Genomic DNA, 68,093 nt, shown 5'->3' on the forward strand with positions numbered 1-68,093 from the left:
TGCCCAAGCCTCATATTTCCTTTCCCCACAACCTCCTGAGCCACTGATTTCCGCCCCCCCGCCCTTCATAAAAAAGTTGCTATAAATATTCCAGTGTGTTTAATATTTAACTCCCCCGAAGGAGATCGTTGCTGGGCAGAGTCCAGGTGGATTGTCGGGGCTGCTCCTCCCGCAGTGGGGCTATTGCTTGGGGCGGGGAGCTCACCCCGGGAGGGTGGGTGATGGGTGCTTGGAGTCAAGGGGGTGTCCTGCCCTGATCCATCAGGGGCGGCGCAGCTTCCTACGTTACCCTGTCCCTGGCATCCAGGCTCCTCCCAATCTTCAGTATATTTACCCTCCTCACATCCCTGTGAGCCAGGGCAGTGCAGTGCCGTGATCCCCGGGTCACGGATGGAGAACCGAGGCCCAGACAGACCGAGGGGACATCTATGTTGTCATTAGACACTGTGGCTGGCTCGTGCCAGCTGACCCGGGCTCGCGGGGGCCAGGGTAAGGGGCTGTTCGGCTTGGAGATTGCTCTGAGCCCGAATGCCTACACTGCAATCAAACCCTGCGAGCCCAAGCCCTGCGAGCCTGCGTCGGCTGGCACGGGCCAGCGGCGGGGGAGTAATTGCCCTGTAGACACACCCTAGGTGATCTTCCCAAGGTCACGCAGGGAGTTTGTGTCAGAGCCAGCGCCTTAACCATTGGGCCATCCTTCCCCTCACTTTGCTCCCCCATTGGTGGAGATGGGCCTCACTCGAACCCCCCAGATCTGAACTATGGGGTCCAGGCCAAACTTTCTGCTCCAATCTGAGACCAACTTTCTTTTCCCACCTGCCCCTTTAAGAGCCCTGGAGCCAGTGCCGATACCCTTAAAGGGACAGGATCCTGGGGGTGGTGGCATCTGTTCCTCGATTAGGGTCACTTCTCAGCAACCCGGGAGCGAGCCGGGCACGTGGGACAGGGGCAGGAGGCCAGCTGAGTTGCAGATGGCAGAGCCTGCGGCTTGCTCGCCCTCCCCATCCGGAGTCTCCACCCTAGCCCATTTCTACAGCCACGTCCGTCTCCTGCCCTCCTGGGTGGTGCTGGGAAATTCTCGGTTGTTTGTTTCTTTAAGGGGAAAATGCACCTTTTCCTGCGTTACCAGTCGGGGTGGTGGTGGGAGAGTGGGGGATCTCATGGCTGCCTGGGTGATCAGCCATTTGCCTACAGAGAGGGGGCAGGGCAGGGGGCAGTGGTGATGAAGTGGCTAATAGTCAGACTCAAATCGGCCCCGTTTTAGGGGGTTAGGGAGTGGCCTTTCTCCCAGGGGTCCCCAAGCAGGATGACTTTACTCTGACCAATCTCGGGGTCACGCTGATTGCCAGGTTTGGGGTCAGGAAGGAATTTTCCCCCTGGGCTGATTGGCTGGGACCTTGGAGTTTTTTGCCTTCAGCTCGGGGCGTGGGTCACTCGCTAGGTTCATGTGGACGTCTCTCACCTAGTCAATTCCCTGCGGTTGCAGGGGGCTCAGGCTCTGGTGGCCCCGTTCTCTGCCTGGGGCTCACAACAGTTTAGTCTGCCGAGCGCTGGCTAAAGTGGAACTAAAGTCATTGGGCTCAGGGCATCTTTCTGGGTGACAATGGCCTGGAGTTTACAGGAGCTCAGACAAGATGAGCTAATGATCCTTTCTGGCCTGAAACGACATACTCCTCATTGGCCCGAGGGTGTCTCAGAAGGACAGGGACCCTGGGGGGACAGGGGGGCTGTCACTGAGACCTCCCCATCCCTCATCCGTTTGCCAGCGCCCCGAGCAGCTCATTCCGGGCAGCTACGTGGCTGATTCTTCTCTAAAGATGGTCGCAGCTTGGGAGGGAGTGTGCCAGGCTGTGGGTGGGTGAATCCTGCTGGTAGGGTCTGGGTCAACTCTATGCCCTGGCAGAGGAAGGGGTAGGGGAGGATCCATCCGTAATCTCGTTCTCAGGGAGGGAATCTGTGGGCCGGGGGAAGATCAGACCCTGGGGGGTTTATGTGATGGGATCGGGTCAGGGGCAGCATAGGTCACCCATCCGTTTGAGCGCTGGTTACCGCCCCGAGGCCGGGCACGCCGGCTGGCGGCAAAGGCCTCGCTTGCATCTGCGTTGCCTTGTAGCCGTGCTTGACATCCGCCCATGTGGCTTTTTCTTCTCCTCCTCCCTCCGTCTCTGCCCCTCTTCCTTGCGCTGGGATTCTCTTGCTTTCACCCTGCCCGCTTCTCCCCCACCCCCCCTTTCTTCCCCCAGCCATGCAGCAGGTGCTGGACAACCTGAGCGACCTGCCCAACGCCACCGGGGCGGCCGACCTGGATCTCATCTTCCTCCGCGGCATCATGGAGAGTCCAATAGTAAGATCCTTGGCTAAGGTACAGTCGCATGGGGTGGCCGGGGAAGGGGCAGCGGCTGAGTTTGAACCTGCTTTTCCGGATCGAGTGCAGCATCTCCTGTCCCCATCTTCCTGCCGCAGGTGCCTCTGGTACAAAGTCGTCCCTGGTGTTCCCTGCCTGGCACCCCCATTTCCGTGGCTGGGCTGGGGTAGCTGCTACCAGGCCAGGCTCTTCTGGGTGTGGCTGGGAATGTGGGAGCAGCTGATGTCTGGCCTGGCCCCAGCTCTAGTTTTACTGCCCCCGCACTGGTATAGACGGTCACCACCTCCTGTGTCCTTGGGCTGCAGCTGGGCTCCCCCAGGTCCCTTGCCCAATCTCAAAGTGCACAGGTCTGGAGCCGGGGGTCATGAGCGTGGGTGCGTGTGCAAGGCGTGTGTGCACGTGTGGCGTGTCAGCGTACGAGTTGATTGGGTGGGGGTGACGTGTGTGTAACTGGGAGGAGGTGGGTGGGAGACTCTGGGAGTAGGTGTGTGTGTGTGTGTGTGTGTGTGCCGACTGGTTACACTTTGGTGCATGCTAGTTACATGGGTGGGTGGGTGTGCGCTCATGCCTGCCTGTACGTTGGCTCCTCTGTGTGTGTGTGTGTGTGTGTACGCACACGGGTGCCCGCCTGTATGCTGGCTCCAGCCTGTGTGTTGTGCACACGCCTGTGTGCTGGCTCCAGTGTGTGGGTGTGAGTCTGTGTGTGACAATATTATTTTTAGTACCCGTCTGTGCATCGCTCCCCTGGGTGCCCAGGCAGCAACCTCCCATCCTGCCAGCCCCCGTCACTGGCATCGGCAGAGCGGGAGAGGACAGGCACCAATTCAAGCAGGCTAAAGATGGGCTGGATTGCCAGGCTGCTCCCGGGCTTGGGCTGCCGGGGTCCCCCTGGGGGCTGGGTGCCGAGCCTGGCAGGGGGCTGGCGATGCAGTGCCGGAGGCACACGCCCAGGGGGCTGGGGGCACTCAGGAGAGGGAGATTTCTGCTCCCTAGAACCCCCCCCCCGACTCTTCTCTCACCACTCCTCTGCCCAGACCACCCCCTGCCTCTCCCAGAGGGCTAGTGGCTGGAGGAGGTGTGTGTGCCTGCCTGGATGCTGGCTTGTGTGTGTGTGTGTGTGTGTGTGTGTGCATGCATATCGGCACTCTGTGTGTGTGTGTGTGTGTGTGTCCGCGTGTGCCTGTCTGGATGCTGGTTTGAGTGTGTGTGTGCATACCAGCACTGTGCGTGTGTGTGTGTGCACGCATGCATACCAGCACTCTGTGTGTGTGTGTGTGTGTGTGCATGCATACCAGCACTCTGTGTGTGTGTGTGCGCGCATACCAGCACTCTGTGTGTGTGTGTGCACGCATACCAGCACTCTGTGTGTGTGTGTGTGTGTGTGTGTGTGTGCATACCAGCACTTTGTGTGTGTGTGTGCGTGTGTGTATGCATGCATACCAGCACTCTGTGTGTGTGTGTGTGTGCATACCAGCACTCTGTGTGTGTGTGTGCATACCTGCACTGTGTGTGTGTGTGTGTGCATGCATACCAGCACTCCTTGTGTGTGTGTGTGTGTGTGTGTGTGAGTGTGCATACCCAGCACTATAGGGCGAACAAGGAATACGGGAGTGGGGGGTGCATGCAAGATACCAGGAGACCTGATCAGCTGCTGTGACAGCTGGCGTGGCCGAGTCTCTGCGGATTCCCCCCCCCCCCTTTGCATTTTGCTGGGCTGGGTGGGGCTGGCCTCGCAGACGGGCACCTACCGCGCAGTTGGACGGGCCCCTTGCCCCCCGCCATCCTGTTGTTGCCTGGGAGCAGATGCTGGGGTATTAAGCACCATGTGATCGGACATCTGTGTCACAGGGCGGGGCGGGGGGCCTGGTTCGGCCTCACAAACCCCCCCGTCTCTTCCTTTCCGCGCAGGGCTCGGCGTCTGGGGCTCGCCAGCCGGGGGCTCCAGGCGGACGAGGTTAATGGGGGTTTGTTTGTGCTCTCTCATCCCCCGCTGCAGGCTCACGAGCGCCTGGAGGAGACCAAGCTGGAGGCCGTGAGGGACAATAACGTGGAGCTGGTGCAGGAGATCCTGCAGGACATCGCCCACGTCGCCGGGAGCAACAGCGCGGCCGCCGAGCTGGCAGGCATCCTGCAGGAGCCCCACTTCCAGGTGCCGCCGCGGGGCGCTGGGCGGGGCTGTGCACTCCCCTCTGGCTGCGTGTGTGGGCAGGGGGTCTGGCTGGGACCTGGAGGGTCGGGGGGAGGTGGCCAGGGTCACGCCCNGGCTGCGTGTGTGTGGCAGGGCCGGGGGTCCGGCTGGGATCTGGGGGGCGGGAGGCTGGTCAGGGTCACGCCCCTCTGGCTGTGTACGGGGTGGGAGGGCTCTAGCTGGGATTTGGGTCATGCCATAGTCCAGACGATGTTGCTTTCAATGCTTTATCCTCTGGAAGGTGGTAGCGTGACGGGACCTGCTCCTGGGATCAGGGGCCAATTGGGCAAATAGCTCCCCAGAACCAGCCCCTGCCCCTGCCCTTGGGAGCTCCCGGTCTGGGATTTAGACACTAGGCCGCAGTTGGATACACAGAGAAGGTGGGGCGCGAACAGCACAGACAGTGGGAGCAAAGCAGCCACAGGGTGGATATGGGATCTGGCAGGGAGCTGGTTCTGGCCTCATTAGCTAGAGTTTGGCTGAGATCTGGTACGGATCTGGCCTGTGCCATGCGGCCTGGGATCTGGTCATGATCTAGGCTCGTGTGCTGTATTGGCTGGGATCTGGTCTGTACATGCAGGCTGGGATCTGGCTGGGATCTCGTCTGTGTCACGCAGGCTGGAATCTGGTCTGTGCCAAGCAGGCTTAGATCCGACTGGGACTGGTCTGTGCCACACAGGCTGGGATCTGGCTGGGATCTGGTCTGTGCCACACAGGCTTGGATCCGGCTGGGATCTGGTCTGTGCCACACAGGCTGGGATCTGGCTGGGATCTCATCTGTGCCATGCAGGCTGGGATCTGGTCTGTGCCATGCAGGCTGGGATCTGGTCTGTGCTATGCGGGCTTGGAGCTGGCTGGGATCTGGTCTGTGCCACACAGGCTGGGATCTGGTCCATGCCGCGTGGGCTGGGATCCGGGGGAGATCCAGTCTGTTTCCTGTCTGCGCTCTGCGCGCAGTGGACAAAGCCCCTCCTCCCCTGCTAACATCCCTCCCTTTTCCCCCCCTCACGCTGGGGTCTCAGTCTCTCCTGGAAACCCACGACTCGGTGGCCTCCAAGAGCTACGAGACGCCCCCACCCAGCCCCCTCCTGGACCCCATGTTCAACAACCAGCCGGTGCCGCCGGATGCCGTGCGCATGGTGGGGATCCGCAAGACGGCCGCAGAGCACCTGGTGAGCCTGGGGGGGGGTGGCCTGTCAGCCAGCCGGGTGCCCACGGGGAGCCTGGCAGGGGCGTGAACGTCCCACGGGAAGGATGGTTCTGAGCATTACCAGCTCTCTAGTAACACAGGCTGCTCAGTGCGGGCCTGGCCCCCTTCCCCCCAGCTCTGTCTGCACAGCAGGCTGGGAAGGCCCCTCCGGGGTTCAGCCGCAGCCCCTTCCCCCACAGCGCCGGCTGCCATCCAGGCCTCCCTCCCCCCCCCCCCCAGCAGGGCATCAGTGCCGCTCTATTAATCGGTCTGTCCCACGCTTGGCGAGGCGCCGGAGCTCAGCATCGCCGCAGGGAGGGGAAGGGGAGGGTGTGTGTGGGGGAGGAGGCTGCGGGGATGGGTGTGTGTGTGTGTGTGTGGAAGAAGGGGTGTGTTTGAGTATGGGAAACGGGGGGGGTGTAGAGATGGGAGTGTTGGGGAGGAGGTGTGCGAGGATGGGGGTGTGTATGGGGGGAGAGATTGTGTGGGGACAGAGGTGTTGGGGGGCTGCGTGTGTGAGGGGAGGAGATGTGCAGGTGGGGGAATGGGATATGTGGGAGCATGGGGTGTGTGGGGATGGGGTGTGAGGGTGTGTGAGTGTGAGGGGAGGAGATGTGGGGATGGGGCATGTGGATGTGTTAGGGGAGGAGATGTGTGGGGAGGGTGTGGGGGAGGTTGAGTCTGAGGGGAGGAGATGTGAGGATGGGGTGTGTGGGGATGGGTGTGTGAGTGTGAGGGGAGGAGATGTGTGGGAAGGATGTGGGGGGGGTTGAGTCTGAGGGGAGGAGATGTGAGGATAGGGGAGTGTGGGGATGGGTGTGTGAGTGTGTGAGTGTGAGGGGAGGAGGTGTGAGGATAGTGGTGTGTGGGGATGGGGTGTGCGAGTGTGAGGGGAGGAGATGTGGGGATGGGGCATGTTGGTGTGAGTGTGAGGGGAGGTGTGTGGGGGGGCTGAGTCTGAGGGGAGGAGATGTGAGGATAGGGGTGTGTGGGGATGGGGTGTGTGCGGGGAGGAGATGTGTGAGGAGGGTGTGAGGGGGTTGAGTCTGAGGGGAGGAGATGTGATGATAGGGGTGTGTGGGGATGGAAGGTCCCTTCCCAGAGTCTCCACCGTCACACAGAGTCCTTGCCTACCCCAGGGCCTGGGGGGCCAGCCCCCTTCTGCCCCCAGCCTTGTCTGGCTATGGGGTAACAGATGAATGGGCTTATCCTCCACTCATCAACCCCACTCCCCCTCCCTCCCCGTCTAGCTCAGCCCTCTCTTCCCCTCCCTCTCTCTTCTTCTGTTTTCTCCTCCTCCCCTCCCTCTTCCTCACTCCCCTCTTCCCCTCGCCCTCTTTCACACCCTCCCGTCGGACACAGCTGGCTGGGGGGCTGGGCTGGGTGTCGCGGGGAGGCCATGGGGCAATGGGGTGCAGCGATGGGCCCAGCTGAGGCTCCAGGGCTCCCCATGATTCCCCGGGGGCCTGGCCATCGCAGGGCCAGGCTCTGAGGTGCGTGCCCCCCCTCCGCCCACAGGGCGTGACCTTCCGGGTGGAGCGGGGCGAGCTGGTGGTTGCCCGCATCCTGCACGGCGGCATGATCGACCAGCAGGGCCTGCTGCACGTGGGCGACGTCATCAAGGAGGTGAACGGCAAGGAGGTGGGCAACGACCCCAAGGTGCTGCAGGAGATGCTGAAGAACGCCACTGGCAGCGTGGTTCTCAAGATCCTACCCAGTTACCAGGAGCCTCCCCTGCCCCGGCAGGTAGGGCCTCCGCTCGGGTATACGGGGGTGTGACGTTCCCCAGGGTGCGATCTGGGCTGCCGAATAGTGGTTCTCCGAACTGCTTGGTGAGCAGCCACTCCTGGCCCGTGACCACACAGCCTCCAGCGTGTGACGCGCTCCCTGCTAACCAGTACAGAGTGCTATTAGCCAGCCACTCATGCATTACACTGCAGAACACCAGCAGCTTCCCAGCCCCAGACTTGCCCCGAGAAATGTGCGTTCTCCACTGCCCGGTCTGCTCGCTGTGCAGAACAAACTCACACAAAGTCCGTCGTTTCGTCAAAGGAAAGCGATATGCCCACATCTTGTTATTGTCCCCCAAAGACGCTGGTTTCGATAAAACAGTGAAACGAATCGATTAGCTATAGAAAGAAAGATTTTAAGTGATTGCAAGTCATGAGGCTTAAAAGTCAGAATCGGTTACAAAGCAAAATAAAAAGGGAACAATGCCATCTAACGTCTCAGCTTAGCAAGTGAAATAAGCTTAAAAGCAAAAGGGTTTTTCTCACCCAATGCTTACAGCAGTAGGCGCTGGCGGGACTCTGCCCAGCATAGTCCTTGATGGCATCAGCAGAGAGATGGTAAGAAGAAGAGTGAAGTCAGGTGTTTTCCTCTCTTTTCTATAATTCAATTTCATGTGCTAGAAACATCCTGGCTGAGTCACGGTGACATGCAGTCTGTTGTGGACGTGACGTTTGAACCGTCCCTATGATTGAATGTGAATTTCTTGTTTACCTCTTTCCCTCCCTCCCCCCCCCTGGAGAATGGCTGCTTGAGTAGGTAATAGCGGGGGGCCAATGTGCCTTTGTCTCTGAAAAACTGGTCTGGGTCTGCTTTTCTTTAACTTGGAGCACGTCAGAGTAATGTTATACAGTTGAATCTTATAACTTTGCCTGCAGTGTTGATACACACATTTTGCCAGAACAATAATGTTCAGCGGATTATGAGTTTTCAAATGCTTTGTACAACATTTATCATAGTCCTATGAAAGGGGTGAACATGGGGTGCAGGCTGTCACAGGGGTTTATGCATTGTACCTCCTCTTTATACCACCCTTCAGGTATATGAGCACTGCATCCCTTCTTTATACCACCCCTGGGTACATGGGGCATATGCATGGCACCCCCTGTTTATAACCCCTCCTCGGGTGCCTGAGAAACATGTGCTGCTGCACCTCATTATAAATCTCCATGTGCCTACCCTTCTCTGGTCCTCCTCCCGACCCCGGTCTGCCCCCAGCCGGGGAGCGTTCCACGAGAAGGCCAGCAGGGAATTTGTGTGGGGACGCCTTGGGCAGGGAACTGGAAGAATTTAATAAGCAGCTGTCAGCTCAAATGTGCTCAGTGGCTTAATAGAGCTGGACCAAGTTTGGCCCTGGCGCCGGCCTCTCCTGCCTTCCCCGGCTGCAGGGGCCTCTGGATAAACCCAGGGGAGGGGCCAACAGCCGGCTGGATTCTCCTTGGGGTGGGGGCTGGGCTGTCTTTCAGGGAATGGGGGGGCTCGGTGACACTCCAATGACAGCTCAGGGCCCGGTGTTCTGGCCTGTCTGAGCCAAAACTTCCCATCACCTGCTCCCTCCGTCCCAGGCCTCTCGGGTGCCGTGGGCTTGGGTCTGCTCTGGGAGGTGGGGTGGATAGGTGTGCAGGGGTGTGACTGCTAGTGTGTTTGGGGTGTGCTCCCCCTGGCACGTGTTTGCCGGTTGGCTCACAAGTCCAGGTACACGCTGGCTATGTGACCTGGGTCAGCCCCTCCCCTACTCTGTGCCTCAGTTTCACCATGTGTAACAGGGAGATGACGATACATATGCAGGGGTGTGTGTGTGGTATATAGATAGGCCTGTGTGTGTAGTATAGATGTGGGCCTGTATCTGTGCATGTGTGTAGTTGTGTAGTACATATGCAGGTGCGTGTGTGTGTGTATCTGTGTATATATAGGCGGCCATGTGTGCAGCTGTGTGGTATATATGTGGGCTCTGTGTGTGTGTGTGTTTGTTATACGCAGGCCTGTGTGTGTAGCTGTGTAGTATATATGAAGGTGTGTATGTGAGTGTAATATGCAGGCCTTTATGTGGTTGTGTGTGCAGCTGTGTAGTATATATGAAGGCACACGTGTGTGTGTGTGTGTGTGTACTATGCAGGCCTGTATGTGGTTTTGAGTGTAGCTGTGGAGTATATATGAAAGCGTGTGTGTGTTTCCTTGCTGGTTGTTGTTGTCCCCTCTGTCTGTACTGGATTTGGTGGCAGATAATCCCATCAGTGGCGGGTGTGTGTGTGTGTTTACCTCTCTAATCCCCAGCTCTCCTCACATGCCCCAGGAGAATTTCCTTGTCCTAGCAGCTCCGATGACCCCTCCCTTCCTGGCCATGCTCCTGCCAAGGTGGGCTGTGGACTCTGCCCATGTGATAGCCACAGGGCCCGGGGGCGTTGGCTGGTGCTGGGATCAAACCCCACGGAAGACAGTGAGAACCACTGACCCAGACCAGCTAACACCTGTTCAAACTACAGCTGCCTTCCCTGCGCACTAGGGCCCTGTCTACACTCCAGGCTTCTGCCGGCATAGCTGTGTCGCTCAGAGGTGGGAAGAGGTGTGATCCCTGCCCGGTACCGCCGTGCTGGCAGAAAGCCCTAGTGTAGACAAAACACAGAGTGCTCTCCGCAGTTCAGAGAGGTGAACGGAAGAACTCCTCCCATCAGCGTGGGCTAGGGGGCTACGTCGGCGTAGGCTCTGTCGTGTAGACAGTGCTACTGTAGCTGCATCCACACCAGGAGTGCTTTGCTGGGAGCGTACACCGGGAGTCCCAGACTTTGCTAGTGTAGACCTAGACCAGGATTTTAAGAGGTGTTGGCGAATGCATATTAGCAAGCCACCCCTTTCTCCAGTGTGGACAAGCTCTTGGGCTTCACCATGACCAGCCAAGATGAGTTTTAAACCCCTCTCTGCCCTAGCGGCTAAGGTTCGATTTAACAATTAACACCTTTGAGCTCCCAGAGGCGCTAACCCCCTGTTTTCTCCGTGTGGGCCAGGCTGCTGGATCTGGGAGGTGCTGGGGACGCTGCAGGGACTGGGGTCGTGATAAAAGCTCAGACAGACAGACGGGAAGTTAGTGGGCGGGCAGGTGCGTGAAGAGAAAGAGGGCGCTTCGGATGGGCTGATACGGCTGTTGCTGGCTGGGAGCTGGGGGAAAAGGGATGGATGATCATCCCCTTTGTGGAATGAAAGAGGATTATCTCTCAGCAATAAATATTAAAAGGGATGTCCAATAAATAGAAACAGGGCGGGAGGTGCATGAAACATAGCCGGGCAGGGGCTTGTGGCTGACAGCCAGCTGTGGAACTGAGACAAAGTTCTCTGCCGCACCAGGATGAGCATTCGTTGGCACCGAGGTGCCCATTGAATACCCGCTGGGTTTTTGGGCTGCACACACGACTCAGAAATATTATTTCTCTGACAGCTGCATTTAGGGATCCCAGCTGAGATCAGGGCCTCGCTGTGCTGGGCAGCAGTGTTGCCAGCTGCAATATTTGGTGTTTTTTTCTCAAAGCTCCAGGTCCTGGAGTCAGGGGATTATGTGAGGATCTTGGCTGGCCCCTCCTGCCGCCCGGTTGGCTGCAGCCACGCTGCTATTTCCAGCCCACGAGCTCGCTCAATGCCAGCATGGGGATGTCTGCCCAAGTTGGAAATGACACTCCGGCTGCAGGGTAGACGTCCCCTGAGAGAGCCAGCGGGCTGGGTGGGAAAGGTGTGGCTCTGCTTGGCCCTGATTCACGCCTGCTGCGATCCTGTGGGCTTTGCACTGGGCCAACTCCAGCCCCAGTGTCAGGAACTGCAGCCAGCTCTGCTCCGTGACCCCGGCTCTGCACCCAGCCCACGGCTGCCCCGGGAACCATGTTGCATATGTCTGGGCAGGGCTGGGCCCAACCTGTCACTGAAAGGGTTCCAGAGGCGCTGAGCGCCCCTCCCCCCCCCCCGCTCCCATTGCACAGGCTGCATGGCCTCGCCTGGGTGGTGGCCGCAGGAAGTGCTATCCAGGTGGGAGAAACTGAGGCACGTGCGCGTGTGTGTGTGTGAGACTTGCTCAGAGTCACACCAGGAGTCAGGCCTGGGAATAGAGCCCAGCTGTTATCAGCACAGCAGGGGAGGAATTTAAGGGGCTGCTGAGGAAGGCATGGTGGTGGTGGTGGACAATACATTTAAGGGGTGGGCAGAGCAGGCGTGGCAGGGGGTTGAATTTGGGGTTGGCTGGGGGAGGCACAGTGTGTGAGGGGGAGGGATTTAGGGGGATCAGGGCCTGTTCCTCCAGGCAGCTCATCTTCCCTTCTAGCCTGTATCCAAGCCATTGTCCCAGCACTGCCTGCCCCACCCCACTCCAGCCTGCTCTCCTGGCCCCTGCCAGCCGATGCCTGGCAGGAACGGAGCTGGGGTGGAGGGCATGAGGGCAGAGCTGCGCGATGCAGACAGGAGCACACGTCACCTGCCTTTGACTCTCTGGACACGTTTCTCTCCAGCGGGGCCCCCCAGCCACCCCCTCCAGCCCTGCTCCAGGCGGGGCCCGCCCAACCACCCCCTCCACCCCTACTTCCAATGGGACTCCCCCAGTCCCCCTCCACATCTCCCTGTAGGGGCCCCCCCTTTACCCCTGATCCAGCAGGCCCCCCCCAGCCATCCCCTCCACCCCTACTCCCAATGGGACTCCCCTGGTCTCCCTTCACATTTGCTCCCTGTGGGCCCCCCCTTAACCCCTGATCCAGGTGGGGCCCCCCAGCCACCCCCTCCACTCCTACTCCCGATGGGGCTCCCCTGGTCCCCCTTCACATTTGCTCCCCGTGGGGGCCCCCCTCGGCCGCTGCTCCCGGCGGGGCAAGCTCAGGCATCAGTTCCGCTTCGCTTTCACCCGTCCAAGGTTTTCTTTGCAGCCATAACAGCTAGACTGAGACAGGGCCGCCCAGAGGGGGAGGCAAGTGGGGCAATTTGCCCTAGGCCCCGCAGGGACCCCCACGAGAGTTTTGCGGGGCCCCTGGAGCGGGGTCCTTCACTCGCTCTGGGGGCCCCGGAAAACTCTCGCGGGGCCTGGGCCCCCGGAGTGTCTTCTGCTCTGGGTCTTCGGCGGCAGTTCGGCGACGGGGGCCCCCTGCCACCGAAGACCCCAGGCCCCCTGAATCCTCTGGGCGGCCCTGGACTGAGACTCTTTGTTATCAATAGCTGAGAGTCTGGGGAGCGATGGAGGGGCCTGGCTGGGCCCGCACATGGGGAGTTGACGGAGGCTTTACCCTGAGGTCTGTCCTAGGTATCTAGATGGACGCTGTGGGCCCAAGGCGTTACTGTAACCCAGTCACTGCCCAACATCAAACAGCGTCAGACTCGGTCAGGGTTTGGTGTCCCGAGACGTCAGCCAGCCAGTCCCAGGGCGAACCCCCGCTGGAAACCCTGGGCCCCCTTTAGCGAAGGTGCAGAAAAGAAGTATTTGAAGAGTAAGGTTTGAAGTCAGGCTTTCATTGTGACACCCTCCAGCGTTCCCTCGAGCTGGGGAGAGTTTCCTAAGGACAAGGCCCCAGGTCCGACAGTCTCCTGGATGGTGTTCAAGGTGGTGATTAGCGTCCCGTGAGGGGCCAACAGGAGAAGTTGGTGGGGATGGGCTGGATAAAATCCGCTCCCCTTTCTCATATGACAAGCCGAGACAAACACAAAAGGAGAGAGGAACGCACAGCAAAGCTGGAAAATGCAACTTCTCTCTGTGGGGTCAACTTCACTTGCAGCCTCATAACTGGAGAAAAACAGGCCCGGCACGAGGCCTGGCCAGGTGCTACGAGGCCTGGCACGCTTGTAGCAATGTGGGACTGTTCAGGGCATTGGTTTTAATGGCATCTTTCTGATCACAGCAGCGCAGTCTTGGCTGGCTAAGCCAATCTCTTATGAGAGAGGGAGCGGTGGGTGGACTATCTCACCCCCTCATTATTGGGTCCACCAATTAGGCCTCCTATCCGACACCCCGATTTTGGTTCACTGATTTCTGGTCCTCGGCTCCTCTCGTGTACCAGGCATAACCGTGACCCCGTCGTTGAGTGAGAGCCGGAGGCTGTTTCGTCCGGTCTAAGTCGGTGTGTCTCTCCCAGCTCTGTTCCTTGGGCTGGGTCAGGGGTTCTCAAACTTCATTGCACCGCGACCCCCTTCTGACAACCAAAATTACTACAAGACCCCAGGAAGGGGGACTGAAGCCTGAGACCCCCGCTTTGGGGGGGCCCCGAAGTTTGAGGGCTTCAGCCATAGGCGCCAACTCCGTGGGTGCTGTGAGGCTCCACATCCACTGGCAGCCAAGCTCCCCCCGCCTTGCCTCCTTCTCCTCCCCCTCCCTCTCAGCGCTTCCTGCCCCCCCCCCGCCGCCTAACAGCTGTTTGGCGGCGCTTAGGACTTTCTGGGAGGGAGGGGGAGGAGGCAGAGAAGAGGGAGGGCATGGGCGGGAACTTGGGGGAAGGGGGTGGAGTGGGGGCGGGGCTGGGGTGGGAAAAGGCGGGGTGGGGAGGGGACTTTGGGGCAGGGATGGAATGGGGGTGGTACGGGAAGAGGTGGGGCTGGGGCGGGGCCAGGGGCGAGGGGGCGGGTCGAGCACCCACTGGGAAGATGGGAAGTCGGTGCCTACGGCTTCAGCCCTGGGCGGTGGGTCTTGGATTTTGGCTTCAGCCCTGGGCCCCAGCAAGTTTAACAGCAGCCCTGGTGACCCCATTACAACAGGGCCCCGACCCACAGTCTGAGACCCGCTGGTCTCTGTCACGCGCTTTCCCTGGCTTTTCACAGCGGAGCTCACAAGCAGGGCCGGTTGTCACAGCCGCTCCCGGCTCCAACCCGTCCCAGGGAGTGGGGAAATGGATTTCCAGGTGCTCGGCACAGCCCAGCGGGGCCTGGATTTTCCAAAGAGCTCGGCCCCTCTGCCCCCCCTCCCGGGGGCGGCCCCCCCCCCCCCCCCCGCTCTCCCCGTAGGTGTTTGTGAAGTCCCACTTTGACTACGACCCGGCCAGCGATAACCTCATCCCCTGCAAGGAGGCAGGGTTAAAATTCACGGCCGGGGACCTGCTGCAGATCGTCAACCAGGACGACCCCAACTGGTGGCAGGTGAGGACAGCGGGGTGGTCCCGAATCCCCCACAGCTTGGTGTGACCCAGGCCTGGGAACTGCCTTGCACCCTGGGATGGCCTGGATGGGAGGGACGGGTTACGGAGGTGGGGAGGGTCATGCCACATGGAACACCCCCCATCCCCAAGGCACGGAGGGGCTGACGAGGGGATCCCATGGTCATTGCTGGTTTGATCGAGGGATGGGGCTGAGGGCGGCCATGGAGCTCAACAGCAGCCGTATGGAGGGTGAGGGTTTGGGGATGGGGGCTGTGGGTGGCCCCAGGGTGGGGGCGCTGTGGTGAGGGGGCTGTGGGTATCCTCAGGGTGGGNGACCCTGTCACGCCGTTCAGCCAGGTGGCAGCTGGATCTGCCGTTTCCCAAAGTTTGGGGGTGTTTGGGCGTGTGGTTCTGACTCAGCCCAGTGTAGGGAGACGGAGCAGCCGCACAGCGAGGACTGGGGACTGGTTCCCAAGTTTTGGATGATGATTTTGATTCAAGCTGATCCCCCGGCTCGATCCCAGAGTTGGGGGGTGTCTGGAGCTGGGCTTCTGGTTCTGCCCATCACAGGGAGGTTCCCAGAGCGTGGCACTGGCTCTCTGGGTTCCCGGAGTTGGGAGGTGTTTGGGTCTGAAGGTTCGGTCCCCTCTCCGGTCGTTCTGTAACTCGCGCTTACTGTGCCCCTTGGCAGACACTTCGCGGAAGCCCAAGGACCAGGAGAGGAACGGCCAGGTCTACTGCTTCGTGTCGCGGGGGGAGATGGAGGCGGACATCAAGGCTGGCCGCTACCTGGAGCACGGGGAGTATGAGGGGAACCTCTACGGCACCAAGATCGACTCCATCCATGAGGTGGTGGAGTCCGGCAAGATGTGCATCCTGGATGTGAACCCGCAGGTTCGCGCTATGGGGACAGGCCCCGCTGGGAAGCCCCTAGTTATATTGGAGGGGAGGTTAGGGCTCGGGCTTGAAGCTCTGGAGAATGGTCACAGCTTGAGCAAAGGCAAGGCAAGCTTCCCCTGTACCCACCCCAGCCACCTGTCCCAGCCCTGACTGGGAGGGGAGCACAGTCCGGGGCCCACTGAGTACCCGGCCTCTCTGCTGAGCCTGGGCACACACCTAGTGGGCGGTGCCCACACGCAGGGGAAGGGTCCCTGCCCTATAATGCAGCTGACAAGAAAAGCGGTGGGAGGGGGAACTGAGGCACAGAGCAGGTCAGTGACAGATCCAGGGGTAGAACTCAGGTCTCCTGGTTCCCAGCCTAGTGCCTAACCATCGGGAAACGCTGTCTCCCCATGGCCATAACTGGTAACAGTTATTGGTCGCTACTCGCCAGGGCTGGCTCTGAGCAGCGGGAAAAAGCTCTGGGTCCCATTCCCAGCCCCCCGGCTGCATGGTCCCCCTTCACACCTGTCCCCTGGTCCTAGGCCCGCATTGACAGCCTGGCTCTGTGTTATCCAGGCGGTGAAGGTGCTGAGAACAGCCGAATTCGTCCCCTACGTGGTCTTCATCGAAGCCCCGGACTATGAGACGCTCCGAGCCATGAACAAGGCGGCACTGGAGAGCGGCGTGGCCACGAAGCAGCTCACGGTGAGTCCGCGCCAGCCCCACACGGTGCCACGAGAGCAGCCCCTGGGGGAAGACGGAAGGAGGGCGGGGAGCCGCGGTTGGGATTTGCCAGCCCGTGCTGTGTGCAGTGCCACCGCATAGCACTAGAGGGCGCTGTGCCGCTCCAGCTGCCAATCATTACATTTCCCAGGGATGCTTTCTGCACATGGGCCCCATTGTGCCTGGCGCTGTCCCTGCCCCTAGAACCTTTCCTGGCTTATAATTCATCATATTCTGCCTCCCTCAGTCCCCCATCTGTCTTCAGTTGATTACAGGATCCGTCTTCACCTCCTGCCCCAAAGGGCTGAGTAGCATTTCTGGGGGGCCGTTAAAAAGGCTGCCGTGCCCCTCCCCACAGGTAGCTGCATCTCAGCCCTAGGATTTCTGTATAAAAGGCTGCCACGCTCCACCCCAGAGGTAGATGCCTCTTAGCGCTGGGATCCCTGTAGCTGCGCTCCTCACCAAAGGTGGCTGCATCCCAGTGGTGGGTGAAGTGAGCTCTCCCCCATTTGCACCTCTGGAAAGCTCTTTCGGGACCCCAGGCTTCCTGGAGGCGTGTGCTCATTACCCAGCCTCCCCTGTGCCCAGAGCTCCGGGGCAAGGCTAACGGGCGGCATCCGGGCTTGTGTCTGGGCAGGAGGCGGATCTGAAGCGGACGGTGGATGAGAGCTGCCGCATCCAGCGTGGCTACGGGCACTACTTCGACCTCAGCCTGGTCAACGACAACCTGGAGTGGACATTCCAGCAGCTGCAGGAGGCCCTGGAGAGGCTGCGGGCAGAGCCCCAGTGGGTCCCCGTCAGCTGGGTTTACTAGGACGACATGCTGGGAGGGAAGGCCTCCCCACCCTGCCCCCACGCGGAGGGCACTGCCGACCCGCCTCCCCTCCGCCCTCCCTCCTGCACAAACCACGACGTCTCAAAGCCAAGGAACCCGGATCCCCTGCCTGCGTTCCAGTCCTGTCTTCAGGAGAGTAGGGGGCGGCGAGGCAGGGAACTGGGTGCTTGTTGAACGTCCCCTTCCCCCTCCCCCAGAGTTTTACCCAACTTTGCCAGAGTTAGAGAGTTTCTTGCAGGCATTCCTGAGGGGCACCCCCAGTGGAGGACCCTTCTCTGCCCTGGACACATGGCTGGGGGGCAGTGACCCTCCATTTCCTCCCAGGAAGGGTTAGGGTGGCCATGGGGAGGGTTGAGAGAGCAGCCCAAGGCAGGGCAGTGCCCAGGATACCAAGCACAGCCACTTTAGTGCTCAGAGTGGGCACCGGGTCCCCCTTCAAGCCAGCCCAGGGCTGTGCCTGGGGCCAGATCCCGGCAGCCGGCAGAGGGAGGTGGGCATGAGGAGGGCAGCATGAAGCATGCCGCCGGAGGTGCACAGATCTGGGGATGGCAGCTGGCACCTCCCTCCATCCCTGCGCATTTCTCCCTTCCTCACCCAGCTGCCCGCTCCATGCCCAGGCTGCATCCGCCTTCCCGGTCCAGCCTGAGCTGAGAGGTGCCTGCCACCACCTCCAGCAGCTCCCTGCAAGACCCCTTTGCAGCCTGGAGGCAGCTCGGGGCATCTGTCCCCACTGGCCTAGGCCAGGGGAAATCTCGACAGGGACCAACCGGCTCAGGAACAGAGGCGTTCCTGGCCAGCTTTCTTCATCGTTCCCCACAAGGCCAGCGGGGTGGGGACGAGGGTGTGGGGGGGTTCGGAGCCCATCACCTCCCTGGGCTAGAGCATCAGATTCTCCCTTAACCCGTCTCTGGGGTTCGGGGCAGGAGGCGTGTCCACTGATGGGCTCGGTGGGCTTCTTGGATAAACCTTAGAGACTAACTCACTAATTCCCCACCGAGAATCCGCAGCTGCTCCCCAGCAAAGACTGATTTGTTATTTCGGGGCTGGCTGGCCGGGGGAGGGGGGGGGGGGGAATTTCGGAGGAAACGACTGGCAAGTTTGGTGCCACGGGAGATCAAGCCCCTCCCAGGACCACCGGAGCACGATACAAAAATCAGCAGGGTTCCGATGCCCTACCTGAAAGAGACCCTACCTGAAAGAGACGAAGCCACCCCATGTCCTGCCTCACCTCACCTGCTCCCACAGAAAACCCGTGATGGATTCGTCTGGAGTGGGCCCCTGCTCTGGATGACCCAGAGCCCCGGGGCAGAAGCACAGAAGGAATCTTCTGGGGAGATCTGCACCAAGCAACTTCACAGCTGTCTCACTGCCGACAATTCAGCTCACTTTACAGACCAAGCCCCCGGCTCTGAGCCGGATGGATTATTCCCCCCCTCCCAATCTGAACGTTTGCAAATGTCCCAGCGACGGTCCGAAATGCTGCCCTGTCTCTCCCCCCCCCCCGACCCCCGGTTGCCCCCCCCAACTTTTCACAGGGCTGTAGGCTCCACTTTTTGCCCCCCGCCCCAGCTTTGCAGGATAGAAACGAACACGTCTGACGTTCTATATACTAATGCAACTTTGCCCTGTCCGTGGAATTTTTCTGAACCGGTGCCCCGGAGACACTCAGCCAAATGCAGGGGGAGGGGAGGCGGTAATCCTGAAAATGGGGGGCCAGCTGGCTCTGCAGTTTAGGGTCGGGTTTGTTGCTCAAAAACCATTCGAAAAAAGATCCGTAAAAATAGGATGGGGGCAGCGGTTGTGTGTGGACAGTGAACAGCCTGGTCTGCTTGCGTGGGTGTGAGAGCCGAGGCGGGAAGGACAGGTGCCTCCTGATCTGATCACCAGATGGGTTTGTTAGTAACCCGGCGAGGGGCGGGAGGTTCTTTATTTATTTTCTTGGTAATGACTTTCGTCTTGCATATTTCTTTAGCCGAATCCATGCGCAGACTTAACTGTCCCCATCAAATATCAAATATCCTGCCCCCCTTTTCCTGACCTGCCCCAGGCGATTTGAGCCCCGGGCCTCAGTTTCCCCTTGCGATAATGGCGATGCTGTTGCCCTCCTTGGTCAAGTGCTTTGAGATCGACCGGTGCAAAGTGCTAGCTAACAGCTGGCCAGTACGTCACCGCAGTCCCTGGGAACCTCACGACATCGTTATTATTCCTGAAGCCGTTAGAGGCCTCAAGTGAGATCAGGGACCTGTTGTGCAAGGTGCTGTATATGCACAGAGAGTTCCTGCCCTGAAGGGCTTCCACTCCCAATACACAAGTGGCAGGAGGGGAAACTGAGGCACAACGGGATGGGGAAGTAACTTGCCCAAGGTGACTGGGGGGGTAGAATCTCTGGGTACCTGGTCCAGTGAGCCATGCTGTCTCCTCTTGGCTTCAGTGGTGGCTGGGTCTTCTGACTCCCATCCACACGGCCCCTGCCCACAAGTCCTTCCCTCCGCCCTGGAGTGCAGGTTTCTGTGTCTCCGCAACTACCTCAGGCCTCAGCTGCAGCAGGGCAAAGGCCGAGCCCTGGCCTTGGCTCGGGCAGGTAAACGAAGAAGGGGCTGTTTGCAGTTGCTTTATTTGCTGAGTTTTTTATCGTAAGGCAAAACTCTGGCTCCTGTTTCTAACCGGCCTGGCTGCAGTGTGCCCCTGGCAAGCCAGACCCAGGGGAGTTCACGCACAGGCCCCGTGGCTGCCTGTGGAGCTGGGATGCTTCCAGTTTTGGGTGTCCGACTTGGGATGCCTGGAGCCTGGTTTCCACGGGGGTGGAGCATTCACTGCTGTCAGTGTTAGTTCTGACCTCCCCTCCCCCCGATTTGTCCGTGGCCCCCCTTACTCTGGTGCCAGAGACCCCCACCAGACTTACTGTATTTATCGCAAGTCAGGCACCCCAAATTTGGGGCCCCTTTGTAAAAATTTGGGCCTTAAGTTCTTGTTTCTCAAATGGCCGGAGTGCCCCTTTAAAAGCAGTTGTTGCTAGGGTCTCCCCGGCTGGCCGTCCTGGTGGGGGGGAGGGGGCAGAGGGAGCCAGGGCGAGACACCCATTGGGAAGGGGTGATACCCCCCCAATTCCAATGCAGACCTCCTTTGGGAGGGCGCTCTCCAAACTGTCCCTCCCCCGGCCCTTCCTTGCTATTAAAATGCGCCCCCTGAGCTGTACCCCCCTTTCTGTTCCCACCTCCATTGGGGGAGTGACCCCCAGGTCTCTTGCCAAGAACCCGGTCCACCGGGTGTATTTCCGTTGGAAGACAGTAGCAATAACACGGCGGAGAGGGTTTCTGTCCCTAGTTTAAAAAAATGCCATCTGTGTAAAGAAGAGAAAACACCAGGCTCTGAAATGGGAGCGTTTTGGTGGGGTTGTTTGTGGTTGGTTTTTAATGTTTTGCTTGAAGGCTTTACAGCCTGGCAGTCAGATTATCCAAAGGACTCATCACCCAGCAGAAACCTGGCATGCTGGGCAAGTTGGTTGATTTGGCCCCCGGGCCTGGGCCCACAAAGTTCTGGTTTGTTTGGGGTGAATCAGCGGGACTTTTTGCCCCAGGGACTGGTTTGCATCTGTAGGTGACTGTGGGGTTATATGAGAGAATGGGGCTGTGGGGGGTAAGTTTGTTTCCCTGTGTCTGTATGCAGGTGTGTGTGTGTGTGTCTGTCCCTGTGAGTTTGTGTCTCTGTGTCTGTACCCACGGGGGCGTGTTTGTGTATGTGTGTGTGTGTCTGTCAAACAATTGCCAATTCTCGCCATTTTATCACACGGTTTGTTTATTAGTCAAATCCCCAGCTCCCGGAGTCAGGTGATTCTATGAGACTCTTAGCTTTTTCTCAAGTAAGTGTCTATCCCTCATGTTTGTGGGGAAACACCACCCTGAAAGGCTCCGACACCTTTTGGCAACTAAAAATGATTGGCTTTAAAGTTGTAAGTCGTGAGATTTTAAAAACAATCTCCTGATTTTTTGGGGGGGGGCTGGACTGATGATTTTTGAACAGTTGAGGTTGGTGACACTGAGGCCCTCTCCTCCCCCTCTGTGTGTGCGCATGCGTGAGTACGTGTGCATGCAAATGGGCACCAATGCGTGTGAATGTCGCTTCTGATGACGACTCACTCACGTGTTAATTTTAACATTTGCTCTGCGGGGCTTAGCCAGGGACGGCGGCTAACAGTTTTTATCTTAACCCCTTTTCTATCCCAAGCTCTGTTTCCTACTGAAGGGTGGGAATAACTGGATTTAAAGACGATATACCACTGGATGTGTCACTAAAATACACTATAGCGAATTATCCTGCACTGTCCCCACCCCCAAGAGAAATGGACGTGTTCGATCTCTGATTTCCACCGGTCTCTCCTAGTCCGCTCCCGGCTCTGAGCGTCTCCATTAGACTCCTTGAAACACACGTGTTCATAATGATTCGATGTAACTACTGAGCAACCGCAAGGTGGAAAGTTTTTTCCCCCCTTTCTCTTTGTTTTTGGTGAGTGGTGATAGTTCCCCTTCCCCTCCCTGGGACTGTCCGTGTCTTAGACTCGTGTTTGTTAGAGAGCTGAGCGGTGTGGTGTCCGTGTCGGGTCGGCGTTGCCGTGTGCGTGCGTGTTAGAAGCCGGCCAATTTGGATGGTTCGTGCTGTGTTTACAGCGTTGGAGCTGCCGTGCTTTATGGTGGACTCTCTGAGCCTGCGGGGGTCCTGCCAGCCCTCTCTGCTGCCTGGTCCCCTCTGTGACCCTGACCCAAGGGGCATGTGACGATTCTGGACCAGCGCTTGGCCAGGTTGTGCTGCGGGGGCAAGAGACCCCCCCACACTTTTCCAGGCAGCCTCCTTTTGCAGCAGGACCCACAACGCTCCCACCCAGCAGGTCAAAGGGCCCGATCCTGGGAGCTGCGGGCGGGAGGCGCTTGCCCCTCCATGGGGTCGAGGGGGGCTGGCGAGAGGGGCTTAGCCTCTGGCAGCATTGGGTCCTGGCAGAGGGAGGGGTCATTGGTCTGAAATGCCCCTTCTGATGGGGGTGCCATGCCAAGATGGCTGGTTTGGTATGGGAGGGGGGCGCCCAGTCCATAAGGCATATGACATCAGGCCTGATTGTTCCCCCAAAAGGACCATTTTCAGGGCTATAGGGTGAGGGCAGGAGGAGAAGTTACACAGCCCTCCCCACCCCCCCAATGCTTCCAGCCCAGGCAGGCTGAGGGCCCTGGCTTGGGTGTAGATGCCCCTGTGAGAACATGTTTCTCTCCGGGGTGGGCATGGCCCCGTGGTGCTGTCTGCCAGGCTGTGCCTCGTGGACAGGCCGGGCGCCACTCGTTCCCTGTAGCCGTGGGCTGTGATGGGCTTGGCCAGCAATGGCGTTTTACACCAGGGGAGGAGCTGGCCCCTAATTTAAAATGTTAAGTCCCCACGGCCTCCCCTGTCTGTCTGTCCCTTCTCGTCTGATTGATTGAACGACAGCGACTTTTTTGTACTGACTCTTTTCTATTCCTAGTTACTTTCTGAGCTGTGTTGCTCGACGCTCGGAGCCCTGATGCTGTACATTTCTTTTACGGTCGTGTGAGCTGATCCAATGTACCTGCCAGTGAACAACTCCTTTTGTTACTTTTCAGTTACTTTTATTAAATTTAAAAAAAACCAACCCCCTCACTCATGATGGCTGTGTTGTTTTCATCTTGTCCTCCTTGGCACAGGCATTTCAGGGGCATCCTCCAAGGAAGCCAAGTGAGTGCCACTGTTGTAAAATTGGTGTGAGAGGAGACTTGGGCATTCTGTGCCTCGGTTTCCCCATCGGTGTTAATAATACGAGCTGATCTCCTGGGGAAGTGAGACTGGAAAGAGTTTGAATGAATATTTGTGTCTGTAAAAGGCCTGGAGATCTACAGTGGGAAGGCACCGGAGAGGGGCAGGTTGTTATTGTGCGGAGCCATTTGCTAGTGAGTACCTGATGAGCGTGCATATGTGTGGAAGAGTGTGTGTTTGCCGCTGGGTGGAACTGAATGAATGGAGGTGAGGGGTGTGTGTGTGTGAGTGAGTCGTGCGCATGGGCTTGCTGTGTGTGCGAATCAGTAGGTGCGGAGCCAGGTGTGTGTGAACCTGGCCTTGGCTACACTAGGGCATTGGTCTCATGCCTGATGTTGACGCGTGTCAGCCGCATGGAGGTGAGCAGGTGCCAAGAGCCAGTGGCACCTGTGGACAGGTGCAAACCAGTCCCTGGGCTGAGGTGGGGACCCTGGTGAAACCCAACTCGGCCAAGGAGCAGCTGTGCTGAACGCGGTTTGTTCTGCTCCACGCTCGCCTTACAGCCAGTATCTGCAGCGGTGCCGCGTGTGTGCGTGTCACTGTATCTGAAGGAGCAAAGGGGTGTGTGTGGGGTGTCACGGACTCACAGATCGTGCCCACTCTTGGCCCCGTGCGGTCCGTGGGGGGTGCCCCTGTTAGTGAGATAGCCCTTCTCGGGGGTCCACTCTCTCTCGGGGTCAGGCCCCTCCACCTCCTGGAGCCACACCTCTTGGAGCCCTAGCACACCTGTTTCTCGCCGTGGGCCCCCTCAGGGAGTCCACTCGCTCTGGACCCCCCGGGCCTTCACCCCCGAAGGGGTTGATGCCACCCTGTTCTCTAGACCGGAGGGACTCTCAGCCAGCATAAAACAGGAGGGTTTATTGAGAGTTGAACACAGCACAAGAAACTCTCAGGGCCTCAGGCCTGGCCTCCCTCAGCCCAGCACATCACAGTCTCTCTGCATCCAGGTGGGCTCTGCCTGCTCCCCCTTTCCAGCCCCGAGCCCCCCTGCTTCCCAGCTGGGCATCTGAGCTCCAGGCCCCACCTCGGTCCATTGTCTTCTCTCCAGGTAAACAGGGTCGTAAACCGGGGCCTCCTCTCCCCGCTTCTGTCCTCTGGCTGGAACCGGCTGGTTGGGTCACTGGGTCCTCACTCTGCAGCCCATTGTCCGCTCACTGGCCAAAACCGGCTGCGTCTCCTCAGCTGGGCCTCTGGGTCACCAGGTCGCCAGGTCACCGGTCGCTGGGGTATCCATCCTCCCGGCCATCGGCTGGGTCCCCACGTTCTTTCTCCGGTCCTCTGCAACAACAAACTCCCTCTCCCCTCACCTCGTTAAACCAGTAACACCAGGGAAACTGAGTCCCACCCCCTCCGCATACAAACTATTGAAACTCCACAGAAAACAAGAAAACCCCCCACTTCATCACAGGGGGATCAACCTGTCTTCAGGGTAAGTTGGTCTGGAGCACTGCATCAGTTTATCCGAGAGCAGCGGAGGCACTGGGTGGGCAGGCCGGATCCGCAGTGCCTCCCCAGGCAGCGCTGAGCAAAGGGTTAACAGCCCTTGGCTTATCCGCTGGGACTGAGGCCAAGCCGGCTCCCCGCCCACCTGCTGCTCCCAGCCTCCCCTCCCAGCGCACATAGACTCCAGTCGGCCTCCTTTGCTGGGATTTGTGCTGAGCTCCGCAGCCCGCAGCAATGTGGCCTGCGCTTGTCCTCGTCCTCTGCCTGCTGGCCTTGGGGCTGCTGGGTGCCCGGCTCTTCGGCCGGCCGGGGAACCCCTTTGCCGGGGGCCCCCTGCAGCCCCCCAGGCCGCTGGTCACGGATCAGAAAGTCAGGGACAAGGTCCTGAAGCAGGGTAAGTGTAGAGCGTGAGCCAGGGAGAGTGCCAAGGGCGGGGAGGGCGTGAGCTCTAAGTGGCACCTGGGCGGCTCTGACACCGTCCCACAGGCGCCTGTCCCCCGTCGCCTTCTGGCTGGCAGTAGGCGCACGTATCCTCGGACTTCCCCGGGGGGTTGCTCATTCCCTGCCCCTCCCGGTTGTGACCCTCTCCTGTTTCCCGACGTGTCTGGGGTAGCAGCGATCACATCTGTCCGCTGAGGTTCCCCGTGGGCAGTTCTGACCGATCATTCCGCTGCATTTGGCCTTTCTGGTGGCTATTGCGGGATTAGTTTAGCGATTCCCTGAACTTACGCTCTGGGTGAGAGCTGCTACCGCAGTTTCTAGCCGTCTGGTTGCTTTAGTGTCCCGCTCCACCCGAGAAGCTAGTGATGTAGGGGTATCCAATTATGCTCTTTAACGGGGGGAGATTGCTCGTTTCTCCTTCCTCCACAACAGGCGTTTCTTTGTAGTAGCCTCGGTTGCTCAGATGCCCTTAATTTTTGCCGGTGCTTCACTTCCGAGCGACGAGCTTTTTCCAACCGAAGTCAGCGCTGTTTAAATCCCATAAGTGCCGTTTTAGGTCAGCTCTGATATTCTGGTCCAAATCGACTGCCTTCGAGCCACTCCAGATGGGCGTTTTAACACACACTCTACTTTCTCGGATGCAAAGGCCATTTTTTTGGGATCAAGATCCATTGTACTCTCCGGGAAATCCAGCGGTGTCCCTCGCTGAGTTCTTGAACCGCCTTTGTTAATGTTTGACAGAGATTGGTGGCACTTTTGTAGGTAATGTGTCCCTAGGGTCTGCCTTAGGCCACGTCTACACTACACCGGTTGGTTGGTAGCTGTGTTGGTCAGGGGTGTGATAATACCGCGTGCTGTACCAGCAAAACCCCAGTGTAGACGCAGCGGAAGAGTGATTCTGTGCAGGGGCGGCTCCAGGCACCAGCGCACCAAGCGCGTGCCTGGGGCGGCAAGCTGTGGGGGGCAGCCAGCCGGTCGCTGTGAGGGCGGCAGTCAGGCGGCCTTCGGCGGCGTGCCTGCGGGAGGTCCGCTGGTTCCGCGGTTTCGGCGGCAATGTGGGCGGCGGGTACGCCGAAGCCGCGGCACCAGCAGATCACCCGCAGAAACGCCGCTGAATCCGCGTGACCGTGGACCGCCCGCAGGCATGCCGCCGAAGGCCGCCTGACTGCCGTGCTTGGGGTGGCAAAAAGCATAGAGCCGCCCCTGCTTCTGTGGGCATAGCTAATGTGTCGTTCGGGGAAGTGGTATGGCTGTGCTGGCAGAAAAAACTCCTTCTGGTGGCCTATGCTGGGTCTAAAGTTATACCAACAAAGCATTCGCAGTGTAGACACGGCCTTTGGGGCAATGGGAGATCGCTCTGATTCTCTGTAAAACTTTGGAGGTTTAGTTCTGGGCTGAGCGCACGGAGCCCACCTTCTAGAATTGCTGGCCCGGGATAACCCCTCTTTATCCATGATCAGTTTGGTTGCCAGACGTCTGGAAAACTGGCCTGTTGCACGGAATCACCAGTCTGGTGAGTTGTTGTGAAATCGTTCCTAAACACGGATGGCGGGTTCTGCTGGATCCGAGACTCTCCCCCCTTATTCCCCTTGTGTTCAACGGTTCCGTTTTCATCTGCTCCAAGTCACTCTCTTGTCTTGTGTCGCTGCCGCACTGCCTGCTCCGTCTTCCGACGAGGGTGACCAGACAGCAAGTGTGAAAAATCAGGACGGGGTGAGGGGTAATAGGAGACTATATAAGAAAAAGACCCCCAAACCGGGACTGTCCCTATAAAATCGGGACATCTGGTCGCCCTACTTCCGACAAGCTTCTTTCCGTTCTTGCGTGGGTTGTTTTTTTTCCTGGTTAGCCTTTTGTGGGTCAGGTTTGCCCCCTTCCCTTTCCTGACTTTGATCACTGAGATGGAACATCAGGGACAGTACCTTCCTCCCCACTCACCGAACACGTTCCCTTTCTAACCTCCCTGCCCGGTGCCCCTCAGATTTGTTGGATCGGCCCATGCCACGCACAGCCACTCTGTCCCAGTCAGGAGACCCTGGGAGAATTTGCAAGCTCCGTTTTGCAGCCTGGGGCCCAGAACAAATCTCCGCATTTGTCACCCCTTTAATCACAAGACCCAGTTTTGCAAAGGAGAACCTTGTTTGCGCTGGGAAGCGAAACTTTTTGTCCTTAGGAGGTTCTTGCAGGCTGAGCCCCACCCCTAGCTCAGCCTTTTCTGGCAGAAGTCCCCCCTCTGCCTGCTTCAGACCCCCGCAAGAGCTCACTCACTGTGCCCCCACCCTGTCTTTTCTTAAAGGGGCTGCGCCCATTTCTCTTTGTATAAAATGTGTGTCGCTAATAACAGGAAACAAATATTCAAAGTTGTGAGTAAATCTAGACAATAGGAACCTGCTTCTGAAACACCTCACGTCTGCGTGGGTCTGACCCGATTGCACGGGGGCGGATCGTTTCTCGCACTGCACCCCTGCTCTCTGGGGTGCTGCAGTCATTGCCCAGAGCTGGCGTCTGGGGGCGTGTGCAGTCTCAGCCCAGGACGGAGGGACTGTCCCCCCGTATGTGGGGCAACACTATCTCCACCCACTCGCCCTTGTCGTGTGCAGGACCGGCACGGCCTGGGTGGGCACCAAAGAAAGGACCCAGAACCAAAAGGTGGGCCCTGCTCCAAAGAGCTCACGAAGCAGGAGACTAGGAATCAGGACTCCTGGGTTCCATTCCCTGCTGCACCGCTCTGTGACCTTGAGCAAATCACTCCCCCTCGCTGTGACTCAGTTTCCCCCAGAGCGTGTGTTTGTTCGAATGGATTCACTGTTCCCACAGGTAAAATTCGGCGAGTCCCCCCGGGCTGAAAGGTGCTAGTTGTGTGAGTCAGTATTACTCAGGTAACCGACCCTAAAGACCTGCTCCCCAGAGCCAGACGCTTTGTTTGAAACCTGCCCAGCCATGGAAGCAGGAGCTGGCCCAGGACACCAGATTGGCACGGGGACGTCCTCCAATGTCCCCTAAGCCTGGCGCAAGGCAGCCAAGGTGAGAGACAGGGCATGCCCTGGCCTCAGCCGGGCCGCATCGCTTCTCCAAGGCACTGACTAATTTGAGGGCCGACAGACTCTCCCCTCGTGCCTCGCGGTGTCTGGGCGAACAGCCCATCCGGACAGTCCTGCGGGCGCCCCGTGCTCGCTCCCCTCCTCCCTGCCCTGATCCCCGTTTCATTTTGAACCTTTGTTTCCATCTGCTCCTTCCTCCGCTCCCTCCCCGCCCCCTGGCGCAGTGGCTTTGACTCAACCCGGCCACCTATTTCCTCGTTATCCAGCAACACGATAATCCCCCTCGTCCGCCACGGCAGATGGACCGAGCCCTTCTCGGCCTGTGTTTTTCGGTTTAATCTGCGTCTATTCCGGTCCGCCGGGGCTGGGCTTTTCCCATCTCCCTCCGCTCCCGTGCTGGAGTTGGATGTTCCCTCCAGCTCACGTGTCGGGCTGGCTCTGGGCCTCGTCCTGGGTTAGAATCGGACCCAGACACAGAGAGCGAGAGGCCACGCTCTGGCAATGCAAGGGGGCCTGGGTGGCAATGAGAATCAAATCCTCTCTCTTTGGGTCGGTCTGGGGCTTGGGTCCGGTGCGGGGGGTTCCCTGGCTAGCAGGAGGGTCCCCATCAGCTCTTGCCTGGGGGTGAAGACCAGCCCTCCCGCCGTGGGGGCGGCAGGAGTTCACCCAGGAACAGCCCAGTCAACTAGTCCAACCCCAGCGCCGTCTCTCTCCGATGCTGCTCTCTGGCTCTCAGCCCGCTGGATCTCTGCAGCAGCCAGCCCTCACCCCGGAGATCGGCCCTGGGACATTGGGGTGGGGTTTCCTGCCATCTCTCTGCTCAGCATACCCACCAAATTGCCCCCCATTTCATGGTGCCCTAGGCTGCTGCGTGCTGCATACGCGGCAGCACCAGCCCTCACGACCAGCCCTATCCCGGGCAGCATCTGCATGTGCGTCTCCATCCGCTCAGCCCTGCGGCTGGACGTGTCGGCCCGTGGCCCCTCGGGCCAGGTCCTGGGAGTGGGGGCGGAGTGACCGGGTCTCGGCAGCTGGGCTGCGTGTCGCCCGGCTGCTCCTGTGTCTGGAGGGGCGGGGTCGTGGGTCTTACCTGGGAGTCTTGATCCGTCCCGGGCCAGGCCGCAAGGGTCAGAGGTCGTCGGTAGCAGGTGGCCGCCCAGCCCTGGGTTGCTTTGGGCTTTTGTGACCCAGTCGTCAGGCCTTGAAGTCCAGCTGTGGGTGTGGGGCTTGTAGCGGGACTGTAGGATGAGCCGGAGGCTGCTGGCAGACTCCCCGAGCCTCTCCCGGGATTGCTGGGGCCGAGAGTAGCACTGCCTCATGCCCTGGGCGGCGCTCGGGGACCCACACACCTCCGGTCGCTGCAAAACGTTTTCCACTCCGCCCTTTGGTTCTGCTGGCCACGCACCTACTTCGTTCGGGGCAGCTCCCCCCAGCTGGCCCAGCAAGACCCCAGCTCTCTGGGAAGCTGTCTACTCAGCGCGTGGAGCCCAGCCCCTCTCGGAAAGCTGCCAGGGTTGTCTGGTCAGCCCTGGTAAACTGAGGCAGCCAAAAAGAACAGGAGTACTTGTGGCACCTTAGAGACTAACAAATTTATTAGAGCATAAGCTTTCATGGACTACAGCCCACTTGGGTCGTGGAGGCTGCCCTTTGTTGGGGTAGCTGCTCTGACGTGGTCCCCACATCTCGTTTGTGACACCCGTCGGAGGGCCCCGGCATCAGCAGACTGGCTCCGCCGTCCCTGCCGAAGCCCCGACCCCCTTTCGGGGAGATCAAGTGTTAATCCCGGGGTCAGCGCCCCCCTTCCCACTAGGGCAATCCTTTCACCATAGCCCCAGCCAGTCCCAAGGGAGGAACCCCAGCAAGAGAGACTTAGCGAAAGTTACGTGGGTACCTGCCCCCCTCCAGTGCAAGGTTGAGTTGCTCGGTCCTAGATGAACATACCTGCCCCCCCACCCTCAGCCATTCACACCAGGGCAGGGTGGTCCTGTGGCCCTACGGCTCAGATTCCCTGGTAGGAATGACACCCCCCCCCCAGCGCTGGGGAGAGGGAATCTGGCCCTCGGGGCTGTGTCGCTGGGCTGTAGCCAGCTGTCTCCGCCAGGGAGACCCTGCCAGGCGTTCTGGTGAGCAGAGGGACCCGCCGGTTCTGCCTGTGTCCTGCAGCCTCGGTGAAGAAACCCCCTTTGGATTCATCACAGCCCCCCGCAAGAGGCACCAGAGCCGCTGGGGAGTCCCATCGTCCTGGGTGCCTGGGGTGAGAAGCCGCAGCGGGGCCAGGAGAATGAGACAGAAGGTTTCGGGCTGGGTGGCAGCGACCCCATGTCCCCCCATAGTAGGGCCGTGGCACGGGTCTCCCCTCCCACACCCCCGGGATCCTGTGGGCTCTGGCGTTGTTCACCCTTTGCCATCCCTTGCCAGGTTTCGCCCTGGAGAAGGTGCCGCCCGACCTGGACGCCATCGTGATTGGCAGCGGGATCGGAGGCCTGGCCGCGGCGGCTGTCTTGGCAAAGGCCGGCAAGCGGGTCCTGGTGCTGGAGCAGCACGACCAGGCGGGGGGATGCTGCCACACCTTCCAGGAGAAAGGCTTTGAGTTTGACGTGGGTAAGCGGTGGGAGGAGCCTGCTTGATGACGTCAAAGGAGATGCTGGATTCCTTGGGGCAAGGCCCGGCCTGTGGGACCCCCCGCTACAGCTTCTTGCCTGGGTGGAGGGCAGTCCCTCCCCCGCCCAGCACACCTGCTGGGGAAATGGGGTCAGGGTGCGGGGGCTTGCCCCGCTCCCCAGCAGGAGTGCTGGGCAGGTGGAGCGGGTCGGAGACGTGGGGGCGCCTATTTTTCCGGGGACCCCCCCCAATTGGCCGGGGTGAGCAGACGGGGGAGCAGAAGGGATTGATGACCCATACTGGCTGGCACAGTGGGCACCGCCTGCCTCACTTCTGTCATGGGTTTTGTGGGCATCGCAGCAAAGGAGAGTTGGAAGGCGGGATTTGAAAGCGGGAAAGGTCTCACTGCATGACCTGGGGGTGGGGGGACAAGTCCCGTCCCTGCTCTGTGCCTCAGTTTCCCCATTTGTAAAATGGGAGGTCATGATAAGGACCTGCCCCACAAGTGGGCAGTAATATCGGTACCAGGTCGGAAGGTGGTTTGATTTCTCTAGGGGATGGTTGTGCGAAGATCCCCCCCACCCCGGGTGCTGGCACACCCTCTCTGCAGTGTGTCGTGGGGGACACGGGGCCTAACAACAAGGTTAGTTGAGGTCAAAACCAAACCAAAACCCCCCAGCTCCACCTCTCTGAAGGTGACTCCAAGAGCAGGATGACGGCTAATTGGTTTACTTAATTCCCTAGCAGCTGTCGCTTTTGTCCTGCCGCTCTAACCCCTGTGGGCCGCCAGATTCATGTCAGATCTCATAAGCTAAGCAGCGTGGGGTCTGACCGGTAATTGGATGGGAGGCTGCCGAGGTGGCTACCGGCACCGGGGTAGGTGGGCTCGGCTGCCAGCCACAGGGGTGGCGTGTGTGCAGTACGTGGCACCCGGGCATGCTTCCTCTGGCTAGCCCCAGTGGGTTATGGCTCTGCCCAGTCTGGCCCGGATCTCCCGCTTTTCTCCAAGCCCCACCCCCAAAGATCTCGCCTTCCAAGCCCCGTCCACCTCCATATCACCGGGGCTAACCCTTTCTCTTGCCCTCCTGGCCCGGCAGGCATCCACTACGTGGGTCAGATGCACCCGATGGGCATGCTGCGGGTGGCTTTGGACCAGCTCACGGACGGGCAGCTGGAGTGGGTGCGGCTGGAGGACCCCTATGACTGCGTGACGGTAGGGGACCGGGACTACCACTTGCGCTCAGGGAAACGGACCTTTGCGGAGGAGCTGGAGAAGCAGTTCCCGGCGGAGAAGGAGGCCATCCGGGAGTTCATGAGGCTGTCCAAGGTGAGAGCCAAGGTCGCGGAACGGCCCCCTGGCTGCAGCAGCCCCAGCTGAGATCGGGGCCCCATGGTGCTTGGTGCTGTACGTGCGCCCAGCGACAGAACCTGGCCTTGCCTGGGTGGGGAAAACAGAGACACAGAGGGGGAGGTGACTTGCCCAGGGTCACTCAGAGCAGGGAACAGAGCCCTGAGGCCCAGTCTGATGCTCTGACCACTGGGCCATTCTGCCTTGTGATGCACAGGTGCCATTGTGCTTGAGAGTCTCCCGCTCAGGCTCTGGGATGGCTGGGGCCCTCTCCCTCCCTTCCTGGGAGAGGCAGAAGGCTCTGCTAGGCCCGTTACTGTGGGTTGCTCTCACCTTTCCCACAGGTGGCGGCGACACGGGTGCCCCTCATCGCCATGCTCAAGATGATCCCCCTCTGGCTGGCCACGCTGCTGATCCGCATGGGCCTCGTTCACTGGGTCTCCCCCGTCTTCAAGATGGCGGACACCAGCCACAGCCAGGTCGTGGATCGGCTGACAGCCAACAAGGACCTGCAGGTGGTCCTCAGCTACTTCTTCTACGGTGAGGTGGGCCCCAGCCACCTGCCCCCATGGGTCCCCCCAACGAGGCAGGGTGCCCCAGGTCAGCGGGCTTGGAACCGCGGTGCCCACTGACTGCTGAGCCACGCCAGGGGTCGCTGGATGGCAGAGGAGCTCTCCAGGCCCTGGGGATGTTTTACACTCCTGGGGACGTCTTGACCGTACTGATGCCGCTCCATGGAAGTCAGTGGGGTTGTGTAATACACTGACTGAGCGGGGTAGGGGGACGGGGGAGCCGTTGTCCTGGAGTATGTAGCCAATGATTTTCGTTTATTATTCATTTATTATAAGCATTATTTTTGATTTTACTTTACAGTTTGTTTCGTTTATTATTCATTTGTTATGTGATGTTATGATTAATGAACGTGTCGTTATATATAATACCCTCAATGGTGTAATATAACAGCCTCCTACTGCCTTACAGCTGGTGGAGTTACTCCCTTAGCTCAGTGGGTAGGCGCGTGCGTTGAGGGTACCAGTGTCACCCGGGGTTGTCAGAACCCCCAACAGGGACAACTTAACTATTTCACTCCAGGAACAAACCAACAGGAACTCAGCGATTCTGTCTGATCAAGGATTAAATGTCCTCTTGTCTAACACCGCACTTTATTAGGTTTAAGCACACACAGACAAAAACAATAGGTTTAGAACAGGAGTCGGCAACCTTTCGGAAGTGGTGTGCCGAGTCTTCATTTATTCATTCTGAGTTAAGGTTTCGCGTGCCAGTCATACATTTTAACGTTTTTAGAAGGTCTCTTTCTAGAAGTCTATAATATAGAACTAAACGATTGTTGTATGTAAAGTAAATAAGGTTTTTAAAATGTTTAAGAAGCTTCATTTAAAATTAAATTAAAATGCAGAGCCCCCCCGGACCGGTGGCCAGGACCCGGGCAGTGTGAGTGCCACTGAAAATCCGCTCGCGGGCCGCCTTCGGCACCTGTGCCATAGGTTGCCTACCCCTGGTTTAGAACATCCCAGGTATTTACCAATATTCGGAGCCAGTATTGAGTCATCCACGACAGATCAGCGCTGGTCAAACGCCTCCCTGCCGGGGAGTAAAGGTGTCAGGAAAATGTCTCTCCCAGGATAGCTTCCCGGGACGGCTCCCAAAGTACACTCGGATCATCTAAACTTTTGATAACTAACTTCTACAGAACACATAGAGAATGACCCGCTACTAAATCGGCACTTTTCTAACTTTCAATAAACTTGTACTATCAGCGCCGTCTAGATTCACGGCCGTCCATCCACATATCTCCACATTCTCAGTTAGTTACTTTTCCTCCCCTCCTCCCATTCTGATTAGCAAAACTGCCAACAGTTATGATTTCGCTTTTAAATGCCTGTCTCCAAATGAACTCTTCACTAATAGGGTTGCAATTAGTTGGAGCACATATCTACCCCCTTCAAATCCAGGGCAACCCCAGGTTCAGGCCTTGACGATGTCTGGGTCATTCCAGGGCAAGGACGTGGCTTCTGGGGTTGGAGTGAAATCCGCGGAGGGAGTGGTTACTTTTTGTGACACTTTCCCTCCCCGCCAGGCGTTCCCCCCCGGGACTCCAGCTTCCTCATCAACGCCCTCATGGTGCACCACTACAAGCGCGGCGCCTGGTATCCACGTGGGGGCGCCAGCGAGATCGCCTTCCACGCCATCCCGGTGATCCAGCGGGCTGGAGGTGCTGTGCTGGTGAGAGCCCGCGTGGGGAGAATCCTGCTGTCCGAGGGCGGCGCGGCTGTGGGTGAGTCCCCAGGGGCACCTGGGTTCCCCCCTCCCCAGACGGCGGAAGTGCGTCTCCTAGGGTCTGGTGTCCTTGTCTCCCGGCAGGAGTGACGGTGCAGAAGCGGGGCCAGGAGGAGAAGGTTTATGCCCCCGTAGTGATCTCGGACGCTGGGATATTCAACACCTTTGGGACACTGCTGCCCCCCGAGATCAGGAGCAAAGCAGGTAAAGGGGAGCAGCCCCCTGGGACCTCAGCAGAGGTGGGGTCTGCCCCACCCCTCTCCAGGCGCCCTGGCAAGGGCCCAGTCTTGCAGACGACTGGCCCCTGCAAATGAGCGGTCTGTGGGGTGGCAGAGAGAACGGATGGGCACGGCTGCCAGCGTCGGGCTGTCCTGCACTCCTGGCGCATCTGGGATGTCCTAGGGTGGCCCCGTGGAACTGAAGCCTGGGCCTCCAGACCCAAAGCGAAAGAGCGGGAGCAAGACCACACGGGCAGGAGCTGGCTCTGAACCCTCTGTGCCCCAGACACTAGCAGGTGCGGGAGAACCAGACTGTGTTAGCCTGGGGTACAATGGCTAACAACCCCTCGCTCTCTCTTCCAGGGATCCAGTCTGTGCTCGGCATGGTACAGCACGGCATGGGCTCCTTCCTGGTCTTCGTGGGCCTCCAGGGGACCGCCGAGGAGCTGGGCATCAAATCTACCAACTACTGGATCTACCTGCACAACGATCTGGACGAGATGTAAGTGACAGGCCAAAGGTCCCTCGGACTAGGTGTGCTTCTCCGTCTGTCCCATCTCTGACACCCGGGTCCTGGCCCCGGGCCTCGGTCAGTACAGATCCTGTGGTGCTCTTCACCGTAGAGCATCTTAAGGCCAAAAGGGATCAGGTCGTGGTAGACCCTGCGACCCGGCCCCAGTCTAGCCTTTAATTTGCGTTATGGTAGCGCTGAGGGACCCCAGCCGAGAGCTCGGCCCTAGCGCTGGGCACAGAAAAACAGAGGCGCTTACATTGGAAACAACCCTCGGCTGGTTCCATTCTGCCCACCCTCCAGCCGCCCACCTAGACTCCCAGGTGGGATTTTTCCTCCTCTCCTGCCTGGTGCGGCTGAGCTGGCAAACAGCTGCTATGTCCCGCCCCAGAGGTGGCTGCATTTCAAGGGCGAGTGATGGGATCCCTGCGCATCCCTTACCTGCCGCACCCTTGGGGAGGTGAAGGGGAAACCGAAGTAGTCATGGAAAACATGATGCAAATGAAAAATGCCCACGTTATCCGAAGACACTGACCGGAGCACTGTTAATGACTGAATTCGACAGACAGGGTCTGTACTTTAAAGTGTGGCAGATGGACGGAGCCATAGAAAGTTACTAGGCCTTGTCCTCTCTATGTTCCGTCTCAGCCAGCGCCTGTGACCTCAGCCCCTCACCCTACCATGTGCTGTGACCCAGACCTGCTCGCATGCCAGGGGTCGAGGTCAGACCTGGAGGACAGGGCCCAGGGGAGCGGTTGGCGGCTGAGTTCACTTGTAAGCGGGAGGTGATGGGAATTGCCCCCTGGCAGAACACAGAACGCAGCTGAGATCAGGGCCCCGTGGAGCTTGGTGCTGTACGTTCGCCCACTGGGCAGCACTGTTACTCCATGCACAGGAGGGGGTGGGGTAGGTGGCGAGGGCAGCTCATGGGTACAGAGAGATAGGGTGCAGCCCCCCACTTCTCCTCCTCCCCAGGAGGTCTGCATCCTGCTGTGCCATTTGTGCCCTTTCTGGTCCTTTCAGGATGACCCGCTACGCTGCCCTCAGCAGGGAGGAGGTCAGTGAGAACGTGCCCATGATGTTCATCACCTTCCCATCAGCCAAGGACCCCACGTACCAGCAGAGGCACCCAGGTACCCACCCGGAGACCGGGAACCATTGGAGGGTGGGGCGGGGGGATATCTGCCCTTGGAAGTGGGGAAGGGGGCAGTGTGTCGGGTGAGGGGAAGAGAGGGGGGCCGTGCCGGGATGGCACAACCTTGAGATGCCCCGAACATAGGGGAGTAGGACACAGCAGGGCAGAAATGAGGACTTAGGAGGTTCCTGTTCATGGAAGGTCAAGGAGATGCCACCTGGCCGAGGACCAGCAAAACTGAGCCGTCTGTGTACCTGCTGGCCACCCTGCCCAGTAGCCAACGGGTCACACTTCTCACACAGACCTGTTGCCCCATCCTTAAAGCCCTGCTACCCTCCGTATGGTGCCCCTGGATCTAAGGATCATGCCGGCCCCTGGCCAATGGTGAAATGTCCTGGGGACAAACCCAAACCATTCGAGGGCTGGAGAAAACGCCAGACGGGGTGTTGTGCTCGGGCTCTGGTGATCTCCCGACCTCCTAGGCAGAGGACACTAGAGGAGTCTGGCTCGTGCACGTCTGGCTCCGCGGGCCGGGAAGCCGGGAGGCGCTGCTCCCTGCTCAGCAGGTGACGCGGTGGAACCCAGTTGCCTGGCGCTGAGCTAGAAAGCACGTTCCTGGTTCACGCCGGCTGAAGACCCGGTCCCATCTCTTCAGGCCGATGCTCTGTCCTAGCGCAGTGGCTCCCAGCGATACGTCGCCCTGGCCACACGTGCTCAGCTAGGACGGCCAGCCTCCCCCCCGCACCCCTGAGCACGTTTCAGGGGGCTCCAGATGTCCTTCTCCCATTTGGGGGGCTGGCCCAACATCACAGAGTGGGGGAGCGTTGGTGGGGGCAGGGGCCTGTTCAGGAGGATCTCCAGAGGTTTGAGACCAGAGCTCTTTCCCCTGTCCTCTCCCTGGTGGCGGTGTTCCAGGCCGGTCCTGCATGACCATCCTGACCATGGCTCGCTACGAGTGGTTCGAAGAGTGGTCAGGGGCCGGTGTGAAAAACAGAGGGGATGACTACCACGCCTACAAGATGGAGATCGCCCAGCGGCTGCTGGACATGGCCTTGGAGAGGTTCCCTCAGCTCCGTGGCAAGGTGACGCCCCAGTAGACTCCTCCAGCTGGCCTGTGCTGGCTTCTACTGGAGTGCCAGTAGCTCTGTGACCCCTGGAAGCATTAGCCCCACAGCTCCATTGCTCTATGCCCAAGGACTAGCTGCCAGAAGGTCCCAGGCGGACCCAAAGCTCAAGTTGAAATAGGCAGGGCCCTGCACGTAGGTCCAGGTTCTCAGATCAGCCTCTTGGTCTCTGGGCCTGGGACTGCCGCGGAGCATTCGTACTCAGCTCGATGGGATGGGGGAAGAGCCACAAGGGATTGTGGGAGCGACGGTCCTGCGAAGGCTAGTTTGCCACCTCGTGATAACCGCGATTAGCCGGCGCAGAGGGGACGTTGCTAGAGCCTGTTCAAGGCGTGTCCCAAGGACGGGGGGCGGCCAGAAGCCATGTCCAGACTGGAACCCGTGTTAGAGCCCTAACCTAGACAAGGCGAGCTGTCGCTTGTACGTGGACTAGCCGGTCCAGGGCCCCTTTAGTGGCGAGCCCAGGTTTAACCCCGACCCGAAAGCCCGGTTTGGAAAAGCAACCTGAGATCCCTTTGCTAGCTCCAGGGGAGCCATTGGACCCAGGCAAAGCCCCCCGGCTTGTGAAGAGATCACTGCACACGTACACGCACACACACGTATGTACATAGCAGGGAGCTGAGGGCCTGCCTCACGCAGCGAACACGTGGGAGGCACAGCTTGCTGTGTCGGCATTGGGATGTTCACGTGTTAACAGCTTTTTAGCCCCCTCTTCCCAGCGAAGCCACTGCCTGAGAGCGGGCGGGCGGGCAGGCGGGTGGAGTGGGGGTCCAAGGGCAATGGGACAAGGACCCTGACCTGGAGGGACTTGTGCCCTAGAGTCCATGCTGCGGGCGTGGCTTGAGGGGCAGGGCGGGGGGCTGGAAGGGCTGGCGGCGGGGGGTTCTGTAGCCCCATGTTTCTCCCTGGCCTGCCTTTTCTCACCCTCCCTGTGGGCAGGTGGAGTTCTTGGAGGCGGCCTCCCCTCTCACCAACCAGCACTACCTGGGGGCGCCCCGCGGGGAGATGTACGGGGCCGAGCACCACGTGAGCCGCTTCGCGCCGGCCGTCGTGGCCACCATGCGGGCGGAGACGCCCGTCCGGAACCTCTACCTCACGGGTAAGGGCAGCCTCCCTCCCCGGCACCGTCACCCCCCCGCCCTGGCCGGTGGAGCTCACCCCGCTCGGCCTAGGCATTGGGGTGGCCCAGCGGGCCTTGGCGGGGGCCTGGCAGGTTGGCAATCCAGCCAGAGCTGCTGGGGTCCCACCCCCTACTCTTGGGTTGAGCCCTGACGTCACAGGAGCGGGGCGTGGGGGATGTCTGGGTGGCGGGAGGGCCCAGGGTAAGCGTGGCTGCTCCGCTCTCCGACACCCTTGCTTGTGTCCCCCATCCCAGGGCAGGACGTCTTCAGCTGCGGCCTGGCCGGGGCCTTGCACGGCGGCCTCATCTGTGCCTCCGCCGTCCTCAACCGCATCCTCTACGTGGACCTGCTGCTCCTGAAGAAGAGACTCAAGAGAGAGCGTGGCAAGAAAGCAGCCTAGGGGCCCCGGGGGGTGGACCCCATCCCTGCTCACGTGACCCATGGACTAGCTGCCCCACCTCCGGCCTTTGGTGCTCAGCCTCGCCGTGTCCCAGCGCTTTCCCTGGGGCCGGGAACGTGCCGGAGAAGGAAGATCAGAGCCTCGTCTACACACACGTTCTCACCCCTAAACCCGCTTCTCCATCCCCAGTCTGGGATCCCCCCCCCGGCCGCTGGCTCTGTGGATCGGTCTACACGGCAGTTAGACCCCGGCGGCTGGCCCGTGCCAGCTGATTCAGGCTCGGGCTAAGGGGCTGCTTCATTGCGGGGTGGACATTTGGGCACGGACTGGGGCCTGGGTCCTAGGACCTTGTGCGGTGGGAGGGGCCCAGAGCTCGGGCGGCAGCCCGGGCCTGAACATCTGTGTCTCCAACTGCTGGGCCATTGCCCTGGAGCGAGGAGACAAAACCCAGCCTGGCTTTCGGCCTATGACAGCCCAGACCGGTGAGGGGCTGCGCCACCCCTGCCCTGCTGCCTTGGGTGCATTGCAATCACCACCCTGAGTGTCTGAGTAAAGCCACAGCTCTGGTCCAGCAGCTCTGAGGCCAGCCCTCGCCAGTCACACTCTGGCTACACCAGCCTGGGTTACCACGCGCCGGGTGGCCTCAGCACATTCCCGGTCCCCGATTCCCCCCCAAAACGTGCGTTCTGCACTGTCCAGCCCAGGTAGATCTAGTCCGTTGCCCCTCTGAGTGGCTCAGTATACAACCGTTTGCCACCTTCAAACAGTTCACAACCCTGGATTCGTTTGGATTAAAGAATCCAATAAGTGTATTGAACGACCAGAGCGAGATGTGAAGTGAGTACGAGTAGAAGGCATTAAAGCCAGAAATGGTTACAGGAGAAAGAAAGGTAAAACGCTTTCTAGACTGAAACTGGGCTGGGTTCAAGGGGAAATTCGCACCCCAGGTTCCCTGTAACACTGCTGACCACGTTCTCAGGCCAGGATCTGCTCCCAAAGGTTGTCTTCGGTGCAAGAGAGCAGGACATGGCTGGCTGGGGAGCGATCCCTTGGGGTGTTTTTGCCCCTCATTTTTATAGTTCAGTCACCCTTTGCAAATGCATTTTCCTGAAGGTCACCCCTAGATAAAGGTCATTCTCGGAGCACGGACACCAAAAGCTGTTGGGGGTAGAGGGTCCATGCTGCCCCCCCTTCCTTGCCAAAGAATGGCCACTTGCTACCTACACCCCCCCATTAGCTTTGAGGACATCTGGCGTCAGCGGGTCCTGTGGCTTGGAGAAACTGGTTTACCCCGTCCCCAGCCCTGGCTGGTCAACACGCCTCCATCCTGATTTCAGCTGACGTTCATCACTGTACTGATAGTCGCTCCGCCCCTTTCACCAGGACGTTACTGACCAGCGACTTGTTAGTGTTCAGAGGATACCGCACAAGGCCTATTGTGTACAATGATTATGACAAGGGTGTGTAGGGTGTGAATACGGGGTGCATTCGGTCGCACGGCCCCCAGCTGGGAATGGCGTCCCTGAGCCAGGGCGGCACAGCAAGGATGGACTATGGGGTGGTGCCTTCCTCCCACCTGCACCCCAAATACTCCAGCCCGTGGCAGGGGCCGGAGGGCGCGGGTACCCAGCTCAGGCTGTGGCGCGGCTCCCGGGCCGGGCGCTTGGTCCGGAGGTTGCAGCGCTTGGTTTGATGCCCGAATCGGAGGCGGCGATGCCTGTGTGCATGTCCAGTCCTGCGGCTGCAGTAAAAGTAGGGCAGATTGGTGCCAGCCCAGATGCCCAACCTGGAAGCTGCAGCTCGGACTCACCATCCCGTCTATGGCTAACCGAGCATCAGCTGCCCAGCATGGAACCCACGCTAGGTCTGAGCTCGGGGCTGCTGAAAAACAAAGGGGGCAAAGCTGAGGGTGGTGCCAGCACCCTCGGGTGGGCACAAGTGGAAGAGAGACCAGCGCCCTCGCCACAGCTCACGCCAGTTGTCTGCTGCTGGTCCCAGCTGGGTTACTCCCCACCCTCTCTGTCGGGTGTAGCCTGGCATTGTCTGGTCCTGGATCTCCCTTTCCGCCCTGCTGGCTGTTGTCTTGTCCCGACACGCCATGTTTCTCGGCAGTACGGCACAAAATGTTCTGCTCAGCAAGGATGCGGGCTCAGCTGGCACTTTGGGGATCCCAGGGGGAGCTGAGCTCACATGAGAAAAAGCTAGGCGCACGTGTAACGCCGACAGACCCCGTCCGTCCGCAGGTGGGATCAAACCAGGGACCTCTGGAGCGTAGTGCATGAGCTAAAAGCCACCTGGCTGGTAGGCAAACTCATGAATCTCTCTATGTGGTTTCAGTGCCACAACACCACACCCAGGGTGTGTGTGAGTTACATAATTCCCCTAGCTGAGGAAGCCCGTCCCGATCTTCAGAGACTTCCCAGTTGAAATCCCGGACGAGCCCACACTTGAAACGCCGCCGGGGTTAATGCTCTGAAGAGCTCTGAGTCTGGCCCCGAAGGAGACGAAGTTGCACTGACGAGGTCCCTGGAACCAGAGCATCCCACGGGCCGGTGCTTGGCGGGCAGGTGGGACGCTAGAGAGGTGTTCGCGCCGACGCTGACCTGGCCTGCAGCACCAGCTTCCAGGGGGCTGAGGGGAGCGTCTGGCCCGGCCCTGGCAGGGGAGTGCCATGTCTGGCCAGGGTCTGCCCGCTGCGGCCTTGCTGCTGGGGGCTGAGCTGGGCCCCGCAGTGTGGCGACGGCAAAGGAGATTTAAAGCCACCTCTATATTGTCCCTGCCCCACATACCAGGCTGGGACTCACCCCTCCCCCACCTCGCAGGGCCAGCGGGTGCTCAGGGGCTCGGCTCATGGCACTTAGCAAAGTCCAGAGTGTAGCAACTCGCCACGTGATTGCCTGGGCCGGGCGCTGCTTTTATTGCCCTCCCGTGAGGAGCCGGGTGCTGCTCTCTGGACCGGCCCGGGGCGGGGCAAATGCTGGGGCCAAAGGACGGCAGCACCCCCTGGGCACCTTGTCTCCCATTGGCGCAGTGGGCACCTGTCCCCTCCCTGTGCCCCCGCTCTGCCCCACTGACCCCACCCTGCTGGAGCTCTCTTTTCCAGCTTCATCTTCCCCTACCCGAGCCTCTTACCTGCCCTCCAGCCCCCACCTCTGCCGCCTTCCACTCCCCACCCCCCTCCACCGCCCAGCTCCCCTATGGGAAGGTTCAGCCCCACACCAGTTATACCCCCCCCCCCAACAACAATGCTCGCTTGCACTGCCCCTTAACAGGCCAGCCCCTACTCCAGTGGGGAAGCCGAGCCTCAGCTCACCGGCGCCCCCTGCAGACTCCACCGCAGGAACTGCACGCCAGCAGTTCACGGGGATTGATTTCGGTCCTCATGGGACCAGGCCCTCGCACGCACACAACAAACAAGACGCAGGCAGGTTTTTGACGTATAAATAAAAGCTCGGTTTGGCCCGTTGGCTGACTACACAGGGCAAGCAACTGAACAAGCAAACAGCCAACGGGAGCAGCCGCCGGGGCTAACAGCCCGTTTCAAATACAGGGAGGGGCCTGATGTGAGTGGGGTTGTGACCCCCACGGGCCAGGTCCCAACACCACTCCAGTTGGGCCCGGCTGTCCTTTTGATGCAACCAATTTGAAGGCTGTTACAGCCCGGCACACAGGGTTGTGACGTTGCTCATGCCTGGCCCTGGTGCCCCTCTGTCATGCACAGTCCGGATTTTTGAAAGACAACGAGGTTCAACCCCACGGCTTGATTATCAAGCTTATCGTCTGGTGAGTCAAGCGGGGCACGCAAAAATGGACATCAGCACCCGCAGCTTCAGTCAGTGCTAAGGTAAGGCCAGCCTGGGCCCCTGTCTCTGGCGGGGGGTGGTGGGCAGGACCATCTGAGGAAGATGCAAGACCCCCGCAGGAGGCAGTCATGGGGAAGCGCCTGCCTCACCCCCGACCTCTCCCTGGCTGAAGTTGCGGATGCTGACGGCCATTTTTGGGAGCCCCACGTGAATCACCAGGTGATAATCTTGTGAAGCGCATCTGCCCCAGTGATTCTTGCTAAGATGAGGACCAGTGATCCCCATGCTTCAAGGCCTGGGCTGAGCCCCTGTTGGGGGTCAGGAAGGAATCTCCCCGCCTGATGCACAAAACAATACCCCGGGGGTGGCATTCAGCCCTCTGAAGCATCCAGCACTGGCCACGGAGCTCTGCTGCCACTGGCCTTTCATGACGCAAAAGACCCACTGCGGAGGGCTCAGAAGAATTTGTGAGTTCACAGCCCCCGCCCTGCCGCCGCCCGCCCAAACCACACATGAGCGATGGTGCCAAGCTGTGGGGTTGAATTAGGGTTGCCAACATTGGCTTCAAAAACGATGGGCTGAGCGTGACAGAGGGGCCCCGGGGTCAGATGTGAGCGGCGTTGCCACCCTACGTGCCAGGTTTCGACATCATTCAAATTTGGCCCAACAGCCCCTGCATCAAACGGGCGGCCAGGCCATATTTGAGTGGCAGCCGGGCCATAATTGAGTGGTGTTGGGCCCCGGCACGCGGGGTCACAACGCCACTCAAAGCAGGCCTAGCCGCCCCCTCCGTCAGCATCCTCTTGGAGCCCGTATTTCAACCAGCCTGAGCTCTGTCCCCTGCAACACTGCATCAAAGGACCCTCCCAGCCCAGCCCCGGCAGCCCCCAACCTCACGCCCACCCCCACCCTATTGGGGTCAGCGGCACAGGGTGGAGTCCATGGGGAGGGGCTCCTGCTTTAACACCGGTCTCTTGTCTCCAGCCCTGCTGGGGAATGTCCTGCAACGGTGCCCTTGCCCCTGCCCGGCTGGTGCCCCCATGGCAGGGGGTGGCTTATCATGGCAGTCATTGGAGAGAGATTGGCGGGAGGGGGGGGTGGTTTTGTTAATGGCCACCACCCCAAGGTGACACCAGCAGGTGGCGAGCTCCGCGGCGCCCCCTAGGGCATGGTCTGGTGGTTAACGCTTGTTGCCGGAGGGTCTGCCATGACGACGTTGCTGTAACAGGGCGGCGGGATGGCAGGGAGCGGGTACAGGAACGGCTTCAACGCCACCTAGGAACGGAAGAGAGTCAGACAGCTCTGCCCGGTGCCCCGACGAGCCCGCAGCCGAGAGAAGTTTGGGGTCACCGGGGAGGAAGTGTGATCTAATGGGCAGAGCGGAGCGGTGGACTGGGAGACCTGGGTTCTATCCCCAGCTCGGGAAGGGGAGTTGATGCCAGGGATCGGAGCAGGGGGCCGGCCAGAGCAGGATCCGGCGAGGGAAGGTGCTAGAAATGGGCCACGTTATTAAGGCCAACAAACTGACTCGGGGCCAGAGCCGGCTTGCTCAGCGCTGCACAGGGGAGCCAGCAATGCACCAGACAGTGGCCAACGCTGCCATCCGAGCCCTGCTCCCCCATCTCCCATGATGCTAGCCTGGGCTCACGCCCCCACCGGCCAGCGGGCACTGATGGGCTCCGAGCCGTAGAGAGCCAGGGGGAGCCGCGCGAGTCCTGGCTGGGGCACAGAGGGCTGGGCCCTAGGGCAATCAGTTCTGCACCAGCTGGTGGAGGGCTGGCAACGGGTGTAGCAAACGGCCTGTGCCCGCTGCTCCACGGGCAGACAGCCGGAACCCACCTCGCTGTAGGGCGGGGGATCCCCCTGGGGCTGCAGGGAGGGGGACCTGGGAGGGGCCGTCCTGGGGGCAGGTGGGACGTGGGGCTGCGCTGGTTCGATGCCCTCCGTCTCGTCCAGCCCAGCACAGTTCTTGCAGCACTTGTACACCGTGAAGAGGACCCCGCCCCCAATCATCACGCCCATGATGATGAAGATAAGTCTGCGGGGAGAGAGACACGTGGCTGCAGAGGGCAGGGCCAGGTGCGGTCACGGGCTGCGGGGTGAGACGGCCACTGGCATCCGGGGGCTTTGGGTCTGGTCCCTAACCCGCCCCTCTCTGGAGGACAGAGTCCCTGAAATACGGCCCCTCCCACAGCGACCCAGCAACCCCTGCCCTTCCCCGGGCCATCCATGTGGTCAGCCAGATCTCTGCTCCCCTGCCCCATGCACCTGCCGCTCCAGGGGCTGGAAGGCCCGGAGTCGATGCGGATTGAGAGACCTGGACTCCTCTAACTCTTACCCGAACCCGTTAGTCGTCCCCTCCTTGAATCCTGGGCGTAGGCTACAGCACCGACCATCACAGCAGTGCTCTCCCGAACACCTAGCAGAGAGAGGGGGCCAAGGCTGATTCCCAGTGACCCCAGGTCTGCGATCTGTGGCGGTGCCAGAGGAAGCGCTGGCTTTGTGCCCACTCTGCATTCTCCCTATTCTGGGGCCGAGCTTGGGGCTGCCCGGTCCCAGGTGTAATTTAGAGCAGCCCCAGGGCTGCTGTAAATCACCTTCATTGTCCCATTGGCCTGGGAAGCAGCGAATCGCCGCAGGGCACCATGCTCCCAACATGCCACCCATCCACCGTGTGTGCCAGTGGCTGGGTGTGGCGCCCGCCCACGGTAAGGCTAAGGCCTTTTCCGGTAGCCATCTTGTAAGGCCTAAAGCCTTCATTTGCAGCCAGATTAGACGAGCAGCAGCTGTTCGCTAAGAAGCAGGAAGTCACATCCTCACAGTCCATCTAAATGACATTAAAACACTGTAATAGCGGGCTATTAAGAAGGAGACCCCCACCCCCACCCCGTCAGGGGCGGCTCTATGTATTTTGCTGCCCCAAGCACGGCAATCAGGCTGCCTTCGGCGGCATGCCTGCGGGAGGTCCGCCGGTCCCGCGCCTTCGGCGTACCCGCCGCCAAATTGCTGCCAAACCGCGGGACTGGCGGACCTCCCGCAGGCACGCCGCTGAAGGCAGCCTGACTGCCGCCCTCACGGCGACCGGCAGGCCGCCCGCCCGTGGCTTGCCGCCCCAGGCACATGCTTGGTGCGCTGGTGCCTGGCGCTGCCCCTGGACCCCGTCCTAATGGCACCCACTATCACCAGATAAAGAAACAGAGCTTAAGCTGGTTAAAGAAAACTTAGTTTGATAGCGTCCTGTCTGGCAAGGAATCACTCATCTATAGTTGTGGTTGTGAAATCCTCATTTCTTTATTGTTTTGTCATTAGGGTCCCCACTTCCCTATTTGTCTCTCTGATCTGGCCGGGTCTTTGATTGTTCCTATTATATAATTCATTTTGCTAGGTGTCAATTCATTAAGGTGGTGGAGTAGGATTGGTTAGAGAATTTTGTTAGGATTGGTTAGTAAAATGATTGGTTCAGGTATAGCGAAGTCGGACTCAAGTTTCGCTATATAAACTGGGGACCAAAAGGAAGTTCTTTGGGAACCAACTCCAGGACATAGCCCCAAAGACCAGAGCTGCCAGATCTCAACACGCTGCCAACGACACCGGGCAGAAACTGGAGGCCCCCGGGTGGACCTGATGCTGACCGGCCAGCGAGAAAAGTCCATCTGTCTTACTGGGCGTGGTGAGCACCGTCTGTGTAGCGTGTGCCGTCTGGTTTGGGTGATTGTAGTAAATAGAGGTTATGTAGGAGAGTGCTGTGTAAGGCTATTTTGCTGGTAAAAGACCCCGCAGAGGAGTACGCCCTGAGCCCTAGGATTTGGGTAAGGGTGGGTGCCTTTCACCTGGAGCACTAGGATGCAGGAAGGGGTGAGGGTTACGCCCTGAGTAAGGGTGGGTGCCCCTAGAGTGTGTGAGTAACAGGGAATTTTGTGCAGGCAACACCACCACGCGCCTGGGAGGGGCCTGCGGAGGGGGGCAATCCCGATGCGAATTTCTGCCCCCTTTCATTTCCCTCTGTCAGAGTGGTGTGAAGGGGGTCCCAGTAGAACGGGGACTCAGCACCCCGGATTGCTAGCCACCCGGGCTATGGCTAACAGCTCTGCAGGCCCCCTGGGGCAGGGCTGTGACCGTGGCGTGGTGGCTGAGGGGGTAACGGCGGGTGGTGTGACAGCTGGGCACAGTGATACTGCTTGGGAAGGATAATGCCCCGTAGGCGGGGGCAGTAGTGAGATGGGGCACCACCAGCTGGCGGGACGGGGCCAAGTGGCAGGACCGGGACGCACAGAACTTACAAGGAGATCCCGCAGAGGAGAAAAATCTTTGGCAAGACCTGCAGAGGGAGAGAAAGCATCAGTGAGAGCAGGCCAGGTGGGCGCTCTGTGCCTCAGTTTCCCCATCTGTGCAATGGCAGTGAGGCCCCCTCCGCTCCTGGCGATTACAGCTCTCTGGCACGTCTCATGTGAATAAGAGCCCAAACCCTGGTGTCTTGGCCAAATTCCAACATGGGTAATTCCCTTCTAGTTCCTCTAATTCCCCCTTGCCTTGCTGGCCTTAATTGTGTAGCGGCAGGTAGTTAAAGTGCTGCTGCGATCCGGCCCAGAGGTGGCAGCATTTCAGTGCTGGGAGCGATCCCCAGATACATGCACCACGCTGGAACCCTTCCTGATGGAGCAGACGCGAAGAGCACGGACCCCTCTCCGCCAAGACCCTGCCCGTCCTGGGATGTGGGATCCCTCGGGCTGAAATTGCCTCTGGGCTTCGCCATCAGGGCGTGAGCGCTGTCCCGGAAGAACGTGACGCGTCGTAAATGAGTCACTAGCCCCTGACTCGGTCCTGGCACTTTGACTGGTGGTGAGTGGCAGGGTTTATCCCCCCTCTGCCCCATCATGTACCGCAGCATGGGCGCTGGGCTGCGGGGATCCCGTGATGGATGCCTGGCCTCTCCGCGGGCTCAGGCTGGAGACTGGGAACAGAGCCAGGCCGGGCATTAGCAGGGGGCGTCAGGGGTTGGATTGGAGGATGACTCAAGCCATGGACTTCCAGCTACCCAGGCCCCGGAGCCTGAGACACTGTGGGGTGCAGGGTATTCGCTCTGCACACGGGCTGGCGCCGAACCAGCTGCAGACCCCCTACTGCTAACCTGTAGTGGGGGAGGGCTCCCCACAGAGATCAGGGGCTCAAGGGGCCCTGTTGAGTCCCCCTCACTGAGGCCACATCTGCTCAGTTGCCAAGTGCTGGAAACGCCTGGGCAGAGGGAGGGTAGCTCGGGGTTGGGGGCATTAGCTGGGCTCTGCCACAGCTACTCCGGGTGACCTTGGGCAAGTCACTCAGTCTCGCTGTGCCTCAGTTTCCCTGCCTGTACAATAGGGATAATTTCACTGGCTGGGTGGCTGACTGCATTGAATGTTGTGAGCCCCCGACGGGGCCCAGATCAGCGCCTTTGGGCTAGTGTTGGGTTAGCAGCTGGACTGGCAAAGCCCTGCTTGTGCGGATGTCATTCTCCCAAGGCGCGGGCCCTAGCTAGCGCGTGTTCATGGCCACGCTTCGCTCTGTGGGGCAGCGGGGCGCGTCCTCACTGGCAGTGCTTGTGCCGATTGTGCTGTCAGCGTGGGGCAGCTCCCGACAGCCAATGACCGTCGCGGTCTGTAACGCAGCGTCTGCACTGACCTCGCTACCCGGGGTGGTGTTATTTAGGCGGCGAGCGAGGACCTAACTCTGGCGTGGACCAGGCCGTAGCGAGCTCGCCGAGCACAGCTGGCGCGGCTCCGTCCGCACGCATGACCCTTCCCAGCCCCGGAGGCAGTGTAGACGCACAAGAGCGCCCCCTTGGGGAGCTAGCGTGGAGTAGCCGGGGGAAGCAGAGCTACGCTGCGGTGGCTGCTCTGGGCTTTCCCCCAGGTCGCTCCGAGTTCCCCAGCGGAAGGATTTCGCCCCTGCGGGGACTGGAGCAGACTCAGTGGCGTCAGGGCTCAGCGAGCGAGGAGCTGGCGGTGCTGGCGAGCGGGTGGCACTTGGGGGGCAGAGGTGGGGGAGGTGGCGACATCGCAGCCGTCATTTCTCTGACCATACGCCACATTGTGAGCCAGAATCGAAACCAGGCGGAGGCTGCTCCCAGCAGCCCATGGGCAGGGAGATTTCTGGGGCCCGGCTGCATCTGGGAAGCCCTGCGCAGTTTGAGGGCTGCTAACCACTGGGGAGGAAACGGAGCCACAGAGAAACTGTCACCAGATCTACGTCTCAGAGCAAATCGGGGCAGAACCGAGAGTAGAACCCAGAAGTCCTGGCCCCTGGCGCTAACCACTAGACCACACTCCTTATCTGGAGCTGGAAACAATCCAGGAATCTTAACTCCCAGGTTTCAGAGGGGGAGCCGTGTTAGTCTGTATCAGCAAAAACAACGAGGAGTCCTTGTGCCACCTTAGAGACTAGCCAATTTATTTGGGCATAAGCTTTCGTGGGCTAGAACCCACTTCATCAGATGCACCAGGGTCCCAGACTCCATCAGATTCCCAGGGTCCTGCTTGGATCCCCACCATACTCCTCCCCAGAGAGGGACATAGCACCCGGGCGCCCTGAACCCCCTTCCCCACCCTACATCCTCCCCAGAGCGGGAAATAGAACCCAGGAGTCCGGATGCCCCTTGTCCCCCATCCCCACCGCAATCACCACACTACATTCTCCCCAGAGCAGGAAATAGACCCCAGGAGTCCTGATGCCCCTTGTCCCCCATCCCCACCGCAATCACCACACTACATTCTCCCCAGAGTGGGAAATAGACCCCAGGAGTCCTGATGCCCATACCCCCCTCGCTCTAACCGCTAGACCACATGTCTTCTCAAGGCAATAACAAAGCCGGGGTGAAGACGGCACCAAACCCACGGGCCCCAGGTCGCGTCCGGAGACGCCCCGGTCTCAGGTGCAGAAGCGAGCAGATACCCCATGCTGCGATCTCTCGCCAGCTGCCCCTGCCACCGTCTTACCTGCTGGAAGCTGGCAAAGAGGCAAACCAGGAGCAGGTGGGCCGGGGGTCTCCGGGGCGGGGGCATCCTCCCCGCAGTCAGGCGGCCGGTTCCAGCCCGCTCAGACACAGCCGCTGCGTTCGCGCCTCTGCAACCTTTGCTCCGGGGACGGGCCAAATCCCCACTTCACTCAACCCCCAGCAAAGCTGCCAGGGCCCTGGCAGTGAGTCAGCCGGGCAGGGTTTGCTACGGCCCCCCCCCCGATCCACCAAGTGCCTGGGTGCAGATCAATCCTCTTAAAGCCGCAGTAACCCAGGGACTGGGCAAACTGGGCTGTACTGGGGGACGGGCACGGGCTGGGTAACTGCGTCTCCTGCTTTGGGGACACCTGGGGGTGACGAAAAAAATCTCTCACGTGATGCGAATGGGACAAATGCCTTGCAGAAGTAAATAGCAGCAACTCCCCTGATGGCCAGGAAGCAGCGTCATTTCCACCAGCAGAGAATCTGGCCCCGGGAGGGGCTGGGAGTGACCCAAGATCCTTCCAGGTCCCCGGCTGTGGGGGCAGCAGGAGGGATGGGGTCACTACGTCCTAGCAAAGGCCTCGGGCAGCGACTCGCCCCCCCACCCAATCAGCCTCAGTGTCCCCATTTCGCTGACGGCCGCACCGAGCAGGCCTGGGGGAGCTCCGGGCTCCGTCGCGCGGGGCACTGGGTGGACGTTACGGGAGACACCGTGACTCAGGCCGAAAAGTTCAAATGACAGCAATTTTTGCAAACTGGAAGAAACCCAGCGATTGTTTTTGGTTTGGGCCGATGAAGGGCTTCGCTTGGCTCAGTCTGAAACACTTCGTTCGCGTTGGCCTTTGGTTTCAAACCTGTCTTTGGCCTCCTTAGCTTAACCATTCGAACCAAAACGTGCTGCCAAACCAGGAAACCCCCATTTTTCATTTCAAAGCTTTATTTTTCCAGTCGGGTGCCAGGGTGGAAACGACCCTGTTTTGCATCAGTTTTGGTTGCAATGAATCAGAATTTTTCGACTGAAAACGTTTCAATGAAACATCCCTGGCGAGCTCCTGCACCTAGAGACACGCACCAAGGGCCATAAATGGAGCAGGAGCTAACCAAGGGCCTAAAGACCTTATGATAGAGCAGGGATCATCTTTTTGTGTTGGGTTTGTACAGCATCTAACACCACGGAGACCTGGGCCAGGATGGGGACTCCCGGGGGCTCTAGTAATATAAATCAAAGGATCGGGGGAGATCAAGGCTGAGCTTTCCAAAGAGCGCAGCAAACCCCAATTGCCATTGGAAGTAAGTGACTTGACCAAGGTCACACAGCAAGTCTGTGGCGGAGCAGGGACATGACTACGGTTCTCCTGAGTCCCGGCCCGGTGCTTTATCCTCCAGCCCTGCCACTGATACCTTGTTATTAAACATCCCGGACCGACCGGCTGTGTTTACACGAACACATTGCGCGAGGCTCCCAGCCTGGCCCGGCTCCCAAACTCCCCTTGGCATCTCGGCAGCGGGGGAGGAACGGCAGCAAAGGAAAACAAACAGCCGCTGCGGCACGGGAGCAAGCAGCTCCTCTCAGTGGGCCCAGCCGAGGACTGATGCGTCTTGGGGGCAGAGCTGCCCGCTTTGCCGGCGGGGGCTCTGTCCGGGGCAGGGCTGAGGTGCTTTGCCAGAGCGCGTGGGGGCCTCCAGCCTGAGCCGGCTGCTGATCTTGCTCCGTCAGACGTGCACGGGCCTCTTCCTTGCAGGGTCTATGTCCCTGGTCACTTTGGTTGCCCCAGGGTGCGGCCTCTCGGCTTCCCCCGCCAGTCCAGTTTGTTCTCACTGCGGATCCGGAGTGGGGGCAGCAGAGAGGATGCCGGTGAGTTCCTGTGCAAGCCAAGCTGCGTGCTCGGGTTCAAGCCAAGGGTCAGCGACCCGCCCCCCCCACCTCCTCCAGCAGGGATCCGTGAGCAGGGATCCTTTAGGCGCTGGGAACACAATTCTGAGCTCTGACCCTACATGTGTGGCAGTTCCAGGAGCTCCCCACAAGGTGTCAGCGTTGGCCTGGCAGTGGGAGGCAGGGCGGGCGGGGTCTCTGTGCCCACCCCGGGACGGGGGGTTCACCCTCAGGGCAAAGGAGCTGGACTCCCCCAAAGGCCGAGTCGAGCCGGTGCCTGGGCCGAGGCCAGATCCAGCTGGGAAGCCTCAATTCTGGGGTGTGAGTGTGAGTGGGACCCCTGGGCCGGACTGAGGGGCATCGGCAGAGTTCTGGGCGGTGGGGATCCCAGGGCTGGACTGGCGGGGGGTGGAGGAGGGTTGTGGGTGTCCTCAGCCCTTTGCTCTCAGGGGAGCTGGAGTTCGCTGCACACGCATGGTGTGTGTGTGGGGGAGCTGCCATTTTTTTCACCCACCGATCCCTGCAAGAGCCAGGCCGGGGTCTCAGCTTGGTTCCCGAGGGGCCCCAGAGACCCAAGAACCGGTGGGCCGGAAATGCCACAAGATCATGGTAGATGGGGGGCCTGGGCTTAGCCCCCCCACAGCTGCTCCTTAAGTGCCAAGGTTTCCCCCCTCTGTACTTTACTCTGCCCCTCCTGGGTCTGTGGCTGCAGCAGCTTTGGTGGCGCCCCCTAGAGGTACATATGCCGGCCGGGACACTGGAGCATCTCCAGATGCCCACGTGTTAGCTGGGTGGCAGGGGCTGGGGCATGGGCTGGAGAGGGCCTGACAGCCTGGGTGCATAGGGTGGGGCTCCCCCTACAGGCCTCAGTATCCCGGCATGGGAAGCGTGGGCGGGAGATGCCAGATGGGCTCCAGGGAGCGTCTGGGCTGGCAAGGAGGGAAAACAGATTGCGGAGAAAGGAAAACCAGCAGATCCTGGCTCCCCTCGAATGGTCTCACCTGCTCGAGCAGGGGCCAGTCCTGCTCACCACGGCACAGCTCCAGTGGGCGCAGCACCACAAGGGGGGGGAGACGCGTGCTGGGGCTGCGGGCAGAACTCCTCCGCTCTGCTTACACCCTGACCCTCGGCTGGGCCCCCAGTGCCCCACACACTTCTGACTCAGGGTGGTGCGGGAGTGGGCGATTTAGTAACACCAGTCATGGCAGTGCCCTCTGGGTGCCCATGGGGGGACTAAGCTGTCCTCAGCAGTGCTTACAGTCCGCAATCCTGCAATCTGAAGCGTGGCCACTTCCCGCCAGGCCCCAGCAGTGGATTGCCTGGGGCTGCCCCCTGGGTCGAAAGTTGAGCACGTCCATAAATGCTTCACTGAGTCACGGCTAACGCCACGAAATATTGGTCTTTGTCAGAGCTGGTTGGGAAGCAGAATTCCTCGCCCTAGGAAATGCCAACGTCCCGAAGAAAAAAATTTGTTCCCCATCGGAACAAAAAGCCAAAATTTCCCATGAAACAAAAATTTGGAAAAGTTTGGGGAGGGATAGCTCAGTGGTTTGAGCATTGGCCTGCTAAACCCAGGGTTGTGAGTTCAATCCTTGAGGGGGCCACTTAGGGATCTGGGGCAAAATCAGTAGTTGGTCCTGCTAGTGAAGGCAGGGGGCTGGACTCTGTGACCTTTTGAAGTCCCTTCCAGTTCTAGGAGATAGGATATCTCCATATATTATTATTTTTATTATTATTCCACACAATGGCATTTTTCAATGGAAATCTCTTCTAGTGAATATTTTTTTAACCTGCCCCAGTTTTCACCCAGTGCTCCTAGGGGGAGCTGTTTGCTGCTTGTATGGGAACTCACTTGTCAATGCCTGTCACAGCGCAGAATCAGAGACGCAGCGCTGCGAAGGACGTTGTCCAAATAATCCTAGAGCATCCCTGAGCGGGACTGTCCAGTCTGTTCTTAAAAACCTCCACTGTCCCAGAGCTCAGCTCTCCTGAGAGTTAGAAAGGTTTTCCTAATATCGAACCGAAATCTCCCTTCCTGCAGATCAAATCCATTGCTTCTTGTCCCACCTCCAGTGCACAGCGAGATAAATCAATCACAGTCCTCTTTGTAACAGCCCTTAACATATGTGAAGACGGATCAGGTCCCCGGTCAGTCTTTTTTTCTCAAGACTAAATGTGCCACGTTCTTTTAACCTTTCCTCGCAGGTCAAGTTTTCTAAACCTTCGAGCGTTTTTGTTACTCTCCTCTGGACTGTCTCCAGTTTGGCCACATCTTTCCTACAGTGCGGCACCCAGAACTGGACACAAAACTCCAGCGCCGAGCAGAGCGGGACAATGACCTCCCGTGTCTTACATACGACGCGGCTGTTAATACACCCCAGAATATATTCGCCTTTTTCACAACTGCAGCACACAGGTGACACATATTCAATTTGTGCTCCACTATCACCTTTTCAGCAGTGCGACACATAGCTAATCATTCCCCAATTTGCATTTGATTTTTCCTTTGTAAACGAAGTACTTTGCACTTCTCTTTATTGACTTGCATCTTCTTGTTTTCAGACCAATTCTCAAATTTGTCCAGGTGGTTTTGCATTCGAATCCTGCCCTCCAAAGTGCAAAAGCGCCCCCTCCCAGCCTGGCGTCATCTGCAAATTTAATAAGCAGCCTCTCCACTCCGTTATCCAAGTCATTAATGAAAGGATTGACTAGTACCAGACGCAGGACTAGCCCCTGTGGGATCCCACTAGATAAATATGCATTCTTCAACAAAGGAAATCAAGTATAAATGGCCTAGTGATACTATGGGCTCAAATTTGTGTCTTCGTTGATCAGTGCCCAGAAATCGCTAGCAATGTGAGCCCTCGGAAGAATAGCTTTGTTTGCAGTTGGAGGTTATAGAAGAGGGGAGTTGGGAGCAGATCGAGTTGGAGAATTTCACAGGTTCCATGATTTTTTTGCTGAAATTTTGAATGTCGACCAAATCCCCCAAGCCACCCTTCGGGCATTAAAACTGGTTGAAATTTTCTGCAAAATTTAAAATTTGGACCACCTATTTTTTCAAGAAAACATTTTCAAATGTTCTTCTTTGGTGAGGTTTTACCCCGCCCCCCCCTAAATCTCCAACCAGCTTTTTGGTTTTGCTGGATGAGTCGCCCTCTGGTGGCACGTGGAGAAAATGCAGAAGTGGCACCGCTTCTGCTACGTATTTTTCAGTGTTTTTCAAAATACCGGACCAAAAATATTTCTGCAGTTAGGAAAAAGCTCAACGCCTCATACCGTTTTCAGCCACAGCCAATGTATGACTCATGAAGAGGAAACTTTCCCTTTTGTTTTCGATGAGCACCTATCATTTCTGTCTGTCTTTGGGTGAAAGTGAAAAAAATCACATTCTGCGTCACTTAACCCCACACTGAGTAATTCATCCCTTCCCTGAAATCCTGCAGATCCTCGAATCACTGTTGACCTTGTCATTAGCAGACATCATAGAATATCAGGGTTGGAAGGGACCTCAGGAGGTATCTAGTCCAACCCCCTGCTCAAAGCAGGACCAATCCCCACTAAATCATCCCAGCCAGGGCTTTGTCAAGCCTGACCTTCAAAACCTCTAAGAAAGGAGATTCCACCACCTCCCTAGGTAACCCATTCCAGTGCTTCACCACCCTCCTAGTGAAAAAGTGTTTCCTAATATCCAACCTAAACCTCCCCCACTGCAACTTAAGACCATTACTCCTTGTTCTGTCATCTGGTACCACTGAGGACAATCTAGATCCATCCTCTTTGGAACCCCCTTTCAGGTAGTTGAAAGCAGCTATCAAATCCCCCCTCACTCTTCTCTTCTGCAGACTAAACAATCCCAGTTCCCTCAGCCTCTCCTCATAACTCATGTGCTCCAGGCCCCTAATCATTTTTGTTGCCCTCCACTGGACTCTTTCCAATTTTTCCACATCCTTCTTGTAGTGTGTGGTCCAAAACTGGACACCGTCCTCCAGATGAGGCCTCACCAATGCCGACTAGAGGGGAATGATCACCTCCCTCGATCTGCTGGCAATGCTCCTACTTATATGGCATTATTTGTGATTGCCACGTGAACGCATGCTGGGGCTGGCTCAGCGGTGGCTGATGGCTTTTGCAGCTGATTACTTAGTGGTGGCCTTAGTGGGGTTTTTTTCTGCTCTGTGGGAATCTGCCACTAAGCCCTGATTCCAAAGGGACGTCAGCGGAGGGGGGAGGGACAGCGCTCCGCTGGGGGTTCTCTGGGTGGGGGGAGAGAAGGGGGAAAACAGCAAGGAGAGAGGAATGAAAAAAGGCAGGAAAGGTGATAGGGAAAATGCCTAGATAGAGAGAAAGAGACAGGCACAGAAAGGGAGGGGAGGAGGAGAGAGAGAGAGAGAGGCAGGAAAAGAAGGAAAGCTAAAGCAAGGAAGGGGGGAGAGGGGCGTGCGCGAAGGGGGCTGGGGAGGAGGCCGGCACATTCCCTTGGCCAGCAGCCCCCCTGATTTATGGGCCTGTGACTCTCCTGTTCCATCACTCAGCTGATCGGAATGCGCTGGGCTGGGACGGAGGAGCCGGCACTCTGCGTGGGGACTGCCCTCGGTCGGTGGCTGGGGCAGGGGGCTCCAGAATGTTAGCCGAGGATGGTGCTCTGGGCCCAGTTCCCTGACCCACCCCCAGGCTGGCTGGGGGGCTCCCGAAGCTGCAACGTCCTATGACTTGGCTGGTGGCTGGAAGGAAACTCCCAAGAGTTGGGGGATTGAGTGCCCTGCCGTGTCCCCCCCCAGGCAGCCCGCTCAAAATCCGCCATTGTAACTTGCCAGCCCAGCTCCCCTCTGCACCCCTGGCCCTGTTCACATTGGCTGGGCGGCTGGGCGGTCACCGGGGGCGTTGGTGCTCCGGGCCTGGTCGGGTTCTGTGTTTGATTGCACAGCTCACCAATCGGGCACTCGCCGCCCAGTCCCTGGGGGGTGAGGAGTCGCGGGGGGCAGAGGATGGTGGGAAGATGATGCTGCAAGGCACCGAGCCCAGTGGGTAGAAAACCAGGGGGGAGAATGAACCAAAGAACGAATCCCGGGTTCTTCTGCAGCGTGTCGCCAAAGGCGGGCAGGTTCCTTACCCCCATGGGGCGGATGGGGATGGCGGAAATGTGGCCAATTTCCCCTTTTGTAATCCAAGACTGAAGTTCTAATGAAGCCCCACGTAAGAGCCCGTCTGGCGCTCACAGGCAGCTCCTCATGAATGATTCGTATTGCCCTAGCCAGGCCCTTGTGCTCGGGGCTGTCTGAAGGGGTGACACTAGATGACCTTCTTCTAATAACCCTGGCAAGGGGCAGCAGCGGGATTGGAACCCGGGATTTCCAGCGCCGCAACGTCAAGCTCTACCACGTACGCCTAAAAGGGTACCTCCCTCAGCGTGCAGCAGCAATAGGCTGTTATCCTCTAGAGCAGAGGTGGGCAAACTATGGCCCACCGGACTGTCCTGCCCGGCCCCTGAACTCCCGGCCGGGGATGCTCCCCACTGGCCCCCCTCCCCGGCTGTTCCCCCTCCCCTGCAGCCTCGTTTTGCCGCTCTCCCAGCGCTCTGGCCCGCTGCTCCTCCTGGGCAGTGCAGCGCGTGGCTGGCTCCGTCCGGGCGGCGGGGCTGCGAGCGCCTGCTGCTCTGAGCAGCATGGTAAGGGGGCAGGGAGCGGGGGGGTTGGATAAGGGGCAGGGGGGTCCCGGAAGGGCAGTCAGGGGACAGGGAGCAGGGGGGTTGGATAGGGGGTGGGGTCCTGGGAGGGGACAGTCAGGGGACAAGGAGCAGGGGGGGTTGGATGGGTGAGGGTCTGAGGGGAGCAGTCAGGGGGCAGCAAGTGGGAGGGGCGGCTAGGGGGCGGGGGCACAGCCTTCCCTACCCGGCCCTCCATACAGTTTCACAACCCCGATGTGACCCTCGGGCCAAAAAGTTTGCCCACCCCTGCTCTAGAGCCCAGACAGGACAGGCGCACGAAAAGCACTTTGCCCGTGTTACACGGGGTCTTAACACCCGTCCCCCCCATGCTGGGAACGAGGGGCCGGAGCCGCGGTCAGGCCCCCTAGCACCTGGAGACGCTGCCCTGCGGCCCGTTTGCCAAGCAAAGTGAGTTCTCGCGCTGCATTTCCAGGGGCCCAATCCTGGGGGAAGCTGAGTGTTTTCTGCTGCCAGCAAAGAGGCCGGATCCTCACTGCCCAGCGTGCCCTTTGCTCCAGCCAGGCTGGGACACAGGGGTCCTAGGGCAGGTGGCTGTACCCAGCAGGCCTGGGTGCTGGGGAGTTCCAGGATGGAGCTGGGGCCGAGTGGGTAGCACAGAGGAAAGGGGGCATGGCCAAGGTAGACCTGCACCCTGGCTTTTCTGCACCCATGCAAAGCCCATAGGGGCCACTGAAGGAAGCGAGCGAGGTAGGGCAGCCCCAAGCCCCGCAGCCCCTCCACAGGGCAGCGAAACCAACCACTCACTGCACCAAATCTGCCTCGCAGTCACTAGGGGGTTTGGATCAGGCCCTAGGTTGGCAGCACCGGGCAGGCTCGGGACCTCTCTCTGCTGCTTGGCGAATGCCCCACCCATCGAACCGGGGGCCCCAGAGCGTGTGCAGAGAGGAGGGCGCAGCTGGCCCCCGGCCCACCGGCGCAATGAGTTTCGGGTGGTCTCTGTCAGAGCCAACAGAACCCCTCCTCCTCGCCTCCGTAGTGCACCCCGCACGTGCCCTGTGGCTGGCGTCCCTGGGTAGTGAGATAAGCAATGCAGGCGAGAGGCTGGGACCGTCCCTGTGGGAATGGGATCCGGGGTTCCTGCAGGTCAGATGGGTTTGGCGCCCGGGGCTGGGCTTTTCTTTCCCTTTACCCAAAACAACAGCAACATACAAAGACAGTTCGTCGTTTTACGTAAGCAAAATCGGCCCTGGCGGGAAGCCACGGGTCGGCTGCAGTGAGCCTGGCCTGTCTCGCTCTCAGGCGGACAGGAAACAGCGAGAGACCGGCTGGTTCCCAGGCCTCTCGCCTGCTCCAGATCCTGCCCGGAGGGTCTGTCTGCGCTGCGATGGGAGGGGTAAGCGCAGCAGGTGGAGACAGACCCGAGCCGGCTTTGATCTCACTCACTCCATAGCGGCGAAGCGCAGCAGCGTGCTGGGCACCCTGGCTAGGGGGACTGGAGCTGGCCCGGGTAGCGCCCATATTGCCATCACATCTCGACTTGCAGCGCAGAGGCGCTCTAAAGCTTCACCAGCCGTGGGAGATCCTCCCAGCGGGGCAGACTAGTGTAAGAGCCGCTCGCTGCCCTGCGGGGCTGGGGCTGACGCACCCTTTGGTTCCTTGTCGTTAGGTGCCTTGCGGTAGCCCCTAGGAGCTCCAGTCACGGCCCGGCCCCCACAGCGTGCAAGGCGCTGCACAAACGCTGAGCAGAAAGCCAGCCCCTGCCCCGAGGAGATCACCTTTGTCCTGTGAGACCCTTGTGGGGCTTGGGGAATGGGTATCTTTTAATGCCACCTTCAGGGAACTTGGTGCTCAAGGGGATGCACCGAGTGAGGGGCAGGGCCAGGATTCGAATACGGGTCTTCCCCCTCCCACTCCCATGGAGAAAGCACAGCGCTTTTTGGGGGGAGGGGCCGGGCAGGAGGAGGGGGAGAGGCTGTGCTTAGGCTGGTACATCCCAGTTTGGCACGGCCCACGGTCGCTCCTTTCCCTCTCCCTCCCCTTTAGCGACTGCCCTCGGCCACGCCAGACTTCCGCCTCTTTGAATCCGTGCCTGGCGGGAATGAAAGTCCAGTCCGGGATTTCCCTGTCTCTCTGCGGGGCAGGTAGAATTGGGATGAATCCGCTTGGAAGAAGGGGGCAAAACCCAAACTGGATTTTGTTGGGCCCACTCGGGAAGGGGCTTTCCCTGGTCCCCTGCCAATCAATTCAGTGGGCATGGGGCAGGTCTGTGGCGGGCAGGCACAGAGCGCCAGCTGATAATTAATACAGCCATTGCTACCACCTCTGTCAGCCTGGGCCCTGCAGAGGAGGGGGGGCTGGGGGTCAAGGGACTTACTTGGGACACAGCAGCTGGTTCCATTGCTGGCTCTGCTACTGTAGTATCACAAGCCCCCTGTTACACTGGGGAAACTGAGGCACAGGACAGGGAAGTGACTTGCCCAAGGTCACCCGGCAGGCCGGTGGCTGAGCCAAGAACAGAACCCCCATCCTCTGGGGCGGTGCGCTATCCACCAGGCTACGCTGCCCCCTCGAAGCATAGCCCATTTGAGCCTTTCAAGTCCCGTCCATCACTAACAATAAGCGCCTTCACCCCAGGTAGCGCTGGAGCCAGGCCTGTCGCTGACCTGCGCCCAGGAGGTGCGGCTGGGCCAGGACCCCCCAGCGACCCTCGCCCTCCCCCCCTGGAGTCTCCAAAGGGGTTTTTCTCAGCCTGAGTCTACGCTGCTCCCTGCCGCTGTCCCGGGGAGGCTGCAGAGGGAGCAGGGAGCCGTGAAAACCACCCAGCTCGCCCAGCTCCCAAAGAGGGCGGGTGGTGGGCAGGGGAGGAAGACGGCAGCTGCTTCGCCTGGGCCAAGAGTCCTACATGCTGAAGGAACCAGAGATGGGCCCGGAGAGGCCCCTGGGCTGGGCTGCAGGGGTGATCCCGGCCAGTGCTGGGTAGTTTACAATGGCACCAGGCCCACGCTCAGAAAGGGGCCCCGGCCTGGTCTGCTTGCCCTGAGACCCCGCCAGGCTGCTGCCCCCCACCCTCCTCTCGGCCTGCCCGCCCACCAGCCAAGGGCTCCTCTCCGCCCCCTGGCCCCACCTGTGCCCCCCGGCCGGACTCCAGTGCACCTCCGGCTCTGGGCCGGCTCTGCTTCCCCCCACCTGTCTCCCCGGAGCTGGGCCGCCTGGGACTGGGGCAGAAGCCTGGCCAGTTGGGGGGTGGACAGAATGGGGAGGGGGGCTGGGCCCCTCCAGGCAAGCGGGTCCTGAGGGAGCCTGGCTGGGGCAGGCTCTGGCCTGGCTGATCGCGCCATTCGCGAGTGGCCGGAGCGATTCCTGGCCCTGGGACCAGCCCTGACTGCTCAGCCCAGCAGAAACAGCTGCCTCCCAGAGGGCCGGTGAGTGCGGCCGGGAGGCAGGGCGTGGGGGAGTGGGTCTCTGGGTGGTCTGGGGGGGGGGGGGGGCTGGGCTGTGAGGGGGCGGGGAAGATGTGTGTGTTGGGGCACTAGGGAGTGGGGGTTCTGGGGGGGGTGCTGGGCAGTTGTGGTGGAGCTGTGGCCAGGGGGCGCCGGGCAGGGGTGGTGGTGTGCAGGGCGCTGTGCATTTGTGGAGGGGGTCGGGGCGGGTGCTGGGTATAGCGGATTCGGGGGCCTCTGGCCATAGGGAGTCAGGGGGGTTCATGTTGGGCAGGGGGTGGGGGTGTGTGGTGCGACATGGGCCCGCCCCCGAGGGGAAGGGGCATGTTGGCAGCACAAGGCCGGGCAGGCCACTGTGCATCTGGCAACTGCCGGTTTGTAACTAGTGCCCTCGCACTGGGCTGGGCGGAGGGGGCCGCCCCTGCCATGCCATGCCCCTGGCCGGCCCCTCACTGTGGGGACTGACCTCCCCGCGCCATGCTCCATTGCCTCCATGGGGGCTGTGGCGGGGCAAAGACTCACCGGCGCAGTGCCTCCTGCTGGTCACCTCAGGAATTAGCTATTTCCAGCCCCGAGCGCCCTCTGCAGGCCGGTGTCTCGCCTGCCGCTGGCCCCCGTGTCCCTCCCAGACCCCGGTGCCCCTCTACTTCAGGGTTCTGCCCCCAGCAGCAACCCACCGTCTCTGGGTCTCCCCTCCCAGGGGAACCCCCAACCCTCTAAACCCACCTTGCCTCCGTGGCTGCTGCCAGTCATCACCTAGCCCCTGTTCCCTGCGGCCAACTGCAGTCTGTAAACCACTCGTCATCGGCAAGGGGGTTAGGACCGGCTGCCTCTGCCTCTCTCTGGACTGCCCCTCTGCAGCCCAGGTACCCTTTTGTAGGCCTTTAACTAGGCCTGCAGCCTGGGGCTATGCTAGGCTGGAGCTCCCCAGCTCCCGCTGCCCCTCCTCAGCTCCCAGGCAGCCAGACCCTCCTCTCCCCAGAAAGCGAGAGAGAGAGAGAGTGGGTCTTCTAGACGCTGGCCCTCAGCCCTCTTATAGAGCCGGCTGTGGCCTGATTGGGGTGTGGCCCCACCTGTGGCTGTTTCCCCCAATCAGCCTAGCTTTTCCCCTGCCCCAGCCCAGCCCTTCAGGGCATGAGTGGGGTGACCACCCCGCTACAGGGGCCCACAAAAGGTTAATCCGGCCCTGTTCCCGGCGTTGGTGGGTCTCAACCTACTCAGCGCAGGACCCTCTTCCCACCTGGCCAAGAACCCCTCCCACTCAGCAACATGGAACAAGCAGGGGGGGTCATGGCCTAGTGACACCCCTTCCCAACCCTTCTGCCCGGTTCCCGATCCCCCGAGGGGGGCCCAAATCCTGCACCCTGCTTCGCTCTTCGGAGCCCGGGGCGGGGGCTGGTCAGCTCTCAAAAGCAAAGCCGCTGGCAGTCAGGAGCGCTCCGGTCTTGCCGCATGACCCTTCCCACCTCCTGCCTATTCACACTGTGACCCCTTTTGGGTGGGACCGCCCCTTTCTAGGGGTGCACACAGTGCCTGCCACGGGCGGAGGCTTTTAGACACTCCTGGACCATAATTCAAATGATACCAAAACTCAACCGGCACCGATCCCCCCAGGCTCAGCCACTCCCCTGAAACGTGGGGTGTCTGGACCCCAGCTCCGAACTTCGCAGCCAGCCCTGCCTGCCATCAAACAGCTGCTGCTGACGAGTGCTTTCCGGCGATCAGCACCTCAGGGAAAAGGCCACAACTGGTTTGTGGCTGCCTGGCTGGGGCAGGCCCGGCGATTGTTTGAGGCAGATAAAGGAGCGAATCCCCCACTCCTCCCTCACAGCCCACCTCTCCCAGGGAATTTCTGTGCTTTGCTGCCCAGATGATTATGATATCCTGACAGCAGGACCTTAGGGTGTCTCCAGAAGGCCGGCATGTGGGGTCTCCTCTTCTTTTCCTAGGGGGAGGAATAGCTCAGTGGTTTGAGCATAGACCTGCTAAACCCCCGGTTGTGAGCCCAACCTTCAAGGGGGGCATTTAGGGATATGGGGAAAAATTGGTTGGATGATTTAATTGGGGGTTGGCCCTGCTTTGAGCAGGGGGTTGGACTAGATAATCTCCTGAGGTCCCTTCTAACCCTGATATTCTATGATTCTACATTGGGGGTCAGCAACCTTTCAGAAGTGGTGTGCCAAGTCTTCATTTGTTCACTCTAATGTAAGGTTTCGTGTGCCAGTAATACAGTTTAACGTTTTTAGAAGATCTCTTTCTAGAAGTCTATAATATAGAACTAAACTATTGTTGTATGTAAAGTAAATAAAGTTTTTAAAATGTTTAAGAAGCTTCATTTAAAATTAAATTAAAATGCAGAGCCCCCCGGACCGGTGGCCAGGACCTGGGCAGTGCGAGTGCCACTGAAAATCAGCTCGTGTGCCATAGGTTGCCTACCCCTGTTCTACATAGTCCTGAGCTGGGGGACACTCGGCAGCAGCTAGGGACCCAGTTTGGGGTCAGCCCACCTTGAATTTTGCCTTGATGGAGACAGGGCCGGTCCTAAGCCAAATGGCGCCTTCGGCCTCTGCTCCCATTGGTAAACAGTTGAAGGCCTGAATTTTTACTGCCCTTGTAGCCCATTTCGTGACTTTGAGGGACGGTTTGCATGCATGATTTAGCCCTGTCCTAGAAGACGCTACATTTGCGTGCTAGGCTCGCCTGCCCCTAAACCCGGCTCTGGATGGGGTTCATTGAAACCCTGCAGACGGATACTGAACATCACCAAGTTTCCGCCTGGAAACAGGCGGGGGTCCAAAGCTCCCAGCAGCCCCCAGCTTGGGGGAGTTCTGATTCCGCGGCTCTCGCCGGGCTGGCTTCAAACCAGGCCTCGGGCTTGTCTGGCGTATGCCTGGACATTAGTGAAAGATTCCCCTAGGAGCGCTCTCCAGCAGAGATTGCATGGTGCAGCTGCTCACACAGTCTTGGGGTCTGACCTTGGGTCAGCCACTTTCCCCCTCTCCATGCCTCAAACCAGGAAAACTCAGAACCCTTCTGCCCCACTTCCAAATGGTGCAGAACACAGGGCCGAGAAGAGACCTGCGCTGCCCTCTGCTGGTGTGATGAGACGACCAGGGCAGGAGAGGGCCAGCCATCAGCTAGCCCAGTGTCCGCAGTCCTATTGTGCGGGCCGCCTTGCAGCTGGGCCTCTCTGGGGAAAGTCCCAGGGGAGGGATTATGGCCCTAAGTCAAACCCAGGGTTTTTCTGCATGCAGATTAAACTCCCCGCGCGAGCTGGTCACGCGTGAGCATCCAGACTCCTGCGTTCTCTCACTGTCGCATCTGAGCGCCTCACAGACTAGTGAATTTAGCCACACCCCCAGGGAGGCTCCCTGCCCTGCAGATGGACAAGACACACCTAGGCTGAGAGGGGAAGGGACTTGCCCACCCAGCTGGGAACACAGCCCAGGGACACGCTCCCGTGCAGAAGGTCCGGACAAGGGCGGCTGCCACTGATGTCCCACAGGCCTACGTAGCCCGTCGGTGGTGACTGGGCCTTGGGCTGGGTGGGAAGTTTCACTCCAGGAGCTGCGGGAGCAGATCCAAGCTGCCCCCCGGGAGGGGCACCCCTTCAACGCATCGGCCCTGCGTGTCCTTGCTCCGGCAGGAGGTGCTGGGGGTGAGGGGCAAACGGCAGGAGAGAGACCCACTGAGCAAGTGGGAAAAGGGGACACGGGAGGCAAGGCGGTGGAGCCGGACTTTTCTCTGCTAGCCCAGGGCAGGGGCTTGGCACATGGATGGAGCTGGGGGGCACTGCTGGAGGAAGGCCCGGATTCAGTGACCACGGAGCCTCTGGGCTTAGGAAAAGGGGGTGCTTCCTGGGCAGGGGTTGATGGAAGAACCCACATTCCTCTCTGGGCACAGGAGCGGGTGATGCGTCCAGGTCAGGTTAGCGGCGCATTGACGGATGGGGCTGGGGAAGCCACAGCCTCAGGGAACAGGGGAAGCCGAGTCCCTTCTCACAGCCAAGCAGAGCGCGTGGCCCAGGTGGGGCTGGGGAGGGGTGACTTTGGGTGACAGAGCACGGCGGAAGCCCAAGATGGAGCAACCGGGCCAACAAGCCCGTGAATTTGCCTCTTCCCAGCAATGATGGGGAAGAGCCGGCTCCAGCCCCATTGTGTTGGGCACCTCTCGTCACGGCCAGGGGGAAATGTGCCACCAGAAGGGGAGACCCTCCCTCTCCCCGCAACCCAACAAATCAAATTCTTCTTTTGGACTTTTTCAGGGTTTTTTTTTTCCACATCATCTGGCTCCCAGCTGCGGGGGCCTTGGCTCCTCTCCCCCTGCTGTGATTTTTGTGAGCTGGGCTCCCTTCCTGCTGATGTGGCAGTAAGAGCAATTCCAGGCTGCAAACCCCAACCCTCTCCTCTAGCGATCACTGCTCTGATTTTCCTTTAGTTGCTCCAAGCTTCGGACGGATTCTCTGCCCTCCCTCCTCTAAACTCCCAGCACCTTCCCCTCCTGGGTAGCACCAGGGGCCTTTTCCACCTCCTATCTATAGCCACCCAGCTCCCTCTTTTCACGCGCTAGGAGTCACAGGGAGAGATGGCTCCTGGCCCAGAAGCGCTGCGGCCTCTTTCATTCCAGTTTCTGTTTTCCGATGCTTTGTCCGATTTTTCCGGCTCCCGCCAGCTCCTCCAGCCTGGGATTCCACCCACCGCCCGCCTCACCTCCTCGTCCTCGCTAACCACAACAGGGGCTGCTAGACGGGGTTGTGCCAGGCACCTGTCCGGTCCCTAAGAACAAACTGCTCTACCCAGATCCCTCTCCCTCCTTTCTGTCCCCTCCTCTTTTCGCAGTTTTGTTTGGGGGTGGGGGGCGAGATGCCCCCTAAACATTTCATGCAAACCGATCCTCTGGGTCAAGGGGTGGGCTGGGGGGGGGAGGTCAGTGACCCCCCTGGGATGTGGGAAAACTTCCCTGAGCTCTCAAGTTTCCAAAAGAGGGGTGCTTTTCCCTCCCTACTGCTGCGGCACGACATGCGGCTAAGGATCGGTTTCGTCTCAGCCCTTGACGTGTGCTCAGGTGGAATTGTGGCCAGGGTAAATTGCCAGCACTCGCTGTTAAGCAGCTAAATCAACCTGGGCAAACGTTTTCTCTCATACTTTTCTTGGCCCGGCCCGGGGAGCGTGGTATAAACGTATCGACACCACGGAGCTGCACACGCTTACGCCAGGGAGGGGAGGGCGGGCGGGCCTTTAGTTTTTCCATTTGCCTTTTTGCAGAATTGATTTTACTGATGGGTTTATTTCAAATCTCCAAGTAGCTCAAAGGGGCTTGCTGTCAATACAGCCAGTGAGCCAGTGGGCCTTGCCGAGCGTCCAGAAGGCTCCCAGACCGGGGCTAGGGTGACCAGACAGCAAATGTGAAAAATCGGCACAGGGGATGGGGAGTAATAGGAGCCTATATAAGAAAAAGGCCCCAAAATCGGGACTGTCCCTATAAAATCGGGACATAGAATCATAGACTTTAAGGTCAGAAGGGACCTTTATGATCATCTAGTCTGACCTCCTGCACAACGCAGGCCACAGAATCTCCCCCACCCACTCCTGTATCAAACCTGTGTCTGAGTCGTTGAAGTCCTCAAATCGTGGTTTAAAGACTTCAAGGGGCAGAGAATCTTCCAGCAAATGACCCGTGCCCCACGCTGCGGAGGAAGGCGAAACCCCCCCAATGCCTCTGCCAATCTGCCCTGGGGGAAATCTGGTCACCCTAAGTCTGGGGCTCTTGCGCATCGAAGCAAGCTGCAAAACTGAGGTTCCTTTGCAAAGAAATGCCCGGTCGCAGCTCCCTTGGGGAAGGGGACAGTCTCCCCCTCCTCCCATCCCAAGGGGGTTTTAGCCAAAACAAAACGGGGCAGATGGTTTTGATCCAGATCCAGGCTGGTTTTCGGGAGCTCCAGAGGCTCCCAAACCAAGGGTGACTCACCCTCCTCCATTCCCGGTGGGATCCTAGTGGACCCTGCTAGAACTGTTCTAGACTTGCCTCCAAGATGCCACTTGGCAGAGGCCTGGCTCCGGCACCTTTTCTTCATTTGCCCATATATGGATTGTAGCCTCACTTTGCTGCTCTTTTGCCATTGGTGGCGGTGGTGCAGGTCGCGTGTGGGGGGAGGCGGGGCTGCCTCTCTGGCCAATGAAATGCCAAAGCCGCGGCCCAAAGGGGAGGAGCCAGGGACCCATTGCACCAAACCAGGGCTGGGGTGGGGGTGACTGGGATGATGCAGAGGGGAGGGGGTGCAGTGCGGGGAGATGGGGCCCGTGGGCCTCTCCAATAGGAACGCAGGCAAGAATGCGGCGAGGCTTTGGGGTCTGGCGTGTTGCCTCAGTGATTCCAGATGTTTGGGTGACTCAGCCTGGAAGCTGCCCTGGTTCAGGATCTGAACAACAACGAGAAGGAAGCTGCGCTTTCATGATGGGGATTTGAAAGGGGGGAGCCACTCACAGCTGCCCGCTCCACTCTGCAGTTAAGGGTTTAAACGCAGCTTTAATGCCAGCCGGGGCTTGAGGCTGGTTCCTCTGGACACACGGCAAAGCTGAGGGCTTCTTGTTTGCTTCCGTGTTCACGCTGGAGGGGCCACCCGCTCCTGGGCGGAGGGGAGGGAGAAAGGGGCATTGGCCAGTAGCAGGAGCAGCTGGAGGTCCCAGCTGGGAATGGGGTTCCGGCGTGCAAGGTGCTGTCCATGCATGCAGTGAGGGGCTGCCCCTGTCCAGCTAGACAAGACGGAGCGGGGAAGGAGCCCGAAGTCATCCTGGTTGACCGATGGGGAACTGAAGCCCAGAGAGGTTATGGGCCAAATTTTTTCAAAGAACTCGGATCCCCTTTGGGAAGGTGCTGCCTAGGAGACCTGGCAGAGCTGGGAACTGACGCAGATCTCCTGCGTGCCAGCCCAGTGCCCCGGCCACAAGACCAGCCTTCCTAGCCCCCCCAGGGGCCACTAGGGGTCATTTGTGCTGGGGCAACAGGGTGGCCCATCCTGCTAGAGGAACCTTCCTTCCACGGCTCACAAGCCAGCCAGACCTCATGGATCCCCCCCACTGCTCTGCCGAAAGCCCCCAAAGAGGGAACCTTCCCTCTTGTATGTCCAGTCTCCAAATACTCCCCAGGTCCCCCGCCCCCACCACCCAACGGGGCCCAGCCCTGACCTGCACTGCAGAAACCTTCACCTCCTGCTCTTCCCTGGGATGCTGTGGGCTGTTAGGGAGCTGTCGTGTTCCACCCCAGAGGTGGCTGCACTTCAGCATGTGGCACTGTCCCCGTGCAGCTGCAATGTGGAGGCCCCCTGAAATGAAAGGCGCCATAGGCGCATCGCGCCCCGCAGGTATCAGGATAATTCTTGCGGGAGCCAGGGACCCACAGCCCCAGTGACTCCATCTCCGGCCTCCAGATGGGCCAGAGCGTCTTGCCTGTTTGCTTTGGCACATGGGGGGGAACCACGTCAAAGGCCTGTGGGCTGGGGCTGGCTGAGCCAGGACTCTGCCGCGCCAGGAGATGGAGCCTGAGCAAAGCGAAAAGCTGGGGAAAGCGACACGGGGCAGGGAAGGAAGAGACCGAGGATAGGAGAGGGGGCAGGGGGAAGAAGGAGAGACTGGGAAAGAGGGGAATTCCCTGGGGAGCGAGCGAATGTGGCAGCATCACTCAAGGAGAGAGAAGGGCCTAGGCAGGGGGAGGAGAGGCGGGAGGGGAGAGACAGACAGATCCAGCTGGGATGAGCAGTAAGTATTTCAGTGTGGGGTGGAAGGGAAAAGCGAGAGAG

The 68,093-nt window shown here is 59.6% G+C and overlaps 3 protein-coding genes across 3 annotated transcripts in view; 2 read left to right on the plus strand and 1 right to left on the minus strand.

Annotated features, from left to right (window-relative positions):
* Positions 1–18,229, plus strand: part of MPP2 (membrane palmitoylated protein 2) — a 23,105-nt gene extending 4,876 nt beyond the window's left edge. The window contains exons 2-9 of the mRNA XM_034756267.1: positions 2,244–2,362; positions 4,362–4,514; positions 5,576–5,725; positions 7,261–7,488; positions 14,482–14,613; positions 15,114–15,506; positions 16,071–16,199; positions 16,855–18,229. Of these exons, the coding sequence (XP_034612158.1) occupies positions 2,244–2,362; positions 4,362–4,514; positions 5,576–5,725; positions 7,261–7,488; positions 14,482–14,613; positions 15,114–15,506; positions 16,071–16,199; positions 16,855–17,031 (1,481 nt within the window). The 3' untranslated portion in view covers positions 17,032–18,229. The remainder of the gene's footprint in view (positions 1–2,243; positions 2,363–4,361; positions 4,515–5,575; positions 5,726–7,260; positions 7,489–14,481; positions 14,614–15,113; positions 15,507–16,070; positions 16,200–16,854) is intronic.
* Positions 18,230–24,443: 6,214 nt separating this feature from the next.
* Positions 24,444–39,455, plus strand: LOC117869357 (all-trans-retinol 13,14-reductase-like). Its single transcript, XM_034756149.1, has 11 exons — positions 24,444–24,700; positions 30,207–30,389; positions 31,487–31,716; positions 32,082–32,277; positions 33,836–34,033; positions 34,120–34,239; positions 34,617–34,755; positions 35,788–35,897; positions 36,815–36,981; positions 37,963–38,122; positions 38,399–39,455. The coding sequence occupies exons 1-11, from the start codon at positions 24,541–24,543 to the stop codon at positions 38,542–38,544; spliced, it is 1,809 nt and encodes a 602-aa protein (XP_034612040.1). The 5' UTR covers positions 24,444–24,540; the 3' UTR covers positions 38,545–39,455.
* Positions 39,456–43,912: 4,457 nt separating this feature from the next.
* On the minus strand, positions 43,913–49,381 carry LOC117869428. The gene is made up of 6 exons (XM_034756268.1): positions 49,316–49,381; positions 48,405–48,525; positions 47,228–47,298; positions 46,628–46,665; positions 44,686–44,766; positions 43,913–44,385 (listed from the first exon to the last, which is right to left on the minus strand). Exons 1-6 carry the CDS (start codon positions 49,379–49,381, stop codon positions 43,992–43,994), a joined length of 771 nt encoding a protein of 256 aa, XP_034612159.1. The 3' UTR covers positions 43,913–43,991.
* Between the last annotated feature and the right edge of the window lie 18,712 nt (positions 49,382–68,093).

The sequence above is a fragment of the Trachemys scripta genome, chromosome 23, assembly GCF_013100865.1.
Source record: "Trachemys scripta elegans isolate TJP31775 chromosome 23, CAS_Tse_1.0, whole genome shotgun sequence".
Lineage (NCBI taxonomy): Eukaryota > Metazoa > Chordata > Testudines > Emydidae > Trachemys > Trachemys scripta.

Coding starts and splice junctions, on each gene's coding strand:
- LOC117869357 (XM_034756149.1), top strand. CDS start 24,541: ATGTGGCCTGCGCTTGTCCTCGTCCTCTGCCTGCTGGCCTTGGGGCTG. Junction 31,717..32,081: donor AGTTCATGAGGCTGTCCAAG/GTGAGAGCCAAG, acceptor CCTTTCCCACAG/GTGGCGGCGACACGGGTGCC. Junction 34,034..34,119: donor CGAGGGCGGCGCGGCTGTGG/GTGAGTCCCCAG, acceptor GTCTCCCGGCAG/GAGTGACGGTGCAGAAGCGG.
- LOC117869428 (XM_034756268.1), bottom strand. CDS start 49,381: ATGCCCCCGCCCCGGAGACCCCCGGCCCACCTGCTCCTGGTTTGCCTC. Junction 46,666..47,227: donor AGCCCAGCGCCCATGCTGCG/GTACATGATGGG, acceptor CTCCCTCTGCAG/GTCTTGCCAAAGATTTTTCT. Junction 44,386..44,685: donor GGGACGACTAACGGGTTCGG/GTAAGAGTTAGA, acceptor CTCTCCCCGCAG/ACTTATCTTCATCATCATGG.